The sequence below is a fragment of the Nicotiana sylvestris genome, chromosome 1, assembly GCF_000393655.2.
Source record: "Nicotiana sylvestris chromosome 1, ASM39365v2, whole genome shotgun sequence".
Lineage (NCBI taxonomy): Eukaryota > Viridiplantae > Streptophyta > Magnoliopsida > Solanales > Solanaceae > Nicotiana > Nicotiana sylvestris.
Window position 1 is genome coordinate 183,884,142 of NC_091057.1, and position 70,285 is coordinate 183,954,426.

A 70,285-nucleotide genomic window follows, 5' to 3' on the forward strand; every position below is an offset into this window, starting at 1 on the left:
TTGAAGAAGAAAATCTCTTCCTTCTCTCTATCTCTATTTCTTGTTCATGTTTTACTAAATTGCTTTTATTTCTTGTTCATGTTTTATTAAATTGCTTTTATTTCATAACATTTGTGACATTTTTAGTATGTTATATCTATTAATGTTATGCTAAAAGCCTGTTTTAAAATTTTATATCAAGTCAAGTAACTAAAAACCGAGGGAGCATAATTAAGACAAAATTAGCATATTCCCAAAATCATTCAATAGTGGAACAAAATGAGAATATACGAGAATTTTATCTGGGATAACACAGAAGGGATGGAACAGTTGCAAATCTAATGGGTAAGCTATAGATTCATTTGAATTCAATAATTTTAGTTCAAACCGTGCATATTTGCTAAAACTTAGTACTAAATAATTATAAATAATAAATTTTGAACTCAGTGCAAATCAAATTAATTATCGTAATTTCATAATTTCAAATTCATACAAAATTTAAAATTTGAATCGGTAAAATAATTCTTAAATAGGAAGAAAGAGAGTCACTTTGTGAGTCAATGAGAAGTTTCGTTTAAAAGATAGACTGATGAGTCAGTGAAATTTCAATTCCACAAAGTAAAACAGTGTCTTCTCCGCGTCAAGAAAAGGCCACAGCAGTGGGCCCCTTCCCTTTTATCATTGAGATACGGAGATTCTCTATGTTTTCATTATTCTTTTTTCCTTCACATTTTTATTTATACATTTCACTATCCAATTAACATTATTAATTTCTCTATACATTGACTGATGATCTTGACGTTTAACTGAAATAAACCTCGTGACTTCCATTGGAGCAACAAAAATATCGAGAATTCATATCCTCCGACCCATTAATTTAAAAATTGATATTTCAACTAATTTTTCAAAAATTAAAAAAGGCGAAATATATAAACGACTCCTTTAAATTGTCCCCAACGATCAATTAAACATTCCAATTGAGCTCATTTTCAGTTAGACACTTCAAGTGACAATAAAGTGTATCAAGCTGATTCAGTCAAGCCACATCGTGTGTAATACACATTCGAAGACTATTTTAAGAACCAATTAATATTTGACACGTGGCTAACAATAAGAATTAAAATTAAACCATTTAAAAAGAAAAGAGAACCTCTCACCCCTTCATCTAACCCCCCCCCCCCTCTCACTCCCACCTCATTTCTGTTCTTCTTCCAAGCCCTCCCCCACCAACCGTAACCCTGTTGTTCTTCTCCAATACATCTACCCCATTTTCCCCTCTTCACCTTTGTCTTGAGCTTGTCGCTACGATGACTATTTATTCAAGAATTTATTTTGTAATTCAAACAAAACAACAATAACCCATTTCTTTTTGTTCAGCTTTTTATTTTTTTATTTTTGATTTAGTTACTTTTTTAGCTATTGAAATACATAACTCATATGAGACAAAAAGAAATTGCGAATTTTTTACAAAGAATGAAATCTCTATATTTTCTGTTGAGAAAGAATGCAAGTCAAAATATTTTTAATTTTCAGCTTCAGTTTTTAATTCCTTAAAGATTTTTGACTTTGAAATAGGTCTAATGATTAAGGTTGCATTGAATAGAGTTTAGTGGTGTTTTTGGGTGTGTTTACATATATGAAATGGTGCATTAATGGTGGATAAGGAGAGGATCCGTCAGCAATGGAAGGAGGGAAAGAGAAAAGTGTTCTAGGCCACAAAAAGACACTCACGCGCTAAAAGCTTTGGTAGAACACACGCATCTGCCAGGTCAACTAAGGGTATTCAAAAGTCACAGTTCTATTGATTAGAAACGTCTAATTAAAAATATTTCGCCATTAAAAAAAGAAAGATAAAATTTATACTAAATTAAAGACACTACCAAATTAACATTTCTAGTGAAAGTTTGCGCACTTATCCGAAGCAAGAATAAAAACCAAAAAAAGAGTAAGAGCATACAACAAAATTGGAAGTCAGACTTTGAACTTATGATTAAAAAAAGGGCATCTGATGCACAAAGTTAGGGGTGGGATAAATTCGATATTCAAATCGAAATTCGAATTTTTTAGATTTTTTATTTGGATTTCGGATTGGATATTGAATTTGGGACTTCAGATTTGTGGATATCCAAAACCCGAAATTTTTATGATTTATATTAGTCCATTATCTATGTACCAATAGTAATAAGTACAATCCCCTACTCATTAGACATTATCTCATATAGTCAATACTAATTACTAAGTTACTGTTAGAATACTTTTTATTTGGACTTACTATTGTTACTTCCTATCGACCTTATTAATGTCTTTATTATATTTTTTTGATAATGATTTCATTACTTGAATACTTTATTCGGATGATTGCAGTGAGAAGGAGAATTTTTTTAGGTAATTTAACATGAATGCTTTATTTAGGTGTTTATTTTTGGAAGAAGAAGAAACATATAAATTTATAGGCTCAAAATCGAAAATCCGAAATATCCAAACCGATTAATCCAAAACCGAACATAAAAAATCTGATCTAATCCGAGCTTATTTGGACTGTATTTAAATTGTCATTTATTTAATCCGAAAACCGAATATCCAAACCAAAATTTTCATATTCAACCCGAGCTGCCCGAACGCCCGCCTCTACACAAAGCATCCAGTGTTCACACAGGGTCCAAGAAAGAGCCGCACTCCAAGGGGGTATGATGTAGGTAGTCTCCCTAATGCAAGCATCAGTGTCTGATTCCACGGCTCGAACCCGTGACTATGGATGCAATGCATAAGAAGTAAGTTAATAAGATCTCTCGGGATGTCATAAGATCAATATTCCTTCGGTTAATATCATGAAATAAACTTTATCAACTTGCGTATTTTCTGAGACCTATGAACAGATATTATAATAATAGAAAATATGGGAAATCAAGAACATAAGCACCCTTAATACTTCTAAGAATAGAGTATTTTGTGAAAGTTCTGCGTTTGCTCATTTCATTTGTATCATATGGATCATACCAAAAAAATAAGGGAAAGTCTTAACATACCTCAAGTCGTCAATGCAACTCAACAACAAGCTTACGACAACTAGCGTGCCAACCCTATAACAAAGAAATACATGTACAACTTAGATGGCCTAGTATATCACATATCTCAAACGATAACTCAAACGATATCACATATCTCGATTCTAAAATAAAACGGGCAGCATTTCCCCTGATTTTACTACTTCCTCAAGCCTACTATAGGCAAGATACAAATACAATATAATCAGCAACTCGAAAAATAACCCAACTACAATTCGGGACCTTCAATACAATAAACATCCAATATATACCATAACACACCCAATCAATAAGTTATCAATTAGCCTGAAACTGCAACGACGAGCGACCAACCTACTACCCTACCACATATGGCATTTCTTCACGGCCTTCATCCTTCCAAACTCCATAAATCAGCAGCACAATAGGCCAACGCGAGTGGGATACAAAACAATCCACTAAAAGTAAAATAAATCGAACTCACGGTTTTCGATCATCATCCTATGAGTTCTAACTATTAGTAAATAAATTTATCAAACTTCCTTGATATTTAAAAGCTTAAATACAGAAAGTATATGTTTTCTTAACTATGAAGTACCTTCCAAAACTCAAACTACAAAGAAAAAGAGAGGCGATATAGCGATATTTACGTCGTAGGGATCGTTCTAATGTTATCGCTTCTTGATTTCGTACCCGGGATGTTAATCTTCTTTGAAACCCTAGAAGAGAGCTTAAGGATATATTTATGGGTGTTCTCTAGTCGTGTCCTATGGAAAAATGAAGATAAAGACGACCTAATACCTATATATATAAATTTTTGAAAAGTCAAAGAGGTGCTAGCTTGGCACCCTAGCATTGGCCCTTCTTCCGACACTTATACTTTTTATCCGAATGTCAAATGAATGAACGCTTAAGTGCGTTGGAAACTACATTCCAAGACCTTCAATTTGGTATATAATATGTCCCAAAAAAACTCATATAACACACGAAATGTATTGCTCAAAAAGTTTCAGTAACACACCAACTTGTCACCTATGCAGTCTCGCAAAACTGCAAATATCTCTCTACTCCGATGTCATATCGATGAAAGGTTTAATGCGTTAGAGAATAGATTCGTAGATCTTCAATCTGATATGTGGATCATCCCATAATTCCAAGTATACTGGGAGAAAAGCTCCATTAAATTTGACCTAATTTTTAGCATATTTATGAATGTAACTTGTGATGACCTTTGTCAATTTTTGTTCCCCAACTCGCTTAACTTTAAAACGTAATACACGACTATCATACGAATAAAATAACTCATAACATAACCTTATTATCATGTTAAGCACACTATTCTCACCCCAAAAGTACATTTTATAACATTCCCAACTTGTCGACATTCGACAAAACTTATTTTCTTCAATTTGTTTAGCTTCTTAGCCTTTCAACCTTTTTGGTGCTTGTTATCCATGATCTTAAAGATTTGTAACCTCCAAGTTGACATGATTAACTTACTTTATGTACTCTCAAAGATAATCTCATTTCTGAGCTTACATCAATCATATGATTAATGGAGTTAATTTAGAAAATACATAACTCAGAACAATGAAGCTAACTCCTCATTAAAAGATGGTATATTACTCTTGTACTAAACTAAGTGCAAGGTTTAATATTCAATAATTAAGTAGGTGTGTGAGATATTCACTTTGTTTCAAGTTTGCCAAGTTGAAAGAAAAAATCTACAGCAAGAACCTCTGTAAGAAGAGCTGTATTTGCATATAAGAAACTTAACCAGTGGAGTTCTTTTGACATAAGGGGAAATTTTGACAAACATTAATATGTCATTCAAATAAGTTTTCTTAAAATGTAAAATTTATAATTTTGTAACTAAAATATTACACTTAATAAAATATGTAAAGATGACCCGATGGTATAAAATTCTTGTACCGATAATATACAATGTAAATTGAAATACTTACATGATTCACAAGCAAATTAAGGATTTAGGGTTGTGTGATTTTAGTCCCCATATAAGTTTAGAGAGACAGTGAAGAAAAAGAGAGCATGTGTTGGTATCTACCGTAGGGCGGTGCATAATTTAATAAATACCGAATTACCATATCGAAATCGAAAATTTTTGTATTTGGTATACGGTATTTTGATATTTGATATGATATTTGGTATTTTAAAATAAATTACCGAAATACCGATACCGTACCGAAATATATATTATATTACACAAAATACATATTGTCAATTATAACATAAATATAAAAATTCTAAAATTTGACTTTCCTTTATTCTCTAAGTTCATCAATTAACTCTAAACAAGTAACAAGATATTTCTAATGATCAAATATTCTTTTCTGTATATTTTTCTCTATTTGGGTTGATATTTGCTAGTTTTGGACAAAACTTTTGTCAACAAATATTTTCAGTTTTGTATTTTTGAGTACTTTTATTAAGAATATTAGAGTCTATGGCTCTATACACTAATTAGTAATTAAACCGAATAAATCGAAGTTACCGAAAGGAGAAAACTCGAACCATACCGAATTTAATTAAGCACGGTATTAGTATAAGATTTTAAGAAACCGAATACCGAAAATACCGAACCGAAATGTCTAAATATCGTACTGTACCGACCGGCGAACACCCCCAATCTACAGATAAGATAGATGAGGTTGGAGACCGTTCCAAGGCGCACCACTTGTTTCTTTGTCCTTTTTTTTTTGTAATAATCGTGATGTTCGGATCAATTTATATCTATTTTAACTAATCCAAGGCATATCACTAGAGTGTTATCTATTTTCCAAAGAAAAATTTACAAAGTAAGTTACAAAATTAAAGTTGAAGGAACTTCTATATAGCAATGGCCCAAAACTTTTATTGCTATACATTTTGAGGAATCAACTTGATCAAAATTTCTGGGTGAAATTCAATGTGGTATGATTTATATTAGGTCGGACTTTAGCAGATGTGGTCACTTCAATTTGCGGCAAAAATAATGTACAGGGATAATAATAAAAAGTACTAGAAATTTGAGTCATAAGTTTTTTCTATTTTACAAAAGATATTAAGATACTTATTAAATCAAATGTACTTTATTAATGTAATAGTATGAAAAACAGCCTCATCCGCCTGTCCTCCACCCCACAAAAAGGAGATAGAGAAAGGAAACTAATCTTATTTAATTTTCCACATATAAATTTTATATCCTTGTATAAATCCCAAAAAAAAAAAAAAATCACTACTAATTATTTTAATTTAATCATCCGTATAAGAAAGAAAGCTAATTAACTGACTTACAAACTGAATATATAGCACAATAGCACTCTCAATTACAAAAATCCAAAGCCGAGGAGTCATTCCTTTCATAAGAAATTAGATAGGGAATGGAAAATATAATTTAATTATCTGAATCTTTATAATTTATCCTTCCATATAAGAAAAAGGAAACAAATTAACTGAAGAGCATATAGCCTCGCATAGATTTACCTTCTCCATATGGGTGGGGAAACCGACAAACCGCACCAATTCGATAATTCGAGTCAAACTGAGGAAAAAAAATCCGACTATGGTTTGGTTTGATTTGGTTTATTGTTGGGATAAAAAATCGATCATAATTGGTTTGGTTTGGTTTTAACTAAAGAAAGTCAAACCGAAACCAAACAAACCCGACATTACATATATAAAATTTTTAGATATATTTAATATATAAATATACTTGTTGTGATGTAATTTATAAATATTTCTTAAAAATATTCATAATTTTATCTTTTAAGATATTATTTCAAGGGTGTACTTAGAACTTTTGAATGTTTCTACTCCTCTTTAATTTTCTAGAAATTAATTTGAAGGAGTTTGAATTTGCTCCGCCCCCGCTCCGTCCCGTTGCCATCCCTGACTCAATAGGATAACAGCAATCTCGATTGCAAAAATCCAAACCCAAGGAACCTTCCCAACATTACATAAGCTACAAAGTAGAGTACTTTATTAAATAACTACCAATATATCCTCAAATTCTCGCGATTATTTCATACCTAACACGCTTACCTTATCTTCTCGTAATGACGCTACATTAGTTAGTGATATAAAATACCGATTTTGCCACGCGGCAATCCTCCGCTGTCTATCCACGGCCCGAGAGAATCTCTTAGCCCACCAAAGATGAAAATTAACTTCTAGAATTTTATTTTCTGGTTATTACCATGAAAATAATTAAATAAAAAAAAAAGAGAAAAGTAAAGATATTTAATTGGGCTAAAACTGGGGTCCACGGCCCAGCCACGCATTTCCCTCCTATATAAAGCGTCGTCACCTCTCATGCAAATCTCGCTCACTACACAGTTGTTAGTTTCACGTTCTCTTCTCAATTCCCATAACAGAAACCCTTCCGTTAGGTTTCCGTCCTATTTTTCCTCATCTTCTCCGTTTCCTCTTCTGAAATCAATATCTGTATGGTGTTTTTCTTGTTCGAATTTTAGATTTGTTTTGTCTTTAATACCTATAACCTTAAATTCTCTGTTTAAACCAAAAACTTAGCTTCTTCTGAAGTCAGGGTGGGGATTTTTGGATCGTGTAAGAGTGTGTTAGAGGGTGATTATCTTTTGATTCAGTTCCTTTTTTGCTTCTTTTGAGGGGGTAGCCGGGGCCTCGGCCTCGGCGGGTTTTAATAGCCCCCATCTATTACAACTATTGGGCAAAAACATCATTAAATCTGTACAAAACAAACCCTTAATTTAGGTTAATTTTCTGTATTCATTGATTTTTTAAACAGAAGAAGAGATGCCGGCCCTAGGTTGTTGTGTAGATGCTGCTGTTGTTTCCCCTCCTCTCAGCTATGCCTTCTCTCGGGATAGCTCTCTTCCCGCGCCGGAGTTCTTTGCCTCCGGCGTACCTCCGACAAATTCTGCCGCTGCTTCCCATTGGTCTCCGGATTTGTCGTCTGCTTTATACGGGGTCGATGGGTGGGGAGCTCCTTATTTCTCTGTTAACTCTAATGGAGATATCTCCGTCCGACCACACGGTACGGACACTCTCCCTCACCAGGAAATTGACCTTCTCAAGGTCGTGAAAAAGGCCTCCGACCCGAAAAATTCTGGTGGGCTTGGGCTTCAGCTGCCTCTTGTTGTTCGCTTCCCTGATGTGTTGAAAAACCGGTTGGAATCTCTGCAATCGGCTTTTGATCTCGCGGTTCATTCCCAGGGCTATGGGGCCCACTACCAAGGTGTTTATCCCGTGAAATGCAATCAAGACAGGTTCGTGGTGGAAGATATCGTGAAATTCGGGTCGCCATTCCGGTTCGGGTTGGAAGCCGGGTCTAAACCCGAGCTCCTGTTAGCCATGAGCTGTCTCTGCAAGGGCAGTGCTGAGGGCCTTCTCGTTTGCAATGGTTTCAAGGACGCTGAGTACATTTCGCTTGCTTTGGTTGCAAGAAAGCTCATGTTAAACACTGTAATTGTGCTTGAACAAGAGGAGGAGCTTGACCTTGTGATTGATATAAGCCATAAGATGGCTGTTCGGCCTGTAATTGGACTTCGGGCTAAGCTCAGGACCAAGCATTCAGGCCATTTTGGATCCACTTCTGGAGAAAAAGGTAAGTTTGGGCTTACAACGACCCAAATTGTTCGTGTGGTGAAGAAGCTAGAAGAATCCGGAATGCTGGATTGCCTTCAGTTGCTGCATTTTCACATTGGATCTCAGATCCCTTCTACGGGGTTGCTAGCTGATGGAGTTGGTGAGGCCGCTCAGATTTATTGTGAATTAGTCCGTCTTGGAGCGGGTATGAAGTTCATTGATATTGGAGGTGGGCTTGGAATTGATTATGATGGTACTAAATCATGCGATTCTGATGTCTCTGTTGGCTATGGCATTCAAGAATATGCCTCCGCAGTTGTTCAGGCGGTTCAATATGTATGCGACCGTAAGGGTGTGAAACACCCAGTGATCTGCAGCGAAAGTGGCAGGGCAATTGTTTCTCATCACTCAATTCTGATTTTCGAAGCCGTGTCTGCTTCTAGTACTCATGTTTCTTCTTCACATCTGTCTTCTGGTGGCCTCCAATCCATGGCGGAGACGCTCAACGAAGATGCCCTTGCTGATTACCGCAATTTATCTGCTGCTGCAGTTCGTGGAGAGTATGAGACATGTGTACTTTACTCTGATCAGTTGAAACAGAGATGTGTGGAGCAGTTTAAAGAAGGGTCCTTGGGTATTGAACATCTTGCTGCTGTTGATAGCATCTGTGACTTTGTATCAAAGGCTATGGGGGCTGCTGATCCTGTCCGCACTTACCATGTGAATCTGTCAATTTTCACTTCAATTCCTGATTTTTGGGCCTTTGGTCAATTGTTTCCGATTGTTCCAATTCACCGCTTAGATGAAAAGCCTGCAGTGAGGGGAATATTATCGGACTTAACTTGTGACAGTGATGGGAAGGTTGATAAGTTCATTGGTGGCGAATCAAGCTTGCCGCTACATGAATTGGGAAGTAATGGCGATGGTGGTGGTTATTATCTGGGGATGTTTTTGGGTGGGGCTTATGAGGAGGCGCTCGGAGGACTCCACAACCTGTTTGGTGGACCAAGTGTCGTGCGCGTGGTGCAGAGCGATAGCGCTCACAGCTTTGCCATGACTCGCTCCGTCCCTGGCCCGTCTTGCGCTGATGTGCTCCGAGCGATGCAGCACGAGCCCGAGCTCATGTTCGAGACTCTCAAGCACCGTGCGGAGGAATTCTTGGAACAAGAAGATGACAAAGGGCTGGCTGTTGAATCTTTGGCCAGCAGCGTAGCTCAGTCCTTCCATAACATGCCTTACCTTGTGGCGCCTTCATCTTGCCGCTTCACTGCTGCTACTGATAACAATGGTGGCTATAATTACTATTACAGTGATGAGAATGCAGCAGATTCTGCTACAGGGGAGGATGAGATTTGGTCCTATTGCACTGCTTGAAGTGTTCTCGTAGCATCTCCAGTCTTAGTTTGTCGTCGAGGTTGTCTGTTTTTGAATAATACCCTTAGTTGGTGATGTTTTTCTTTGTTTAGTTTCTTGTTTCGTTGGTGAATTAAAAGATGGAATAGAAAGCAGGGATTTTTCCCTGTGGTCTGTTGCAGCTTTCTGTTATTGTAGTTTAAAGGGGAAGAGTGTGGACATGACCGAATCAATTTGATGTATGATTCGGCCTCTTCCTATGTAATCTCCTGCCCTTTTTAATGCAGTTTGTTTTAGTATGAGTGTTTGTTATTCTCTCTTTAAAAGAAAAATACCCAAATTGAAATGAAAATTGAAACACCTCCTAGGATGGCAGCTTATGGTTAGGTGGTGATTCTGAGAATTAAGACTAGTTTGTTGCTCAGATTCGTTAATGTAATAGTAGTGCCAAAATGATTTGGGAGACTTTGGGGGCACTTTTTGTAGAAAGTCAAGTCTAATGGGATACACTGATGCTAGAGTTCAAGGGGCTAGCATTAGGGGTAGGTGAGGTTGCATAATATTGAAGTAGCTAGTGTATTGGTGAAAATAAATATTACAGGTGGATTCATATATGTGACTGACGTGGCAAGACACGTGGATCACTAAGAAAGCGACAGCGGGAGAGATGCATTAAAAGAGGCACAAGTCGTAATAGGTACGAGCAAATCACCCGCGAGATAAAAGAGGTATGATCGCTCGAGTCTGAATTGCTATATGAAGAGACACCGATAGAATGAATCAAGGCAGCAAAGAAGGAAGATTTGTGAATCGTAAATTAATGTGCATGAATGATCAGACGTTATAGAATCTTCATGAACAGTTACGATTGTCAATTATAACGTATCAACTTATAGATTCCTATATAAGGGAAGAAGATTTCACTTGTAAAGACACGTTCTGATTATTATTGGAATACAATTACTTTCTTTTGCTTTCTATTGATTATTTTGTTATTTCATATTCTAATTTCTTTTCTTATCACTGAGAAAATATAGAATTTCTTGATTATTAGTATCCCGAGTACTTCTAAAAATAAGCTTGGACCGAAGTACACAATTTTTGGTTAAACACCTAGCTCCCTAGTTTAGAATTTTTTTTCTGTTTTCCAAAATTTTATGGTTCGAGCAACCTTGGATTCGCAGAAAATAGCTCTCGAGTTTATCCATTCTTAGGACTCGAACCATGAGATTTGGTTAAAATCCAACTCTCAGGACTAAAAGTGAAAGAATCTCGTTATTCCATAACACTCTGATGCTGTCATGATTTAGATTTGATACGAATATTGTGGCTTTGAAACAGAAAAAGAGATGAGCTTTTCGGTCTGGTAGGCCACGCACGGATCATGTGATTTTGTCTATAAAGTCTTTCAAAACACAGTTTTGTAGTGGCTTTTGATTTGTTACGTATTGCCCCGTATGTCCACAACGATTGCTTTGGAATGACGATAACAAATTTTTAGTGTTGTTTTTGTATAGTCCTAGTATTTTTGGGTGAAGTGAATGAGGTTCTATTGAAAAGGTTGAATCTTTTTATGTGATGACCCAAAAAATATCATCTTTAATTTAAATATTTATTTCTTATTTTATGAAAATGTCGAGAACTTACCTGCTATGAGTTAAGTATCACCTAAATAGTTGATGTGAATGACGTTTCTTTTCTAGCAATATATTGCTTATGAGGTCACTATTAGAATTATTTTCGTGTGGTGTTACGTTGATTGGATTGTGTATGTATTGTTAGGATTGGTTTTTGGGATTCTCTGACAGGTGGATAGGCCTAGTTACAAAGGTTGACAAAATTTTTGGAAAATTTGGGAGTTAGTAAAAATTTGGGAGGTAGAGATGTGTGAGAAAAGAGATAAGTTATGCTAAGAGTTTGGGGGTCGACTCTACTTCTCATTCGAGGACTATTAATATGATGGATACCAATTGGATATGATAATAGGTGTACGAGGCATATTAGAAGATATATAGGGTCTAAGGAAAATTCTAAGTCTAAGCCAAGTTGGAAAATTTCATAATAGACTAAAGTTGCAAATGAGTACGCACAAGACCTCACTTTGGACGAGCATATCTACTTAAATATAAGGAGTTATGTGATGCACAACCTATCCAATTAAAGCTCTTTGAGTCTAGTTTCCAAAGCATCAAACTGTTTGTAATTTGGAGGTGCATACTGAAAGTTATGACCATTTCACTAGACCTATATCAGATACGCTCCCAGGTGCGTGGCGGCCGCGCATATTCGAAAGTTTCTGCCTTGTGAGCGCGGCCTGAGCGCGACCGCGCTAGTAAAATCGCACTGAACAGTTCATAAACCGAAAAGTCTGAAATATTTCCCATTTTTAGTCACTCAAGCACGAATTTGGGCGATTCTAAAGGTTTTTTTTCACGATTTCGACTTGGGTAAATGTTCTATATCCGGAAGTGATTACATTTCATGAATCTACATCAATATTCATCGTTTAATTCGGATTTAAATGGAAGAAATTGGAATTTTTGCAAAACTTTTCAAAAATAAAAAATTAAGATTTGGAGGTCGAGTTGTTGTCGGAATTTGATAATTTTGGTATGGTTGAACTCGTATCGGAATAGATGGTTATCGGATTTTATGAATTTCATCAGATTCCGAGACGTGGGCCCTACGGGCAATTTTTGAGCTAAATTTCGAATTTTAATCCCGAAAATTTGTAAATTCATATAGAATTAGTTCCTACGATTCATGTTGAGTATTTTGAATTGTTTATGACTATATTTGAGAATTTCGGGCACAAATTCGCGAGGCAAAGGCTTGTTGAAATTTTGAATTGGTTGCAAAACGAGGTAAGTGTTTGGTCTAACCTTAGTTTGAGGTATTAGGAGTTGTGTCCTATTTGCTATGTGTTATTTGTTGAGTACGACGTATAGCCATGGTAACGAGTATCTATACGTTGGTATCAAGTATACTCGTGAGTCTTATACTATGATTAATGTGACTCCGTTTCGTATTGTTCATGCTCTATATGATAATTTCTATTGAGGAATATAACTTGTGGAAGTATTATTGTTAATTGAACATGGTCGAGCGTGGGCTCAAGTTGAGAATTGAATTGTTGAACATTTTAGAGCATTGGCTTAAGTTAAGAATAGAATTGTTGAACATTATAGAGCATTGACTCAAGTTGTGAATCGAGTTGTGAAGTAAATGTGAAAGAAGAAAGAAGAGAGATAATCATGATATTGTCTCCCTTGCCGGGATGTTATTGTTTTGATATTGTTTCCCTTGCCGGAATGTTATTGTGATTTCATTTATTTCCTTGCCCTTATTTCTTGTGATTGTTGTTTGGGTGAGGAAGAGTGTTAAAGCACGAAAGATAATGCCGTGTATGATTTTGTGAGGAAGAGTGTAAATCATGAAGGGTGATGTCGTGCCGCACAATGTACAATTTCGTGCCGATTATATTGATTTTATGGTGAGGATGAGAGTAAAAGTACGAAGGGTGATGTCATGCAGTTTATATTGATTCTTATGGTGAGGACAAGAGTAAAAGAACGAAGGGTGATGCCGTGCACTTGTCCTTGATTTTTTTCCTGATTCTTGCTAATAATTGAGTTATGTTGTCCTTTACATTTATTTACTGATTTTCTGTTGTTACTTGATTTTATTTCAATGTTATAGATTCCCTTACCCTATTTACCTTGTGTTTGTTGCTTGGGTGAGGAAGAGTGTAAAGCACGAAGGGTGATGTCGTGCACTTGTCTTTGTTTTCCTGATTTTTATCGATAACTGAGTTACGATTTCTCTACATTTAATTGTTGGTTTCGTGTTGATACCTGTTGTACCCCGCAGCATGATCTCCCTTTCCTATTTTCAATTGAACTGTGGTGATCCTCATATTTATTTGTTGTCTTCTATTATTATTCGATGTCCCCGCAGCATGTTACCCCCTCCCATACTTAATTGCACATTACTGTTCTTCTTTTCCGCTGTATGTGATTTAACTGCACAGGTTTATTTGGTGGTCTGGTCCTAGCCTCGTCACTACCTCGCCAATGTTAGGCTAGGCACTTACCAGCACATGGAGTCAGTTGTGTTGATACTACACTCTGCACTCTTTTGTGTAGATCCCAGTGCTATAGACTTCGGACCGCAGTGAGATTACTGCTTCTTGTTCATCAGGCGACCCGAGGTAGTCCTGCAGGCGTTCGCAGGCCTTGGCCCTCCTTCTATCTACTATTTGTATTTCCAGAGACAGTGTTGTATTTATTGCTTGTAGACTTTTATTTGTAGTACTCCTAGACAACCTGTGAAGTTGTGACACCAGTCTTGGGAAGATTTGTTGGGGATTGATATTAGCAGTATTATTAAAACTTTACAATGCAGTCTTCCGCTTATTCAATTCTGTTGTTATCTAAGTGTTGGTTCTAAACTGTTATCGGATTAACAATGGAAATACGGTAAATAGTTTAGTTGGTGGCTTGCCTAGTTTTCAGTAGTAGGTGCCATCACGACTCCCGAAGGTGGAAAATCCGGGTCGTGATATTTTATCAGCAAAAAGAGAAAGAAAAGGGAAGATTTTTTCTATAGTTGAAGAATCCTTATTGTGTTTTATATTCTTTCTTGTTTTCTTCTACTTCTCATATTTGCAATTGCTTTCTTGTAAGGATATTTTTTTGGACTTAGATTTGGTAGCTCTGAACTCTTTTAAGGCTGTTATCAAGAACGATGACAGACCAATATCCTCAATTTCATTTGGGGTTTATGGTTCACCACATCTTTCAAGATATACTCCTTATGGATAGGTATTCAATGTTTGGTTAACTTAGTTTGCATAGAATAACATGAAACATGTGTGATTGTATTTTTCACACAAAAAGTGTACTATATTTCTTTGTTGATTTGGGTGGTGGAAGAAGCACCTAAGCTATTGCTGCAAACAGAGGCAGAGCATGAATTTTAAGCTTATGGGCTCGAGACGTGTTATTTTCTATATTAATAATTTACATATATTCAATGAATTTTTTAAGATAAATATAGAATCTGAACTAAAATTACTAAGTTCAGCCGAACCCATAATCAGCACTCTGGATCCACCCCTAGCTACAAAAACTCTTTGTACCTTACTAGTGATGGCAGAAGATGTGGCTCTTTGGATTGTAGGGGTTAGGTGAGCGCCATGTTTAGAATTTCTTTTTTTTCCTCATGTATTCGGCATTCGAAAATCACTTATTCGATTAATCTGAATATGTCTTTTTATCATGATATTTCCATTTTTAGGAATTGAATCCGAAATGTCTGAGTTAAGGCGAAGAGATCTTAGGCATTAGATGGGCGATGGTGCAATTGTTTAGAATATGATATGAACATTGTGGCCTTTGCAACAGAAAAAGAGCTGTGTTTTTTTGGTTGGTAGGCCATGGTGGAAAGGCTTTAACTTTCACACAACAACAATAACTATCACGCCTCATTCTCAAACTTTAACTTCTACTGTACGAATTATATAAAATTTGTAAGCTATTAGTTACTACTTGAAAGATAATTACGTGTAATGATTCATAACAAATGAATTAGTAATCTAAAAAATAATAAAACAAATAAAATTTTATAGCAGAATTTTTTTCCCATCAATTTAGCAGCAGATTATTTTCTCAATTTTATAGCAGATTAAATTACACTTATAATGTAAACTTTTTACAGAAAAGCATGAACTGGGACACGACGCGATCTTTACATAAATAGGTAGATTCATTGTTTACTTTTTTTAGTATGTGCATATAATTATACAATAATATCATGCAATTATACACATATTATACCTGAATTAATTATATATTGTATATCCATCGACTATTTTAAGTTTAAGCGGTTGGATGGATAGGTATTTAGGTTAACTGTTCAAAACAGACGATTGGAGTAGAAATGGCGCGGGATAGCCACTTTTAACATGGTATTCAGTTTTTATCCAGTATTTTTAATGGATAAAAATAATACAAAAGACGTTTTTATGAGCAAAAATAGTCACTACTCTATTAAAATTAATACAAAAGACGTTTTCATCCTTTCTTCACGAGTGTTGTATAAATATTAAGGACATGATGTCTTTAACATTTACACTGCAAACATGAAGTTAAGGACGCCATGTCCTTAACATTCACACAACACATATGAAGTTAAGGACATGATGTCCTAAAGTTTAACAACGGAAGGTGCAAATACAGGATATTTTGTCCTTAATATTTACACAGCATTCATGAAGTTAAGGACACCATGTCTTTAATACTTGCACATACTCATAAAGTTAAGGACACTATGTCTTTAACATTTACACTTTACATATGAAGTTAAGAACACCATGTCCTTAACATTTACACCGCACATATGAAGTTAAGGACATGAGGTCCTAAAGTTTAACAACAAAAGTTATTATATTTTAACAACAAAAGATTTAGGACACCATGTCCTTAATATTTACACAGTACCCATATCTAGCACAGAGGTATTTTTGTCCGGACGGATAAAAATTTATTAAGCACTAATTAAAGAGTAATTATATTTTAAACAGTGCCTAAAGAGTAAAGACATTTCTAATTAGTGGTTAATGGTGCACTTCCCCGCGATTGGACTGGTTGGGACAGCATGCTAAGTTTATAAACATTTGGGAGCCCAGCCCACATGTTCGGCCCATCAATATAAGTCGAAGCAAAACCTCAATTATTACAGATTCACACAAGTTCCAAGCAATCAAGTCCCAAAGAAATTGAAAAATCTGCAGAAATGGCGATTACACTCAACAGCGGTTTCAAGATGCCGATAGTCGGACTCGGTGTTTGGCGAATGGAAGGCAAAGATATAAAAGATCTTATCATTAACGCCATCAAAATTGGCTACCGTCACTTTGATTGTGCTGGTAACACACTCTCTTCTCTTTCTCTTTTCGCTGTTGATAGATACAAAAAAGCCCCGCCCCTCATTTGGATTACTAGCTGAATGTGATTTCCAGATTTTTACACACGGTTAGTTCTGGATATGTACTTTCTAGTGTTATTTATCCTTTAAAACAATTCTACTTCCCCTCCCTGAATGATTTTGATATAGAAGCTTTTGTTTCCTATTAGAAGGCACGCACCCTTTGAGCAGCTGGTATTGAATTATATATATAGTTAAAAAATTGTAGTTAAAAGATATATGTTTGGCGTTGCAAATTCAGAATTTCTAAGAGAGCTTCGCGTTGCTTAAGTTGCGGTTCAGTGTAAGGCAAGGCACTAAGGCTTGCGTCTCATTGCCCACGAGTTCTCTATTGAATCAAGCAGCACTAAACAACAAATATAATCGAAAATAAGTGTATCAGCTGCTAAGGGAAGCACTATGAATGAATTTCCTGATGTTCTTTGGAAGGGCAACGTAAGGCTAAGCAACCGATGTCAGTGCGGTTGCTGTCCGCCAATGAGGTCCTCGCCGCATGCTAGACTAGATTGTCAGTGCCGTGCGGGAAAACCAATGTCGTGCGGGAAAACCAATGTCGTGAGCAAATTACGGAAGCTGAGAGAGAATTGGGTTTTGAATGATGATGATGATTTTATTGATGAATGAAAATGCTGATTACAATGATGCGGTGTCGAGGGGGAGAGACACCAGAAAATGATTGCTTGAAATGTTTGATTGTTTGGTCCCCCTTAATAATGCTTAAAAAAAATAAACCAACATTACAAGACTAGCCTAATAAAGCTGTAGAAGCACACTGAAATGAAAATGATGAAAACTAGCCTATGATTACAATGAAAAGGACTTAGATTATTACAAGGTAAAACTAAGTCCGATGGCAGCATCTTTGCCCGCTCTTGGGCCCTGATGAGATAGCTCCGCACTATCTCCATGTTGCGCTCCCATTCGCTCGAGAAGTTGGCAGCTCGAGGAGATTTCGGCATGGTTGATGCATTCACCGTTTGCGGGAGAAGCGGTTGTTGTCCGGTAACAATTTCAAAAGGGCTTTTGTTTGTATGATGGCTCTTTTGAGAATTGAAACACAGTTGAGCAGCATCCAGGAGCTTCACCCAATGCTTCTGTGATCCGGTTGCGAAGTTGCGGAGATATTCCTCCAGCATGTCATCGAACCGGTCTGTCTGGCCATCCGATGGTGGATGGATGTCTGTGTTGTGACTCAATGTTGACCCAAAGCACCTGAAGAGATGGGTCCAAAAGTTGCTAGTGAAGCGTGAGTCGCGCCTACTAACAATGTTTTTGGGCAGGCCCCAATGTTTGACAATGTGCGAGAAGAAGAGTCGAGCTGTATCTTCTGCTGAGATGTTTTGCGGGGCTGCTATGAAAGTTGCATAGTCTGAAAATTGATCTATGACAACCATGATGGATGCAAGATTGCCGACTTGGGGCAATCCCGTGATGAATCTGAGGGAAACACTTTCCCATGGTCTCTGAGGGACATGTAATGGCTGCGAGGGTCCCGGCTTTGATGAGTGATCCGACTTGTCCTTGTGGCATGGCTGACAAGTCTTCACACGATGATGAGCGTCACCAGTCTTTTGAGGCCGATGACATGATGGCTGATTGTTGCTGCGAAGGGTAGCCTGACCCTGAGGTTCATGTCTGTTGACTACCTTCTCCAATTGCATGGCCGAGATGTTTTCAGCGGCCATCTTTATGGGGAAGCATGGTATGGTGCAGGGCTTGGCCCCTTTTTCTCTTCCCAGTAGCCACAAGACATACAGGTGACACTGCTAGCCTTTTTTTCCTTCAACTTTCTTCAGACTTTAGTGTATTTATTCCATGTTTCTGTTTGTTTGGGGTTGTGATTAAGAGTGAGAGAGGCCAGAACTCATAGCTGATAGGACATTTTACCAATTTCATCTTTATTCTTTATATCCTGACTATTGTTTCAAGTGCACATTTATACTGAAGACTGTTGAACATAACAATGGTATCACAAAAACACCTGTTTCGGACAACTAGCCTGCTGATATCAACTGACGCATAATGATCTTTTGGCTGAATACCTATGCATAAACTTTTCCGATGTCCAAATATTGATGCCACTGAAAACCTGAATTAACTAGTCAGCAAGATCATACTTCGCATAATGATCTTTTGGCTGAATACCTATGCATAAACTTTTCCGATGTCCAAATATTGATGCCACTGAAAACCTGAATTAACTAGTCAGCAAGATCATACTTTCTTTGATATTTAGTACAATCACATCGCATGAAATAGTTAGTGATCAATGTGCTGTAAAATAGTTGCTCGAGTTTGCTTGAAAGCAAGAACTTTGTGTACTTTTGAAATGGCTAAGTTCTGTTGCTTTACATGCATGTAGGAGTTGGTACAACAGCTAGTGCACTGGGTGAGGATGGTGTTCTGGATATCGACACTACCATATCATTGGAGACTACTTGGCATGCAATGGAAAATTTAGTCTCCCTCGGCTTGGTTCGCAGCATAGGGATCAGGTATACTACAGCTTAAAAATCTATGCTCCCCTTTATTCAAGCTTTCATGCTACTGATAATTAGTAGCTGAAGTAAGGCATTAAAGAGAGGCTCGAGTGTTTAACTGGAAGTTTATTCCTCGTATTTTGCGTAGTTCCTATTAATTCTCTAACTTATTTTATAAATGCATTATGATATAACATGTTTCTGTAAATAATATGTATATAGGCATTGTTCTGATGGTTCCATGTGCAATGTGTATTCAGACTGCAAAACACATACTTAATTGGTCCGTACTCCGTAGTGCTTGAAATGAGCATCATTTCTTTGAATTTTGAATTCAGTATGCACTTGTTGTGAAATCAGCTCTTCGACCTACTACTTTACAGGCTTACTTTCAAATGTGGTGCATCCTTGCATAGAAGAGTATGCTACTTGATAAATCAAGTTTAACTGCTTTTTTAATTGACTAGGCTTTATTCTTAATCTTATAACGGAAATTGATGTGCAGCAACTATGACATTTTCCTTACCCGGGATTGCTTAGCATATTCCAAAGTGAAGCCTGCTGTGAATCAAATCGAGACTCATCCTTATTTCCAGCGTGAATCTCTTGTCAAATTCTGCCAAAAGCATGGCATCTGTGTTACAGCCCACACACCTCTTGGTGGTGCTGCCGCTAATACTGAATGGTTTGGTTCAGTATCATGCCTGGAGGATCCAGCTCTAAAAGTAAAACCTCGTGCTCTTATATTTTCTATAATTTGTGAACTGTTCCTGTGAAAGTTTTGCAAAAATTTGATTCATATTACTGGTTTGTTGTAACTCAAGTTATGTTTGCTATTTATTGCATCAGGGTCTAGCTGAGAAATATAAGAAGACTGTGGCCCAGGTTGTTCTGCGCTGGGGCATCCAGCGAAACACAGTTGTGATTCCTAAATCATCAAAACTGGAGAGACTGCAGGAGAATTTCAACGTTCTTGACTTCGAGCTCACCAAAGAAGACATGGACCTCCTCAAAAGTTTGGACCGCAAGTATAGGACCAATCAACCTGCAAAGTTCTGGGGCATAGATCTGTATGCCTAAACAGCTTCGTGTTTGATGTCTCGTTGGGGACCAGGAAAAGGGACCGAGCTTCTTAGACCAGCATCCGATTTGAACTTGGCAAAGTGAGATGATGTTAGGTATTAGTTGGATTGTATCTTAGAACAACAACAAACCAGTGTAACAAGTGGGGTGGGGTCTGGAAAGGTAGTGTATCTTATGTTTCTTTATTTCAAACTTGTATCAAGGATGATGGGATAGTCCTGGTGGTCGAATTTCTGGGAGAGCAGATGCCCTCTTTCTCGGTGAAACGCATCTCCAATCTAAAGGCGATTAAAACTCTCTGTTGAGTTAAACAGACTCAAAATTCCTCCGCTTACATAATAGCATTAATGTTGTCTAATGAAATTTACGTGGAGTTTATCATTTGAATGAGATACGTTAGTAACACAAGTCCAATAATAAGCAATTTTCAGATCAAGTGATCATAATTGACTGTCTGTTGCTCGGATACAGGTGCAAGTATCCAACATAGGTGCAGAGATTGGATTCGCCATTGCATAAATTTTAAGATTAGGAGGGTTTGCTTGTTGAAAACTAAGTTATGTTTAATATTGACTGAGATATGACTTGCATTTTCTAAGAATCCAACACAAGTACGATGTTTTTGATGATCCGAGTAACCTTGATGACAATCTGATCTTATTCATGTAACTTCTGCTGCAACATCCACAATCTTCAATTATTTATGTTGCATGATAGGGAAGCTGTAGGAAAAACCCAAAAGGGAAAACCACATTTGCTCCGATTGACTCACTAAAAAGGTTGGCTAAGTTTTTGATCCATAGATCTGTCAATGGCCAGAATGCAGCTTCTACCAGCTAACCCAAGAACAATTCACATCTATATACAGTCACAGTTACGCTCAAAGAAACAATATAGCAGAACTTGGACATAAAGCATATTAATAAACAAATGGGAAAATAGCAAAACGATTCCTAGGATAGTTGTCAAACTTATGCAGATACCATCTATGTGTTTCAGCTGCTGCTAAAACAAGATTTGCCACCTGGAATTGCAACACGACACATCACGTTGCAGAAAACAAGTAAACATCACATGAAAAAGTGAACATGGGCAAGGAAGCAAATAGGGTGGGAAAGTGGAGGGTGCTTCTCAAGACTATGAACAGAGTCGTACCACAAATCCCCAGAGTAGGCATATCGTAAGGTCTGAACATCCACTAGCAACCACGAAGCCAGCATATATAACCTTCAGTACGAGTAAAAAGCAAAAAGAAACGTGTAATTTAGATCTTGACAAAGGTCGGTAACGTGAAATATACAAAACATTAGTAAGAGAAAGAGAAGTTACAATCTCAGCCAAATAGTGAGGAGATGAAACATATTGAAACCAATCACCATCAGGGACTACATAATCATCACTGTGTTCTCTGTTCTCCCTCAATGACCCCTGATTGGCAAAGTAAAGGTGTTATACCACAAAGATGAAGCTACACCCAAAGAATTCTACGGTCAACATTAATGGAATAACTGACACAAGCATACAACAAAAACTACACCTCAATAACCGACACAAACATAACGTAAAAGAATCAGCTGTCAAGTTGAAAGAGAAATACCTTTATTTTAACAGGGTAAATCATATGAGAAAATTTTAAGAACCAACAGAATATGAGTAAAAAACAACAGAATGAAGCAACAGATAAAGAAGTTAGCCAAACAACATTAGCACCTGTACTTTTGTTGTAATGAATACTTTGCACCACCGTAAGTTTAAGTAAGATCAGTTTCAACCTCTCACTTCAATTTGCTTCAGTTCATTAATGGAACTGCATCTACAGTCCAGTGTATCAGATTTATTTACATACATTAACAAAAGTGTATAAGCTTGGTTATTCACCTTCACAGGCTATTGATTCAACCATTGTACTATAATCTTATGCTGCCAATCAGCCTCAACATCTGTTTATCCTTGTATTTACAATATCTTAATGAGAATCAACTACAAGGTCAAACCACACCCCAGTAATAATATCTAGAGCAGCTACAGTTGTCAGAATTCGGAACCCCTTATCTGCTAATCTACCATATGAAAAAAAAAATCTAACTAACGGTCTATCTTAGTGGCGGTGAGATCCATTTCCCATGCGCACATATTCACATTTAAAACCTACGAAATCGCTAAATGTCAATCCATATTCCGACCTTGCTACAATCTTTACAAGCATGACACTATTGGCGTGCCTAGTTTTGTCTATTATTGCACGTAGAACCTATGATAAATAGATAGAGATTTTCGTTTATCATTTTTTTATTGGTGTGTAGCCCCCCAAAAAAATCACATGGAAACAAATAAAAGCCAGTTAACATTTAACATAAATGTTATGCTTCTTTTGGTTGTTATGCTTTTGATACTATTATGGTTTCTACTGGAGTTACTAATGAATTGTCTCCTTCTCCTTCTCTTTTTCTTTTTTCTGCACCGAGGGTCTATCGGAAACAGCCTCTCTGCCCTATCAGGGTAGGGGTAAGGTCTGCGTACACATTACCCTCCCCAGACCCCACTTTGTGGGATTTTACTGGGTAGTTGTTGTTGTTGTTAACATTTAACATAAAAATCAGAAGTGCTTTTGCTTCAACTCAATCGGGACATAGCTACCCCCAATATGCCACACTTATTACTACATGTTTTAAGTTCAATTCTAGGAACAAAATAGTATTTTTCAGCTGTTATAGCTCTATCTTCGTATAATTCACATAGCAGGAATAAAGTGTGATTGTGACGTGGAATGGACTGTACTCGAAATTGATGAGGGAGGGAGAACTCAAGTCAACATGAACGGAGGGCTCAGAGACTGAAAGCAATTTTGTCACCAAAAATGTGATCAGTGCTTTTAGCGATTTCCTTTAGACTAGAACCTTTGTTAGGTTTTTCATGAAAAAGCTCAAAGGTGTTTTTTCTTCCACAAGATAATAAGGCAACTAAGAATTTCCCATATAGGAGAGATTAACCACAAGGATAAGCACGTGACAAATTAACCAAGTGGCTAAAAGAGTCCCAACTTCAAACACAAATCTGAATCTTTAATCAATAGTACATGGCACTTACAAGAATTGCATGACACCGGCATTGATGAATCCAACCCCAACAGAAAATCGCTGCACCAATCCATGTGTACCATCTTAGTTGCACGAGAGGATTCAAAAATCTCCACCAATCAACCTCAGTTGCTAGCATCCTATCTTTTCCTTTAACAATAAACTCTTGAATCAAACTCAACCCGAACTTGTACACCTCTCTAGCATAGTTGCAGCAAAGAGAGAGGGGAGCTGCTGTATAGAAGCTTGAATACAAAATAAAAATAAAAAAGCAAAATTCAGAAAGCGTTTTTGTCCATTGGATATCTTGGATTGTATGTGTTATCGAAACTACAAAAAGTCAGGTACTAAAAGAGAATTTACTAATGTTGTCACCAAACAGGAAATAGGGACTAAGATTTCTACAAAATGTGAATCATTTCAGATAATTTACTATACAAAATTACAAATAAGATGCCTTTTAGCAAAAGTAAAGCCTAGTTGGAAACTCTAAAGTCTAAATAGAGATGACGAAGTTAAGATCCGAAAAAGGATGGATACCTAATTCACTAGCACTAGTGAATGATGGCACCATGATCTTGCTATGTCACTTCAATTATGAGACTTAACATTAATGTAAACAGGAAGGGGCACCTTGATAAAAGAATCAGCTTATTTCTCCCCTGAATAACTCATGATCCGATCGTTGTTTCAGTTTAAGCAAGTGTAAAAAGGTAGTATCTAAATGATAAGACCATTTTACTATTTCTTAATGTGTATCAGGCCAATGAAGTTCTGATCGACATAATAATAGAAAGGGTGGCGAATATTGAAGTTCCTGTCAAAGAAAAAAGAATAACACACAAAAAAGAGAACAACAAATACACAGAACAACAGGAGTCCGCTCTAACCTTAGACAGTCTACATTGATTATGGTAAACTATGTTTACTTACCCAGCTAATAAAACACAACAAGAAATATGGAAATATGTTACTAGAAAAAGAAACATAGTAAGATGCCAACTTACAATAAACCTGTGAGATAGCCGAAAATGTGCATCCTGGCATAAGGACTATATTTAAACACGTATATTGACTCAAAGAGGCGTCGAAGTATTTGAGCTTCCATTAATAAAAGCAGAAAGACTGATAAACCAATCTTGCTTCTATGTTCCTTTGATGTATGGGATCCTTGTAAAGAGAAGATACGTGATCCTCCAGTCAAGTGGCTAGTAATACTAGAAAAAAGCAATGGTTCTGAGATCTTTGGCGTTGTACTATACGCATAAAGCCACGTTGCAGCTAACAGAAGTGTTGTCCAAACAAAAGCTAAAACATAGAAGTGAATGAAGAGTTTCTGTGGAACAGAGAGTTTCTGCAATTGAACAAACAAGCCAAAGGGAGTGACAGGTCAATAAAGTCAGCTGACCTCGGATCATACAACACAGAAAAACTATCAAATTCTGAAGTCTCAATATCTTATCAGCACTACTAATGTTTTCTTAGCTTGATTTATTTGATTTCTCACCTCAAAACTGCACGACGACCCAACAATGCACATTGATCAGTTTAGAAATAAATTATTGATCAATTGAACTATGAGTGCTAAAATATTTTGGTAATGTCGAATGACGTTGGCTCATAGTAAGAACACGAACACGCAAGAACAATGGCGGATGGAGCATGTAAACAACGGGTCTCTCCATTTTCGACACAGAGTCTAGACATATATGCGGAAAATAAGATTACATTTTGAGCCTATTATTTCAAGTGTGTCATGGTTTAAGTGCTGAAAATTTAAAAGTTGAACCGATCAAATTAAAATCCTGGATCCGAGCACAAGAAACAAGTTTTCGAATGGCATACTTACATTTGAGGAAGACTGCATAATCTTGCCACGCTTAGCAAAACCCAACAAGAACTGTTGAAAAGACCTAAGCTTTGAGGAAGGAATCAAAGCAATAACAATTGGCAAAGTTGCAGCAATCCATGCAGCTCTTAGCAGGGTGACCAGCCCTAACTCCATTTCTACAAAAAAGAAAAAGGGAACTATCAATTTTAGTTCAAATTCACAAATGGGGTTCTCTGATTTCTGCAGATTTAAAAAAAAAATACTTTTACCACAATAGAAGGAGTATTAAAGATGCAAACTTTACTGAGCTCACGGGGTAAGGATGGGAACAGAGAGAGAGACCGTATAAATAGTTGGGTTGTTGATTCAGTGACGTGAGGAATTGGATATGCTATGCGTCTGTCTCGAAATTGAAGAAAACTTGAAGATGAAGTGAAGGTTCCATTGCTTTTTTGCTTCTCGGTGTCGAAATCGAGTGCGCGCTGCGAACTGTAGTGAATTGAATTCACTGTTCTATTTTGGCAGAATAGCCTAGTAACCTCCTATCCTTGTTCTGGTTTGTCATCTTGATCCCTCAATTTTACAGAACTTCATTGGAACTCTTGTACTATATCAAAATAAATAGTTTAAACCCCTCCTTATGTGTGTGTCTCACTTCCCCTGACATGGATAACACATCAGATCCATGTCAAATGCATATATCCACATCATCATCTTCTTCTTTGCAACTAGGCTGAATACATATAGCACCTTAAATTTGTCCTAATTTTTCATTTAGACACTTAAACTAATGTTTGTACCTATTGAATACTTTATTTATACTTAATCTGTGTCAATTGAACACATATTTTACAATCCTAAACTAAGTCCAACGTGTGAGTACCACTTAAGGTATGCAGAAAATATGACCAACATTAAAAAGCCACGTCAGAAAACAAAAAAGACAAATTTTGGAGAGAGATAAGGAAGAAACAGTAACCGGAAACAGAAGAATTTCGGCTAAAAAAAGAGACAACACCCGCCGAAATTACGTTTTCTTTGTTACTAAATTACCATCTCACCAACTTTGGCAAAAACAAATTCATCCGGAACTAAGATTAACCCTGGATCCTCGTTAATTGCCCGGCAATTCCTTCTCACCGAAAAAAGTTGCCTTGTCAGCAAATAAACGAATCACCATTGGTGTCATTATAATAATCTCAATAAGAACCAAAGAAATTAAACAACTAAACTGCGAAATTAAGAGAATTTTCTGTTTATATATAAATGAAAGATAAATAAAAGAAAGAAGTTGAACTATAATAGCCAAACTTAAAATAACTATCTACTATAGCTGAACTCCATAGCTGGATAAGATCTGCAGAAAGAAGAAGAAGAAGAAGAAGAAGAAGAAGAAGAAGAAGAAGAAGAAGAAGAAGAAGAAGAAGAAGAAGAAGAAGAAGAAATAGTCAGAGAGAGAAGAGTAGAAGTAGAGATCGAGTGAGGAAAGAGAGAAAGAGAGGAATGACCTGGGAATCGTTACCTTCCTCTTTCTATTGAAGGTAGTTATAACAACCTCAGCTGACGTGGCACGATCCTAGCCCTTGTAGCTCATTAATTCAAAATTAATCCTAGCCATTAATTTGAATTTCTGGTATTCTCCTTCAACGATTCTGTTACTGCTTATCTTCAGCTTCTTCTCATCGAACCTCGACGGCAACACTGATCTTGTAATGATTATTGGATCATTACATACCCCCACCTCTTCAAAGGATCCTTGTCCTCAAGGATTAGAGCCGAAGTTTGGAAATTTAGCTTTGATGAACTGATAATCTTCCCATGTGGTATCTTTCAGAGGTAGATTGGACCATTGTACCAGCACTCTAACCACAACAGCATTGTTCATCTTTATCAATTGCCTTTGCAGAATAGCAACTGGCTTTACCAAGAACTGACCATCTTTACCGGTGATAGGCAGAGTGGTCTGCACTACCACTCTATCACCTATCTTTTTCTTGAGTAGAGAGACATGAAACATAGGGTGGACCTTAAATTCAGGGGAAAGATCTAATTTGTAAGCAAAACTATCAATTCTGGCAAGAATCTTATAGGGTCCATAATATTTAGAACGCAACTTTAAGTTTCTTCTCAATGCAAGGGAGGTTTGCCTATAAGGTTGTAGTTTCAAATAGACCATATCTCCCACTTGGAACTCTCTATCTGATCTTCTTTTATCAGCATAGTATTTCATTCTCTCCTGAGCTTTAGTGAGGTTGTCTTTCAACAACTGTTGCATTTGTTGTCTTCTCATCATTGTATCTTCAGTTGCTTGCACCATTGTCTCCAATAAGGGCCCTAGGGATAGCTGAGGGGGTGAGTAACCATACAAGGCCTCAAAAGGAGTACATTGCAGGCTGGTATGGAAGTTGGTATTATACCACCACTCAACAGTAAGCCACTGCTTCCATTGTATTGGTCTACTAGCAGTCATGCACCTGAGATAATTCTCTAAACACTTATTAACCCTTTCAGTTTGACTATCACTCTAAGGGTGGTAAGCAATGTTGTAGTGTAATTGAGTTCCCAAGAGCTTGAATAAGGACTGCCAAAAATTGCTTAGAAATACCTTATCTTTGTCAGTTACAATGGACTCAGGAGTGCCATGTAAGCAGTGTATTTTCTTCCAGAACACATCAGCTATTGTTGTTGTTGTATAAGAATGTGAAAAGGCTATGAAATGTGCATACTTGGTCATTCTATCAACCACTACAAGGATCACTTCTTTGTTCTTGGACTTTGGCAAACCTTCTCTGAAGTCCATACTAATGTGGCTCCAAGATTGGTTTGGAATGGGAAGAGGCGGCAATAGTCCAGGATATGTCGTGTTGTCATCCTTATTCTTAAGACAAATATCACAGCAAGCCACAAAGTCAATTACCATCTATTTCATCCTAGGCCAATAGAACATTAGTGATAACCTCTTTAGAGTCCCAAGTTGTCCTAAATGTCCTCTTACAAGAGAGTCATGGAATATGGAGATCAACTGAGTTTTGAGACCACCACTAGTACAAATGTAGATCTTTTCTTTTCTTCTGAGTATGCTGGAAGTATAGTGCCAGATGTTAGGTCCTTGTAGAGTCATTGCTGCCTGACTGATCAATTCTGTAGCTTTAGTGTCTCCTTCATAACTGTGTGCTATCTCCTGCATCCAAGAAGGAATCGAGACACTGATTACCTATAATGTTCCTTGGAATTGGCTTGTGTTGTATTCTAATCTTTCCGGTTGCCTAGAAAGGGCATCAACTACCCTATTTTTAGCCCTCTTTTTGTACTGCACTTCATAATCTAACCGAAGCAATTTGGTCAGTCCCTTCTATTGTATAACAGAAGTAACTCTTTGTTCCAGAAGGTATTTTAAGTTGTGGTGGTCAGTTTTGACTACAAAATGCTTGTACTGTAAATAGTGCCTCCATTTGTCCATTGCATTCAACAAGGCCATATACTCCTTCTCATAGATTGACTTACCTGTGTGCTTTTGAGCCAAAACCTTGCTAAAATAGGCTACTGGTCTACCTTTTTGCATTAGGACAGCCCCAATGCCACTTTGACTAGCATCTGTCTCAACTATGAACTCCTTAGTGTAGTCAGGTAAGGCCAACACTGGTGTAGAAGACGTAGTTCTCTTAAGGGTTGTAAAGGCTAAGTTAGTTTCTTCATTCTATTTAAAAGCATCATTCTTAAGCAAGTCAGTCAAAGGTCTACAAATAACTCCATAGTTAGCAACACACTTTCTATAGTACCAAGTCAACCCTAAGAATCCCCTCAATTCCCTCGATGAGTTTGGTCTAGGCCAATCGACCATAGCTTGTATTTTAGAAGGATCAGTAGATACTCCTTCTGCAGTTATGATATGTCCTAAGTACTCAACCTTAGATTGACCAATTTGAGCATTTAGACCATTTAGAAAATAAGGAGTATTTCCTTAGGGTATCAAATATAGCAATTAGGTGCGTCACATGATCCTTCTCAGATAGACTGTAGATAAGGATATCATCAAAGAAGACCAAAACAAACTTTGTAAGGAAATGTTGAAAAACCTGGTTCGTCAGAGCTTGAAAGGTAGCTAGTGCATTTGTTAATCCAAATGGCATCACCTTGAATTCATAATAGCCTAATATGAGTTTTGAAAGTTGTCTTGTATATATCTTCTAACTTCATTCTGATCTGGTGATAACCAGCTCTCAAATCAACCTTGGAAAAGATCACAGATCCACTCAGCTCATCTAGGATGTAATCCACAATAGGTATAGGATACTTATCCTTCACTGTGATGTCATTCAATCCCCTATAATCTACATAAAACCTCCAGGTTCTATACTTCTTTTTGACAAGCAGTGTTGGTGATGAGAATGGTGATTGACTATGCTGAATTATGCCATTGGTGAGCATCTCTTTAACTTGTCTCTCTAACTCATCCTTCTGATAATAGTTGTACCTGTAAGGCCTCAGACTGACTGGCAATTGCTCCAGGTTTCAAAGGAATGGTGTGATCTAAGGTCCTGACAGAAGGCAGAGATTTAGGTTCTGCAAACACATCAGGATATAGGTGTAACACCTCTTAAATGGCTTCTCCTACTGGTTCCTGACCTTCTATCACCAAGGAATTCATCATGAACAGATGAGCTATTAGAGCTTGGCCTTTCTTCAGCATCTTCCCCAGTGTTCCACTTGAAATCATATTCAGTTTACCTTCCTCAAAGATACCCTACAATACTAGTTTGTTACCTTTCTTGCCAATGGTAACACACATCTTTTCATGGTCAAAATTAGTGGGATTATGCTTCTTCTTCCAATCATTACCTATCACCATGTCACAGCCTTTAAGTGGAATGATTAGTAAGTCTTCCTGAAAGGGTCTACCTTGCATTTTCCACTGATATCCTATGCAAATAGAAGTGCACATGACATAATTCCCATCAGCCACTGTCATTCTCACGTGTGGGCAATGCCTAGCTTGGTATCCTATCTCTTTGACTGTGATAACATCAATGAAACAATGAGTGATGCCAGAATCAATTAGCAATGTTAGTTTCCTGTTCCTTATGGTACTTCTAACTAATATGGTGTTGACTCCTCTATTGTCACCTGTTAGAACATTCATGCACATAGCTACAATGACTTCTTGCTCCAGCTCTCCTTCAATAATCAAGTATGTACATGGTTGTTCTTCTTCTATCTCAACACTCTCAGGAAGTGGTTTTGCTGCTCATGTCATGCAATTCAACTGCTTCTTCTTACAATGTTCTTCTTCTTCTTACATTCACCACACCTATAACAAAAATGGTTGCTTTTCCTGCATTCATAAACTTCAGGACTAAGCCTGAAAGAGTTTGGTTTTACTGCAGCTGCAGCAGGTGCCCTTATGTTAACAAAGCTTCTAGCCACAAATGAGGGCTTTGGAATGCCCTTCTTCTTCGTTTGAGCAGCTTCTATTGCCTTCTCCTACAGTCTAGCTTGTTATACAACAAACCTTAGAGTTGAAGGTTTGAACAATTTCACCCAAAACCTAATCTCTTCCTTTAACGCACCAATGAAACAAGATATAAAGTGTGACTCATCCAAATGAGGATTCCTTACCAACATTTGAGCCTTCATGTCCTCAAACTTGCCTAGGAATTCATCAGCAGACCTTATTTGGCTTATCTTGTTAAATTCTTCCACTATGTCCTGATCGAGTCCAATTCTATATAACTACGGAGTGGCAAGAGCGGTCGATGCAGCTTTTACCCCAAAAGGTCGGTATCGAATCTACAAGGAGCTAGAATGTTTGGGATTTAGATTCCTATCTAAACTAGCAGTGTGTAGTGATTTTAATTACACTTCCAATCATATTTGTTTGTTTGTTACTTCTAATTTTATGCTAATGATATGCGAAATTAAACTAAGTATGAATACTTGTAAGGTTTTCTAAATGGTTAAAGAGGCACTAGGGAAGTGGTTTACTCCTAGGTGAATACTTGACGGGTTCTAAAACCTAAGGCAAAGTTGTTATGTTGGGGATTGTGATATAGCCAATGCACAAAACTACTCACTCTATACCTCTCGGTAGCTTGAGTGACTTTGCCCTAATTGACTTTCTCAAGACTAATTGGGTGTCAAAATTGTGCAAGCAATATACGCTCAAGTCGGATATTACTATTTCTAGGTTTAACCCTTTAATTGGGGCTATCAATCTCTTGAATACTCCCCAATTCCTTGTTGGACTGATTTTTCTAGACTCAAGCTCTCTTTCTCAAGAAGATCCTAAGTCAAATAGGCACAAATTAGTGTTTGCAACCACTAATTCAACATGAAAAATACAAATCAGTCCAAATATCAACTACCCATAAATATCTAAGCTTTAAAATATAAGACCCATCAAATACCCACACTAGGGATGAGCCACAACCCTAGCTAATGGGTCTAGCTACTCATAATAAGGGAACAAATCAGATATTAAGATGAAGAATAACCCATAAAATATAATTACAAGCTAAGATTAGAAGATTCAATGTTAAACTAGCTACAAAATTACTCAAAATAGCTTAAACCCGCCGTTCACGTGCTCTGCTAAGATAAAGATACCCTAAAAATGTGAAAAAGAAGTATTTATACAAGACCAAATTTTCTGGACAAAAATACCCCCGACGAAGGTACCACAACCACGGTGAGGCTTTTTAGCTCCATTGCTCAGTCTCTAAATCTTGCCACCGCGGACCGTATAAAATGCACCGCGGTCGCGGTGGCTTCACTAGGGTTCGCACAAAATGGACCGCGGACCACAATGGCTTCCGATCATCAAAACTCCTAGATTTCTGAATCCCCTCTCCGCGGACCGCATAAAATGGATTGCGGCCGCGAAGAGGCTACTACGGCCGCGAAGAATCTACCGCGGACCGCAGTGCTTGAGCTTCCAAAAGTGCATCTCTCTGATTGTTCCACCGCGGACCGCACTAAATGGACTGCGGCCGTGGTGGGTCTGTTACAAGTGCAGTGGATTTTATGCTACAGTAGTGCCTTGACTTGTTCTTGATACTTGTGCAGGTTTCACTCCTCTTTGAGCTGGTTTTGACTACTTGTTACTTTTTTTACCAAATGCTGCAAACAAGCACAACATGTAAGCTTTCGAGATTACTTGTATATATTTTTAGTCCAAAACTCAAGCAAAAAGGAGTATAAAATAGACTAGAATCCCTAGTTATTAACTCCCCTAAACTTAAGCTTTTGCTTGTCCTCAAGCAAACAAAGTAATTCTCACCTCCTTAAAAATAAAACCAAGAAAATTCAGCTGGCCTAAAGTGACCTCACCTAGCATCAATTGGGACTAACAATTGCCTTCAAATCAAATGAATCATTAGCAACATTCAACCTTTTATGTACCATGGTTTTAGTGCGACACAAGAGCATCAAGAGTTGACTCAACTCATCAAGGAAACTCTTTCTACTACGTTGGTCATTGAGGAACCCAAACTCATACTCCTCAACTCTCCATAAGCAAACCTCACTTTTAGGTTGTAGCACTCAGAACGAGGATTGTGAAAAACACACTCATCTCTCTCAAAGAAAGGTCACAAGTCCGGCTCTAAGTACCATAAGTTGCCCCTTATGTGAATCCCCACTAATGTAAGCTTCATTCAACTCAAGATCATATAGGGCTTTTGTGGAGATATGTGAAGGCTTTTGGTTCAGGATGGGAAATATTTGATCTAAGTAGGTTTCATCTTCCTTTAACCACTTCATTTGCTTCATTTTGGCACACATTCTCTTGATTTTTTGAGTTATTTACTTCTTTCTTAGGGGTTAGAGAGACACACTATCACTCTTTCTTGTTCATTTCAAACCGTTTTCTCCTTTCTAATCTTTTCACGCCTTTCATCTTTTTACTTTTATTGGTTCCCTTTACTTTTTTTACATTGTTCATTTTTTTTTGACTTTTTGATTTTCTTTCTTTTTCTTTTCTGCCTTTCCTTTTTTTCATTTTTGTACCTTTTACCACTTTGTTGCATTCCTCGTCTCTCCCCCCAAACTTATGCTTTTGCCTTGTGCTAAGGAAAGATCGGGTGCCAAAAGAGGGTCTTTTTAGAACGGGTAATGGCTTATATCATGGTCTTTGAAAGAAAAAGGTTTACTACTTTATTGCATTCCTCGTCTCTCCCCCCAAACTTATGCTTTTACCTTGTGCTAAGGAAAGATCGAGTGCTAAAAGAGGGTCTTTTTAGAACGGGTAAAGGCTTGTATCATGGTCTTTGAACAAAAAAGGGCTATGGCTCAAAGGGGTTGACTAGGGATATTATGATTGGTAGGCTATGGATATTTTCAAGATATCATTTGGATTAAGGAGATTCTATAATCACTTCTCAAGTCAAACTACACTTAGGATTTTGCCTAGACAAACATTCAGGGTAAGTTCTAGACTAATGGCACAGGACTTGGACTTGCAATTCAAATTCTCACCACTCAAGCTATAGGATTGCTAAAGAGACAGAGTCGGGGGCCCACAACAACCTTAGCTAAGATTTGAGAAACACAAATGGTCCCAAAAAACCACTTGATGATTATCGGCCAACACAAGAGTCTCAAGGTCACAACTATCACCATCATATACAAACCAATTTGTTTTTGACCATAAGATCAAAGGCAAATATGTTAGGCCAAAGTGAAGCTTTGCTTGAGGCACTATTACTCATTAGCTATTATTTACACAAAAGCTAAAAGAAAACAGACTCAAACCCTTAAGAAGGTTTTCATGCCATCCATCATTGGGAAGAGCCACCCGGTTCACACAAATTTCACTTTTGGAAAGAACCGTGGCATTAAGAAAATCAAAGGTTTATTGAACGCAAAACTCAAAATCAAAATAAGAAGCTACAAAAATGAAGTAAGGAGCTATGAAAGAAAATGCGGAAAGTAAAATAAATATATACAATAGGGGATTTAGACGAATATACATAAGAGGGAATGAATATATACATCAGAAAGTAACTTTATATACAGACCAAGGTTGCAAAATACGAAAAGTGAAATAAACTAGTAAAATTATATACATACCAAAAGTGAAAAAAGCATAATAAAAAGAAAATAGTATCATATTTACAGCCTAATGTCATCAAAATAGGGCTACCCCCTCAAATGAAAGCTAGCATTCTCCTCAATACTAACTAACCAAAAATAGCTCAAGAAAAGATAGAGAGTAAGGAAAACTCCTATTGGTCCTGGGTCTGCATGGGATCATGAGCCTGGGTCCCTGGGTCCTGGGACTGCTCGGAAACCTATGACTCGACCTCTGTAACCTGTGCCTGCACTGGGACCTATGGTTGCTCTAAGACCTGAGGCTGGCTAGAGGAACCTGCCTGCGAGTCCTCCAGCTCTATCACTGCATCAGCCGTCTGTGGGATCACTCTCCTTCTCTTCGGTGCCCTCTCCATCTCCTGCTCCTACTCTGGCTCAGTTTGAGCTGTTGGAGGTTGCTCCTGCAACATCTCCAATGGCAAATGATCAGCAGCCTTCATCTTTTCCACTTCTACCCTCAACTCCTTCACAGACTCCTTTGATGCTCGAGTCTTTCTCAACTTCTTTGTTTCCTTAGTCAACTCCTTCAATGCTTTTCCATGAGTACCTACAGCCTCCAATATCAACTGCTGGTTCTCCAAGAGCTTCTTCTGGTTGTCTAGAATCTCCTTGAGAATCTCCTCCACTAAGGCTGGAAGTTGTGGCTGTGGGGGTACAGACTGGGCTGCTACCGAGCTTGAAAGCACAAATAGCTTAAAAGTAGCTGTCTGCATCCAGTTGTTGATACTGGCAAGGGTTTAGCTCAAACGGTGGGCAGTCAAAAGGTAGGTTGTGGATGAGGGAATATCTGGAGCGGAGTCAATAGAGGGTCCTGGGGAAACATCTGGTGTGGCTGAGGGAGGTTGAGAAGAAGCAAATACTACTAATGGCTCTTCAGACTGGCCAATATAGGTAGTGGCTTTACCTTTAGGATCTTTGGGGTTGTCATCACCCTTGAGGCTGTACCAGGAAAAGGCCATCTTTGGTTTCACCTTCACATCAAACTTCTTTTTCTCCACATCCTGGTCCTCAAAGTACATTGTCAGAAAATTTGGGAGGGGGTAGGATCTATCACTTTCATTTACCACCCTTGTGATCACCCTAGACATAACATTCACGATGTTGATTGAGTAAACCGCCATGATAGAAGCCACCAATATTGCCAGGAGACAGGTAGAGAGTTCTCATGAGTAGTGGGGTCCAGCCTAGTGCATGCGAAAGTCTCCCACCCCTTTGCCTTGAAGTTCAAAATTCTCCTCAAAATTAGGACTCCTGATGTCACCCATACTGGGGTGTTACCCGGGAGTGCCAGGTATTCTTCCAACCATGACGGGCTGCCTCATCCAATGCTACCTTCTCTAAGTATAGGGATTCATCTTCCTCCGAAAAGCCCAGGTAGTCATTGATTGTCTTCCCATCAAACTTCACTATTAAATTCCGCACCTTCGTCACTTTAGTGCCTTTTTTTATGTGGGTAGCATTAGTGTAGAACTCCTTGACTAAGTGCTCATTTGCCTCCTCAACTGTGCTTGTAAAATATTCTCAATCCGGTCTCTCTCTAAATTGTCTCTTCACATTAGGGTTGCGAAGCAGAAGGTCCGTCTTAATGAATTTCTGCTCTAGTATCAATTTCCTCCCTGGCCACCACTCTCAGAACTTGTGGTATGTTATCTCACTAACAAATCTATCCTGGCAAGCCTTCGGCTTTCTAGTTCTCTCCACACAAATACCCCCCGGTTTGGGGTTCTCCCCCTTCATCTTCAGCAATGGGATCCTCCCCGGGTGTTGAAGTAGACGTTGCACTATCACTGCTTTCTACTGAGCCCTCAGACAACTCAGAAGAAATTTGAACTGAAGCTTGAGCAATAAGAGAGCCCTAAGGTGTAGGCACATCTCTCAATCTATGCATTTCCGGCCAGTTAGGAACATACTCCGGCACTGAATCAGACTTAGATGCCTCCCGGAAGGGTACACACTCACTTCTCTCTGAATGGGAAACAGCTCTATTTGTAGCCTTGATTTGCTTTCTTGTATCTCCAATTGCTTTCCGGACTTGGAGGGTCAATTTGATCATTCCTCGTCCCCTACCCCAGGAGGACTCTCCTTTTCCTTTCTGTTTTTCACCACCTCCTCTTGATTTAACCATTGTGTGCAAATGGAATTAAGTTAAAGCTTGTTAGTATCACAGTACCAGAAGAAACAATGAATAATATGCATGAAAACAACCGACTATGGACCGCATAAAAAGCAGTGCGGCCGCAAAGGAACCACCGCGGACCGCACAAAATGGCTTCACGGACCGCAGTGAAGTGGGATTTAGAATACCCACTCTCTGATAAAGGGCATCGCAGATCGCAGGAAATTGAGTGTGGTCACGGTAAGGTACTGCATACCGCAAAAAATCAACCATCGCTGTGGTCCTTAACATTTACCTCTCTGATGTTTTACCACCATGGACCGCAAAAAATCCACAACGGTCGCGATAAGCCATACTCAGCAACACCAACCTATGGTTTCAAAATTTTTCTCATTTTTAGCCTTAATTCACATATTATCAACCCACTAGGTAGTCAATCATTATTGTTAACTAATTAACCCTGTTCTAAACAACATTATGCAACCCTAAGCTAAAAAAATTTTTTAAAAAAGGGAAGAAAAACAATTAGAACTAACAAATTAAAAGAAAATAAAACAAAATTAAAGATTAAGGGAAAGATTTGAAGTACCGAGAATGATATGCAACACAGATGAATGACAATCAATGATTGAATTTGTGCAATGAGGGCGTGATGAACAATATTTCTATTTAGAGAGCAAAGGAGCGAAAAGTATAACTGAAGGCCCGAGGTCCTATTTATAGAAAAAGGACCTGGGACCCATGATACCTACCCACCGCAGACCGCATAAAATGCACCACGGTCCGCGGTACTTAGACACAAGAAGCACTGGGGAGGCAGTCACTGCGGACTGCAGAAAATGCTCCGCGGCCACGGTAGGGTACCGCGGACCGCATAAAATGCATTGTGGTTGCGGTGACAACTTCATAGAACCTCCACTTTTTACCATTCAATACTACGGACCGCAATGAAATTATTCCCACGCAATAAGGCCATTGCGGCCGCGAAAAATGCAATACGGCAGCGGTCTCAACTTCAGAGAGTGCATCATTTTTCCAATTTGGTCTTGCACTGCATCAAAACAACCCTATGCATATCTCACAACCAGTTAGTCCAAAAGTAAATCCTACACTAAAAAGAAGATTAAAGAAAAACAAAAAGAAAGACACATGGGTTACCTCCTAAGAAGCACCTGATTTAACGTCGCGGCACGACTCGGGTTACCATTAAATCACTTTAGATGGATCAGTGCCACCACGTGGCTGTCATCAATCTTGCCAAGGTAGTTCTTAACTCTGTGCCCATTAACTCTGAATACCTCCCCATTTTTGTTTTTCAAGTCAAGTGCACCAAACAGAGTCACAAGCACCACTTCAAAAGGTCCACTCCATTTCGACTTAAGCTTTCCTGAAAACAGACGTAACCGAGAATTGAACAAGAGAACCAAATCACCCATTTTGAACTCCTTGCCACGAGCATACTTATCATGAAGGTACTTCATCTTGTCCTTATATAAGGACGAACTGGAGTAGGCATGAAATCGGAATTCATCAAGTTCATTAAGCTGCTCCACACGAAGATTTGCTACCATATCCCATTCAAGATTCAGCTTCCTCAAAGCCCACATGGCCTTGTGCTCTAACTCAACCGGTAGATGACAAGCTTTTTCAAACACCAACCGGTACAGAGACATACCAATCGAAGTCTTGTAAGCAGTCCTATAAGCCCATAGAGCATCATCCAATTTCTTTGACCAATCGGTCCTATTTGTATTGACCGTCTTTGTAATATACTCTTGATTTCCCTGTTTGAGACTTCAACTTGGCCACTCGCCTGAGGATGATAAGAGGTAGAAACTTTGTGATTGACACCATACTTTGCAAGAAAAGTGTCAAAAGCTCTATTACAAAAATGAGACCCCCATCACTTATGATTGCTCGAGGAGTGCCAAACCTAGTAAAAATACTCTTCTTAAAACACAACAACACTCCGGGCCTCATTATTGGGTAAAACCACGGCCTCAACCCACTTTGAAACATAATCAACTACCACTAGAATGTATGTGTTGTCACATTAACTAACAAACGGGCCCATGAAATCAATGCCCCAAATATCAAAAATATCAACTTCGAGTATAGTATTGAGAGGCATCTCATCCTTCTTCGAAATTCCACCCGCTCTTTGACATTCGTCGCATCTCTTCACAAAATCACCTGCATCCTTGTAAAAAGTTGGCCAGTAAAACCCACAACTAAAAACCTTCGAAGCGGTCCTTGACTCACCATGATGACCACCATAGGGGAAGGAATGACAAGCCTCTAAGATACTCAATTGCTCTTCCTCCGGGACAAATCTCCGGATCACACCATCAGTACAAATTTTAAACAAGTACGGCCCATCCCAATTGAAGTCCAAACTATCCCATTTAAGCTTCTTCCTTTGGTTAGAAGAGAGCTCACACGGGATAATATCAGTCACAAGGAAATAATCAACGTCCGCAAACCATGGCATACTATTCACCGACACAGAAAGGAGTTGATCATCGGGAAATGAATCATTGATCTCTAGGCCATCACGAGGCCTCCCCTTCTCCTCCAAGCAGGACAAGTGGTCTGCCACTTGGTTTTTACACCCTTTCCGGTCCACAATATCCAAATCAAACTCTTGCAGTAACAAGACCCATCGCATCAACCTAGCTTTGGAATCCTTATTCGTCGTCAAGTATCAGAGTGCAGCATAATCGGTATGAACTATGACCTTGGCGCCCATAAGATACGGCCGAAATTTCTCCATTGCGAACACAATAGCCAACAACTCTTTTTTAGTCACCGTGTAATTCACTTGAGCATCATTCATTGTCTTGCTCACATAATACACCGGATGTAAACCGTGTAATTCACTTGAGTATCATTCATTGTCTTGCTCGCATAATACATCGGATGAAATATTTTATTCACTCTTTGACCCAAGACCGCCCCAATCGCAACATCGCTCGCGTCACACATGAACTCAAAAGGCAAGCTCCAATTGGGTGCGGTAATAATATGAGTGGTGGTCAACTTGTACTTGAGGAGTTCAAAGGCTATCATGCATTCCTCATTGAACACGAACGTGACATCTTTTTCTAATAACTTGCACAAGGGATTCACTACCTTAGAAAAGTCTTTAATGAATCTTCGGTAGAACCTCGCATGCCCAAGAAAACTTCTAACCCCCTTGACTGAAGTAGAAAGAGGAAGCTGTGAGATCACTTCAATTTTAGCCTTGTCTACCTCTATACCATGCTTTGAAATCTTATGGCCGAGGACAATGCCCTCCTCGACCATAAAGTGGCATTTCTCCCAATTAAGCACAAGATTGGTTTCTTCACAACGAGCCAACACCCTATCAAGATTTTTCAAACATTCATCAAGTGAATCACCCATAACACTGAAGTCGTCCATGAACACCTTCGAAATGTCCTCCACCATGTCGGTAAATATGACCATCATACACCGCTGAATGATAGTCGGTGCATTACACAAACCAAATGGCATTCTAGAAAAGGTAAAGGTGTCATACAGACAAGTGAAGGTTGTTTTATCCTGATCTTCCGGAGCAATCAAAATTTGGTTGTACCCAGAATACATATCCAAGAAACAGTAAAAGGCACGCCCAGCAAGTTTATCTAGCATTTGATCAAGAAAAGTCAATGGAAAGTGATCCTTGCGGGTCACTTTATTCAACTTGCAGTAATCCATGCACACGCTCCATCCGGTGACAGTCCTGGTAGGAATCAACTCATTTTGCACATTGGTAACCACGGTTATACCACCCTTCTTTGGCACACATTGCACTGGCGAAGTCCAAGAGCTATCATAGATGGGGTATACAACCCCGGTATCCAACCACTTAATCACCTCCTTTTTCACAACTTCTTGCATTGCCTCGTTCAACCTCCTTTGATGTTCCACGGAGGGCTTTGCATCATCTTTAAGAATAATCTTGTGCATACAAAAGGCGGGGCTTATCCCCCGAATATCATCTAAAGTCCATCCAATTGCCTTCTTCCGTCTTTGGAACACTGCCAAAGTGGCATCTACCTGCATGTTAGTAAGACAAGAGGAAAGAATAATTGGCAAAGTTGAACTAGGGCCTAAGAATTCATACTTGAGGTATGGAGGCAACGACTTCAACTCCAACACGGGAGGTTCCTTGATTGAGGGCTTTGTTGGTGGAGTCTTCCTATTCTCAAGATCCAAAGAGAGTTTCCGAGGCTCATAAGAGTAAGAGCCCATTCCACGTAAAGCATTGACACACTCCACCTAGCCTTCATCCTCATTTACATCAATATTCAACAATACCGCCTCTAGTGGGTCCTCCACATTGATCATTGTACTAGTATCATCAACTATCACTGTTGTGAGAAAATCCACAAAAGAGCACACTTCAGAATTGTTGGACTGCTTCATTGACTTGCACACATGAAAGACCACTTTTTCATCACCCACTCGGAAGGTGAGTTCCCCTGCTTCCACATCAACTAAGGCCTTCCCAGTTGCAAGGACAGGTCTTCCCAATATGATAAGAACCTCATAATCAACCTCGCAGTCCAAGATCACAAAATTCAGCAGGCAAAATGAACTTGTCCACCCGAACAAGAACATCATCAATAATACCAAGCGGCATCTTCATTGTTCTATTCGCCATTTGCAATCTCATGGAAGTCGGCCTCGGTTGCCCAATACCCAAAGTATTGAAAATGGAGTAAGGCATTAAGTTGATACTCGCCCCCAAATCACATAAAGCTTTTGCAAAGTCTGCACTCCCAATGGTACAAGGAATGGTGAATGCGCTGGGATCTTCAAGCTTTGGAGCCATCGAATGCACAATTGCACTAACTTGGTGGGTCATATTGATGGTCTCACAATCCATGGATCCTTTCTTTGTCACCAAGTCTTTCATGAACTTGGCGTACCCCGACATTTGTTCTAGAGCCTCCACCAAAGGCACATTAATTGATAAGCTCTTCATCATGTCAATAAATTTCTTGAACTGGTTCACATTTTTCTGCTTTGCGAGCCTTTGAGGATAAAGTGGAGGTGGCTTTGGCAAAAGAGCCTTGGCTTTAGGCATAACCGTTTTCGGCATGTCTATTACGTGTTCCCTAGACGGGTTCACGTCATTCTGAGTTTCCACATCAGCATCTTTGATATCAATCCTCACTTCCTCATTCGCATTCTCATCAATCACATTCTCAACCACCAAAGGGATCTCATCTTCTTGCAACTCAACTTCATCGCTCAAAATTTCTTTTTTGTTTGGAGGCATTCACATCACCGCCTCGTCCACTTCTTGTAGTTACTGCCATTACATTCCCGAAATTGTTCCCACCCTTCGGGTTGACTACTGTATCACTAGGTAGAGCCCCCTTAGGACGAGTATTCAGGAATTATGAGATTTGGCCTAATTGAACCTCCAAGTTTCTGATTGAAGTATTTTGGGATGCCAACTGGGTATCAGAGTCAGCATTCTTTTTCATCATCTGTTCAAACATCATTTCGATTATCCCCATTTCATTGTTAGAAGAACTAGGACCTTGGGATGGAAATGAGGGTGGATTGTTCGGTTGTTGATACATTAGGGGCCTTTGAAAACCTTGCCCCCGATTTCCTTGGTTGCTATTGTTCCAACCACCATGATTGTTGTTTCCTCCCCAGTTGTTGTTGTTGCCACTCCAATTACCCCGATTGTTCTGATTATGGTTCTGGTTGCCCCAATTTGCATTTTGGTTATTGTTCCCCTAATTACTATTCTCATGTTGTTGTTGATTTCCCCAATTGCCTTGGGGTCTCCATTGTTGTTGGTTGGAAGAATTGCTCATTTGGCCTTGATAGTTGTTCATGTATTTCACTTCTTCATTCTGCTCATCATACCCATCATCTTGGAACCCGCAGCTATCTTGGTCATATTGATCTAGACTCCCTTGGTTCTATTGACCTCTTTGTCTTCTTTTGTTCACTAACATGTTGACACCCTCCATAACATTTACTTGTCATGGAGATTGAACCTGTTGTAATTGTGCCTTTGCTAGCTGATTCATTGTTGTTGTCAGTTTTGCTATTGCTTGACCATTATCATGGAGCTCTTTGTTCAAGTGAATGATCGTGGGGTCATTCTGTGGCACATTAGCTCTACTTTGCCAAGCGGAGGACGTGTCAGCCATCTCATCCAATATTGCATTAGCCTCATCATACGGTGTATTCATAAAATTGCCCATGGCGAGTTGGTTCACTATGCACTGATTTGTTGTGTTAATGCCCCGGTAAAATGCTTGTTGTATCATTGCCTCAGTCATATCATTATTTGGACATTCCTTTACCATGGTCCGGTATCTCTCCCATATCTCATGCAGTGGTTCGTTGGGCTCCTTCTTGAAAGCTAAGATTTCATCCCTCAAGGTCGCCATGTGGCCCGGCGAGAAAAACTTTGCAATGAATTTATCCGCCAACTCATCTCAAGTAGTGATGGAATATTTAGGAAGCCTTTCAAGCCAGTCCAAAGCCTTCACTCTATGTGAAAAAGGGAATAATCTCAACCGAAGTGCATCCTCTGACACATTTGTTTGCTTGCTCCCTCAACAAGTATCCACGAAACCCTTAAGATGTTTGTAAGTATTCTGATGGGAGCACCTGTGAAATACCATCACTGCTCCAACAAAGTCAGCATCACATTTGTAATTTGGAAATTGCCCGTCCGGATCAGGGGTGGGACAATTGCACTAGCATATACTTGGTTTGGAAGCACCCAATGAGCCACTCTTGGAGGTGGCGGGAGAGGGTCTGGAACATTATCATTGGCCTGGCGGCCTCTCCTTTGAGCTTGAGGCACTATAGGTACCTCATCATCAATATTGTCATCTACCTCCTCCCCCGGTGGAAGGTCTCCAAGAGGTGCGTTGTTGTTGTTTTCCGCCATTTTGTACGCAGATTAGTAACACAAAAGGAAAGAAAAACAATACACAAAACTATTTAGATAGATAGCCAAAATCGTTAGCTCCCCGACAACGGCGCCAAAAAGTGATCGAGTCCAACCTTACACCACTACGGAGTGGCAAGAGCGGTCGATGCAGCTTTTACCCTAGAAGGTAGGGATCGAATCCACAGGGAGCTAGAATGTTTGGGATTTGGATTCCTATCTAAACTAGCAGTGCGTAGTGCTTTTAATTACACTTCCAATCATATTTGTTTGTTTGTTACTTCTAATTTTATGCTAATGATATGCAAAATTAAACTAAGTATGAATACTTGTAAGATTTTCTAAATAGTTAAAGAGGCACTAGGGAAGTGGCTTACTCCTAGGTGAATACTTGACGGGCTCTAAAGCCTAAGGCAAAGTTGTTATGTTGGGGATTGTGATATAGCCAATGCACAAAACTACTCACTCTATACCTCTCGGTAGCTTGAGTGACTTTGCCCTAATTGACTTTCTCAAGACTAATTGGGTGTCAAAATTGTGCAAGCAATATAGGCTCAAGTCGGGTATTACTATCTCTAGGTTTAAGCCTTTAATTGGGGCTATCAATCTCTTGAATACACCACAATTCCTTGTTGGACTGATTTTTCTAGACTCAAGTTCTCTTTCTCAAGAAGAGCCTAAGTCAAATAGGTACAAATTCGTATTTGCAACCACTAAATCAACATGAAAAACACAAATCAGTCCAAATATCAACTACTCATAAACATCTAAGCCTTAAAATATAAGACCCATCAAATACCCACACTAGGGTTGAGCCACAACCTTAGCTAATGGGTCTAGCTACTCATAATAAGGGAAGAAATCAGATATTAAGATGAAGAATAACCCATAAAATATAATTACAAGCTAAGATTAGAAGATTCAATGTTAAACTAGCTACAAAATTACTCAAAATAGCTTAAACCCGCCGTTCACGTGCTCTGATAAGATAAAGATACCCTAAAAATGTGAAAAAGAAGTATTTATATAAGGCCGAATTTTCTGGATAAAAATACCCTCGACGGAGGTACCACGGACCGCGAAAAATGCACCGCGACCGCAGTGAGGCTTTTTAGCTCCATTGCTCAGTCTCTGAATCTGGCCACCGCGAACTGCATAAAATGCACCGCAGCTACGGTGGCTTCACTGTGGTCTGCACAAAATGGATCACGAACCGCAATGGCTTCCAATCTTCAAAACTCCCAGCTCTCTGAATCCCATCTCCGCGAACCACATAAAATGGATTGCGGCCGCAAAAAATCTACCGCAGACCGCAGTGCTTGAGCTTCCAAAAGTGCATCTCTCTGATCTTTTCCACCGCGGACTGCCTTAAATGGACTGCGGCCGTGGTGGGTCTGTTGCAGCTGCAGTAGATTTTATACTACAGTAATGTCTTGACTTGTTCTTGGTACTTGTGCAGGTTTCACTCCTCTTTGAGCTGGTTTTGACTACTTGTCACTTTTTTGACCAAACCATGCAAACAAGCACAACATGTAAGCTTTCGTAATTACTTGTATACATTTTTAGTCCAAAACTCAAGCAAAAATGAGTATAAAATAGACTAGAATCTCTAGTTATCATGTCCCCCATTAGTTCCTCCCCAAATCGAATAAGCAACTCCTCTTTGAATTCAACCCAGCTCACTTCACCTCTTCTCAGTACTAATTAGTCGTACCAAGTGTCAGCTAATCCATTTAGATAAAGTGCAACAACTTCGACCTTCAGGTTGTCTGGGGTTCTATACAAATTGAATTATCTTTCACACTTTCGAATCCATACCTTAGGTTCATGGCCCTCAAAATAAGGCAACTCTCATTTAGGGGAAGGGGTCTGCATAGCTTGAGGTCTGTTCTGTTTTAGTTCCTGACCTGGTATGGGTAAGAGCCCATCTCCTTGAGGTCTGTCTCCTTGAGCTCGCTGGGGAATTCTCTCTAAATTTGTCAACCTCTCTAAGATTAGCTCCAGGGTACCTTGTATTCCAGTCTGAGTGTTGTGCAGTTCCTCTTGAGTGGTTAGAACTTCATTCAAAACCTCATCGTGTCTTACTAGCTTATCATCCATAACTTTCAGCCTAGTTCCTTCAACCATCACCACCTTCACAGTCACAGACTTGAGGCTCTGGTACCAAATGTAATCATCTCAATAAGAACCAAAGAAATTAAACAACTAAATTGCGAAATTAAGAGAATTTTGGGATAATTTTCTGTTTATATATAAATAAATAAAAAGTTGAACTACAATAGCCAAACTGAAAATAACTATCTACTATAGGTGAACTTCATAACTGGATAAGATCTGCAGAAAGAAGAAGAAGAAGTCAGAGAGAGAAGAGAAGGGTAGAAGAAGAAATGCAGTGATGAAAGAGATAAAGAGAGGAATGACCTGGGAATCGTTGCCTTTCTCTTTCTGTTGAAGGTAGTTATAACAACCTCAGCTGACGTGGCAAGATCCTAGCCCTTGTAGCTCATTAATTCAAAACTAATCATAGTCGTTAATATGGATTTTCATTATTCTCCTTCAATGATTCTGTTACTGCTTATCTTCAGCTTCTTCTCATCAAACTCCGCTGGCAACACTGATCTTGTGATGATTACTGGATCATTATAGTCATCTTCAATCTTGACTGAATCATCTTTAAAGAAAGGGTGTTTTGGGGGGATTGCAATGAATTCACAAATTGCTGAAACATTAAATCACAAATACTCACCATTTTATTCGTAGTTTTGTTGTTGTTGTTGTTTTTTTAAAAGCTTTGTTTTTAAGAAAATTAGATTTTGAAAGTTTGATTATACATAGGCTAAATCAATAACATAATTACGTGAATGGTATTTGAATAAAATGATGGTGAGGAGTGGTGTTGAAGCCTTTTTGAAGGATAAATAAGAACAAGAAGAAATATATTATTGGATTTGAATTTGGTAGGATTCAAAATAAGAAAAGGAAAATGAGTCGGAGAAGATGACGGAAAAAAGCATTTATCGGAGATAGCCGGCAATTTAATTTACCCGTGAAGACTTTCTAGTTTTTTCAGCAAACACGCTTAGTTTTGGGTAAAAGACACGGATGTGCCAGGTCAGGAAATGATGTATGATAGGTATAATTTTGCTCAAATTCAAGTGCTCAATAGGTACAAACATTAGTTTAAGTGTTTAAATAAAAAAATTGGGACAAGTTTAAGGGGTTGTGTATGTATTTAGCCTTGCAACTAAATTATCTTTCTCCTTCATGTCCATTTTGCACTTTCACAATATTCTCTCCATTTTCAGAATCTCCAGGACATTCACCAAAAATTTCATTTGTTTCAACTTCTTCTCTCTTTTTCTCACCATAATTACTGCTTGTGAGACTAATAGATTCAATTTTTCTGGTTAAGGAAATGTTGTAGAAACAATAAGGTACCAGATAGATCCCAAACTTTTTCCTCAAATCACAATTTTTTCCACCCAAAGAGATCCCAATTTTTCATACAATTTGATTGTTATCACTGTCGTCATCTTGATCTTCGTCGGAGCAAAAAGGTGGTGGAGGCAAGGGTGGATCTATATTGTAATTAGGGGGTGGTACGCCACCGACAAGGTTCAGTCGAGGCTCTGTTTATATCTCTATATATCAGTTAAATTGCGTATAAATACTAGAAGTGGCACCCGATATGCCAAACTCACGCAAGGTGCCACTGACCCAAGGCAAAGATTTCCACTCAAATGACAGGAGTTCGAACCCGGCCTGCAAAGTGAAATTTGTTGTGTTTTTGTTTCTTTCGCTTGCTGCAAATAAATGTTCTTACATGTATTTTGCTCTTTTGTCTTGCCTCAAATACACGTTTTCAATTCACATTTTCTGTGTATTTTGTTCTTTTTGGCTTGCTGCAAATATATATTTTTACATGTATTTTGCTCTTTTGTCTTGGTGCAAATACATTTTTTGTAAGAATTCCTCTTTACTATCCTTTATTAATCCTAGTTTAATTAATTCTTGATTTTTTTCTCGCTTAAGTACTACTCTCACTAAGTGCTAAATTTAAAAATTACATAAATATTAATTAAAATGTGTTTAGATGGTAAACTATAAATAGAAAAAAGATTTAGATTTTAAAAATAATGAATGTTAATTATATTAGTCTTTTAAATTTTCAAGGTTATTTTGATCTTTCACCAAAAAGCATGGAGTGCATGCAAATATAAGTAATGATGACATCATCGACCGTCTTCAGATTTTGAAAATTCGTCGAGGACAATAATGAGATATCTATATTTAATTAGTAATATTTTGAAAGTTTCATTCTTTGTGCAAAGTTATCATAATTGTTATGTTCTTTTTTCAAGCGATTTGTTTATATAAATCGAAACGAAGAATAATCCGAACCAAAGCCTAAAATGAATCAAGTTGACTAAATATTTACCACTATTTCGACCGTGTAAATAATAATACTTATATGTTCAAAGTAGTGTGGCACCGAAAACCTTCAAATCCTGGATCCACCTTTGCCGTGGAAGAGGGGTATGGGGTAGAAAGCAGCAGATGGCCGTGAAAGAGGGATACAGGGTAGAAGGTAGTAGATGGGGGGTGATGGGTAGCGTAACTTTTATGGGGTGCTAGATAGGTTTGAAGATGGGAGGAGGGTTTATTTTTCCTTTTACTTTTATTTGTGCTATTTTTCTTTTTCTTTTTTATTTATTATATTTGACTTTTGCTTTAAAAAAATAGATTATAAGTTCACGCTCTCTTTGCACGTGCATACTACGTAGTTCATACTACTCATCAAAATAAATGCCAATAAGCTTGGTAAATGGTTAGAGGGATTTAAAATATTCATTTTGATCGGGTACAATTGTTTGAATGAAACTTTGTGGAATATAGAGACCAGGATGACAAACCTGGAAAAGTAAAGGAGTCTACTAGGTTTAATTGTTTTTCCCTCCTCTTACCTTTTGTGGTTACCTAATAATACCTATAGTTTTCGCCAAGATGCAAAAATTAGTTTATTTTGAGAAGTGGTATTTCTCAAAAGTGTTTTTTCTAAAAATACTTTTGGTGAGAAACAGTGTTTGTGTTTTACTAATTTATTTGAAAAGCACTTTTGAGTAGCAATTAGTGTTTGACCAAACTTTTAAAAATTGCTTCTAAGTATATTTTTCTTAAAAGTATTTTTCAAAAAATTATTTTTGGAGAAAAGCTACTTTTTTCTGCTTCTACTCAAAAGCATTTTTTTCCCGCTAAAAGCTGGGCTAAACACTTCAATTTTTTTTTGAAAAAAATACTTTTAGCTTGGAGCAGCTTGGACAAACAGGCTACTAGTCATCCTATGTTGATTATTAGTATCACTTGTACTTAGGCACGCTAAGTACACTACAAAGAAATTTTCATAAAACACTATCTTTTAGTGGTTATTAGCTATTTATAGATGTCATTTGCTATATTACAATCGTTTTCTGTTGTTATAAGATGTATTAGATGTATTTAAGCTACTGTATTCACGAATACAATAGCAAAAATAGACGTGAATCAGGGAAGTCCAGCTAATCAGTTGTTGTATTCGAGTGTATTCGACTGTATTCATGGCGTGAAACATGAGATTACAGCTGGACAGATTATTGTATTCGACTGTATTCAAGGCGTGAAACAGGAGATTACACTATTTTTAAATGGAAAGTGAATCAATTAACATAATAGACTCCTAATATAACTCAACAAACTCAATTATAACACACAAAATTTGTATTTCCAGTTATAAAAAAGATTCTCAACCGAAAAATACCCCAAAACATAGCATTCTTCAAAAAAAAATATATAATACATTTGAATACATAAATTATATTAATTAAACAAATTATATGAATACATTCATGGCATATAGCGAGACAGTGAATACAATGAAATACATAGAATACAACGGGATACATTGAAATACAATGAAAAAAAAGATAGTCATGAATAGAATGAAATACATGGAATACAACGAGATACATTGAATTACAATGAAAAGAAAAAGACAATGAATACATGAAAATACAGCGTGATACGTTGAAAATACATTGAATTATATTAACAGAAAATCAAGTTGCTCAGCCCCAAACTACGTTGTCTTTGTTCAAGAACAAACCCTAATTTTTGGCGAATCCGCCGTCGAGCAAAAACCCTCAACTCTTTCAAGTTGCTCAGCCCCAAACTCCGTCGTCTTTGTTCAAGAACAACCCTAATGTCGTCTCGTCAAGAGGGCCACGATTCTGACTCGGAACTTTCAAAATTTGGAGCACAGTTGATCTTGAAGATCTTTGCCCTTGCTGCTTCGTTCCCCGGTGGTGCCTCTGCGAAAGATGCCATTTTTTGAATTTGGGGCTTTTTCTGATTTTCTGAAAGTAAAATGCACGAAGAAGGAGAAAGCTTATAGTTTTTTGGTGGCGTACAAGGAAATAAAAATGAAGAAAAAGAGGAGAAGAAAGCGGCAAAAATCTGAAAGAATGAGAGAAAAAAATAATACAAAGAGTATTGTACGGCTTAAGGGTATGACGTAACAATAAATAAATATTTGGCAAAATCAAAAGGTAACTATGAAATATAATTTTTTAAAAGGATATTTATTTAAAATACAATTTTGTGTGTTATAATTAAGTTTGAGTTATATTAGAAGTCTATTATGTTAATTGATTCACTTTTCATTTAAAAACAGCTGAATAAACCATGAGTTGCGCTATTTACGTTACTGTATTCACAAATACATATCGTGAATACGGTCGAATATAATAATCTGTCTAGCTATAATCCCGTGTTTCACGCCGTGAATATAGTCGAATACAATAATCTGTCTAGCTGTAATCCCCTGTTTCACGCTGAGAAATGCTATTGTATTCATGAATACAGTAGCTTAAATACATCAAATACACTCTAAAAAACCTGAAAACATAGCTATAGAAAGTAATATAGTAAATGGTAACTACAAGTAGCTAATAACCACTAAACAATAGTGCTTTGTGAAAATTTTAAAGTTTTATTTTGGAATAAAACCCTATAAATTACTATTGTTTCTCTATGTAACACGACAAATCTATTGAGAAGTTGTATTTTTTTATTTTTTTTTATAGAAAAATAGAGGACAATGGCATTTGATCTGAAAACAATCTTTCAAAAACTAAACCATTTTTTTTTTCAAAAAAAAAAAATGTAACTAAGTTATATTTAGAAAAAAGAATTAAACACACTAGTTCCACTCCAGGTGTTGAGAAAAGGGTTTTCACTCACCGGCGATGCGCTATTGTTCATTATTCTCTCGCCGATTCCCTCTGTAAGTTTCTTTCTACAATCTTCACCTTTTCTCTTTCTCGCCTCATTTTCTGCATTCAGTTTCTCACTCTAATTAACTCTTTCTCTCTCTCTCTCGTCACAGCATATTACTAGTTTTTTTTTTTAATTTTTCTATAACTGCGTCTGTTTGTTTATTTCTGTGTGCGTGAAAGTTGAAACCCTAGTTTATCTGTGTTGCTCATATTTTGCCTCCGTATGCTCTCTCAATTGTCAGTTCATAGGTTTTTAATCTACAACAAAGAAAAGGAAAAATATATTACCTTTCGTGTTTTGGTGTGCTGGGAAATTAATGGTATAGTGATCTTTGTTTAAGAAGGGTTTTATTTCATTATTTGTGCTGCACATTGATGTGCTAGAGAAGTATTTTAGTTGGTTTTAGTTAGATGAATTCTCGCTAACTCATTGTGAATTACCAAATTGTGCACTGGAATTTATGGATTTCCTAGAGGCAAGGGGAAAAAAAGATAGGTATTTTTTTGAGAAGAAAAAGTTGTATTTACTTCTCCTTTTTCTTATTGTTTGCTTGTTATGTAGTTCTATGTTTTCATTGTGTTCGTTCTTCCTATTAAATTGTCATGCTGCGTAGTTTCAGAGGTGACATTGAGCTTATCGTTAACCAGGCAATTGTCTGTTCGTATGTATTTACGTGCTTCCCCTAAGCAGTACTTGACCTGAAAAAGAAAAAACAAATTGAATGTTATTTGAGGTCGACGAATATTCTACTAGTACTATTGACAACTTGAGACGTGTGACTAAGAGGGAACTTCAGGCAGTTCTTTGATGTTTTTTTTAAATATTAAACAGTTTAGATTTATGTATCAATTTGAGCAGGAAAAGCAAGTCGGGTAAGCGCTAGAAAAGTTAAACAATGAAACATGATCCATTTTTACTTAACTGACAAGGTATCTCCCGTCTCCAAAGGGTGTTGACAACCAACTAAGCATAGCATTGCAAGATTTCATATTTGAGGACTGTTTCATGTTGCTTCATATCCTGGTCCTTCTTTTAGCCTACCGCCTATCGGTACTGAAGAAGGCAAAAGAAGAAAGAAGAAATAGTCGAGTTGTGAGCATAGGTTGTGATGTATGGGTTAGGCGTATATCAGGGGTTCTAACCCGCATGTATTTAACTGGAGAAGGGTAGAGGGACGGGCCTATGTATGCTAGATAGATGCTCTCCCTTTTCTGTCAAGAGTTTCTTGTATACATACATGTCATGGCTTTCATATGTTTTCCTGCCATTGTCTCCTCTAGCACAAGCAACTTTGATATATTGTCAACTCTAGTTTAGCAATTAGACATTTATATTGGCAGCAACTAAGTTGGCAATTAAATTATGAACCAACTGGCCAGGCAGAAGTACTTATGCAAATCAACATTTACAAATCTAAGCATTTTTTTAACATAGCCCTGTGGGCTTGAGTTAGCAATAACATGTTCCAGAGAGATGGGGGAGAGAGAAGGGGTAGATTTGCTGTCTCTATTTTGTTTTCATGGACATATCAATATCATGACCAACATTGTGTGCTCCATGTGATGTAAGGTTATGAAGATTTTATTTGAACAGATGATGAATATCATAAATGACTGCACAATGACAACATGTTCCTGCTACTGTAAAGTGATCTGTCTTCATTTGTGCAATTTCAGAGAACAGAATTTTTTTCTTTTTCTCTGGTAAGTCTGCTTCTTCTATACACCTTCCCTCCTGCATTATCCTGGAGGAGGAAAAAACTGGTAAATTGAGTTACTTAGCAGGATAAGCCTGTCACTTTGGCTTGACAGTGTGATGTATGGAAAGATGCTTCTTACTCAAGCACTAGAAGACAGCCCTTTTTCATGTCTACTTCTTAGATACTCCTTCCCCTGCTATATTGTCAAAATTTTCTGTCTCAAAGGGAAGTAAGAGCTTTATTCACAAGTTGCTAAACCATTGTATGACCTCCTAGGCACCCTATTACGGTTGAGATTTTTGCTTCAAGAAAGTGGAACTACTCTGCTAATTGCTATTTTGGGGATATTTGTCCAAATACCTGACATCCTATTAGTTGTCCCGTCTTTGCCAGCTGGCGATATTATAAAAGCATCATTAGCATGTAAGTCATTAAGATAAACTGGACATTTGACCTACTATTTGCTTGGAGGTGGGTCGTACCTTGAGGTTTGAGCACCGCTTGAGGTTCCTCTGTGTTTGGGGATAATTTGTTTTCAAAAGGCTTGATGCACTATTTATTTGGCCGTTATTGCTACTGGATCGTATCCTTAACATCTCTCTCTCTCTCTCTCTCTCTCTCTCTCTATTACGTAGCCATAACTCCTCTTTAAAGAACACGCACTTATGCCAATTTTTTTTTTTGTGTATATTTGGACAATTAATTGGAGTCTTATCTGTTTACTAATGGCTGATTTATTTTATCTTACCTGCATTGCAGTAGCTAGTCTGGACTCACTTCTTATTTCCTTCCCTCTATTATTTACTGCAGGATGAGTGTTGAGTGGAGAGCCAGACAGCCAATTGATATTTGATCCAGAAAATACTCTATAGAGGGAGATACAAATCTGCTCCTCATCAAGCACACATATAAGATGGACGATGGGGGCCGACGAGAAAGTAGGAGACACAGAATGGATTGCTCCAAAGGAGGTCATGCGCCGGTAAGAGAAGTGTTTTATTATGAAAGGAATCACAAGCTACTTGGGAATTTACTCATTAATAACAAAAATTAACTGACTAAAATGAATCATCCAATAACAAGGATGCATTATCATAGTACCAAGCAGAATCTTGGAACTAATCTGTTTTATTCTGTTCCGAATATCTCTTGACATATGATCAGTAGTAATGTAGTTCCAGTACCATTTCTTTCACTGCAGTGGAACGTGGTACCTCCTTATCAGATGAAGGACCAAGAGGCTTTCATCATGAATACGAAAATCAGAATGCTCTTCGCTGAACGAGACGCTGCTGTTGAAGAACGGGATAGAGCAGTGATTGAAAAGAATACAGTATTAACAGAGCGAGATTTGGCAATCCAGCAGCGAGATACAGCAATTGCTGAGCGAGATACTGCCATAAAAGAAAGGGACAATGCAATTGCTGCCCTCCACTTTCAGGAAAGCACCATGAATGGAACATTGGGTTGTAGGACACGCGGAACAAAGCGCCCTAATCAAACTAAAAATCATTGCGACAATAGCACTGATTCTGTTTGTATCAATAGGGATGTGCCCTTAACTGATGCTTTTCCTATATCGGCCATTTCATCTGAAGTTGCCAAGGCACTCCAAGTAAAGCGAACAAAGGGAAACAAAGGCATGTCAAGGAAGTCAGCGAAATCGCCAAGGAAGACAAAGAAAGTGAGTGAAGATTTGAATCGGCATCTTACAACAGATGGATCTAAAGCTGAATGGGATGCTCAGGATCTTGGGTCAATAAACCAGATCAAGTTTGACGAATCTTCCATGCCAATACCTGTTTGCACGTGTACCGGAATACCAAGGCAGTGTTACAAATGGGGAAGTGGGGGTTGGCAGTCATCTTGCTGCACTACATATCTGTCAGAGTATCCACTACCGCAATTGCCAAACAAGCGCCATGCTCGTATTGGTGGTAGGAAAATGAGTGGAAGCGTATTTAGCAGATTGCTTACAAGGCTTGCAGCAGTTGGCCATGATCTGTCTATGCCAATTGATCTCAAGACTTATTGGGCCAAACATGGTACGAATCGCTACATTACCATCAAGTGATACATAAATGTTTAGTTGGGCAAGGAGTTGCCTTTTTTTGGGGGTACATATTAGGTCTGGACGCTAAAGATCCTTGATTGGTATCGGAAGAAGGGAAAAAAAAAGTTTTGACTATGATCAAAAGCCCTTTTGAGATGTTCACGATGACCTTGTGCTGTGATAAAATACCATGCAACTTACTTTTGGATCAGTGACTAGCAGCACTATGTTTGGTATTTTGTTGGCAAACTGTGTTTTGCACTTAAACCTTGTACAAAGGAGTTTCTAGGAATTGCAGGTCTACTATTTTGAGCTTCCCTTTATCATAACCAATAAGGAGGCTTCTACATTGTTTCATGTTTATCATCTTAATCGAAGCTTAGCGAGTTAACTTGTTCATTAACTTATTGCAGCTTCTATTTGTCTTCTCCTCTAATCTAGTATCACTGAAATTTCTCTTTGTAGCAACCTTAGCTTGCTGATTTTGTTTTTCATCTTGAAAAAGATTGCTTACTAAGACAGATTAAGCTGTCGTTTTTCTTCCTAAGAAACGATTAATCTTTTAGAGACTAGGGGTCATTAATGAACTTGGTTTTATCACACAAAGGACTCCGGGCACGATCCTGTATCGACGATGCCCTATCGCATGAAACAGTCATGTGATGCTTTTCTTTGTTGCGATTTTTTGGCAAGGATCTTTGGATGGGCCCAAGTAAAAAGCAAGCTAGTATTGTAAATAAATCTACTAAAGTTGAAGTTACGTAGAAGTTGAGTATAACATAACTGATTGCACCATGGATTATCCCTTGCACTCAATATTGTCGCCAAGAATATGTCAATTTCAATGAGAGAGATTATCCAACAATTATGCGCAAAAAAGTTAGGTGTCCAAACTAACCAATCTTTCAGCAATTTTCACGTTTTGGTCATGAACAGGAAATCCTTAGATATTGGTCAAATTAGGCCAAACATTTTCTACTTTCTATCAAAAAATCTCAGGAATTTCTGGAATTCCTAGCCGGTAATGTTGACTAATGTTCCTCTCTCTATTTAGAATTTGTGCAAAGAAAAGAAGTGGGATCGAGTGTTTGTACTTTTTTCAAAAAGTTCTCCAGTTCATTTCTCAGAATGTAAATTTTTTTTAGAAGAGCAGTGCATTTTAAAAAAGACTAACCAGCCTAAAAAAAATTTCTTCTTTTTAGGGCATGTTGCGTCAAATATATAACTGCATATTTAATGAAGTTCCTTTTACTTTAAGCAACATAGGGATGTACAAAGGAAACCGATAAACCGTACCAACCCGATAATTCGAGTCAAACCGAGAAAAAAAAACTCGACTATGGTTTGGTTTGATTTGGTTTGGTGTTGGAAAAAAAAATCCGACCATAAATGGTTTGGTTTGGTTTGGTTTTAACTAAAAAAAGTCAAACCGAAACCAAACCAACCCGACATTACATATATAGAAATTTTAGATATATTTAATATATAAATATACTTATTGTGATGTAATTTCTTAACTTTTTCATTATTTTATCTTTTAAGGTATTATTTCAAGGTTGGACTTAGAATTTTTAAATGTTCCAATAAGTTTTATAGCCATTAATATTAGTAACTTAAATAATGCTAACAAAAGTCCAAACCAAAATCAAATCAATACTAATGCTAACAAAAGACATTCAATTCAATACTACGAACGACAATGTTTTGAATATTTATTTTTGTTTTGCGATAATTTAAATAAAAATACATAACCTATTTTTATTTTTTCTTTAGCGTTTAGTCATGTAATTAATATTTTCTTATTAGTCTACTTATTTTAGCATGACTTAGTACTTTTAGATTATGTTTATTTTTATTGTAATTTTTTAATTAGCAATATTTATATTACATAATTTTATTGTCTATATTGTTGAATATTTTAGGATAATTCCATGACACACTCATAGTTTGTATTATTTTCTTGAAAAATACCTTATATAGTTGTATCTTATTAGGATTAACGAAATATTTTAACCACAAATTATACATTTTGTGCTACGAAAATTTTATCGAAAAAAATCCGAGTTTTATTGGTTTAGTTTGGTCTTTAGATTTAATAACCCGACATAATTGGTTTGGTTTGGTATTTACAAAATTCGAACCAACCCGACCTATGTATACCCCTTTGCAACATATATAATGAGTTTGAAGTTCAAGGGTTGTGGTATAGCAATGGGTACAAAGTTTGGAGATCGGCGTTCAAATCCTAACAAAGATAAAAAAAAATATTATGCAATTTTTTTTACATCTGCTTAACCCCTGGTGGAAGGCTTAAAATCCTTAATATTATATTTGTACTAATATCACACTACGTATGAGTTGTAGGTGCAATGTTACTTTGCAACCACTACTTCAATTCTGAATTTATTTTAATTTAAATGAGTAAGAAAAATAAAATGGGTGTCAGTCAAAAGACAACATAATTTGTTACCTATGCCAGTTAGGCATAAAATGGAATATAGGAAGAGGCACACACATTAGGTTATGGGAGGATCCGTGGAATGCACCTGATACAACTATTAGATCAACTATCTATGGGCCTTTACCTTTGGAGTATCAAAACATGACTATCTCATCCAGAGATGTGATTGGAATAAAATTCCTTTTGACCTACCCAATATCATTAGACATCTAATTCAATCGGTTTATATTTCAAAATATGGTAACAAAGTTGACAGAATTTTCTGGGGCTTAACTCCTACAGGTATTTTCAGTACTAAGTCCATGTATAATATATTAGATGCACAACATAATATTACTATAACAAATTATATAAATTACGACTGGATTTGGAGGCTACCTGTTCAACCCAAAATCAAAGGGTTCATATGGTTGCTTTTTAAAAAAAGACTATCCACTATGGAATATCTCAAACATTGCAACATCATTCAAGATGCTATATGTCAATATTGCCATGAGAAAGATGAAAACACTACGCATCTATTTCTAGAATGCATTAGTGCTAAAACATATTGGCAGACTTTGGGTATACTTGATTATATCATTTACTTGTCACAAGATTCGAATGATTCTAATTGGATTCATAAGCTTATAACTTTCAAAAACTTTTATGTTCCATACAAGATAAATCTAACCACATACTTGTCTTTGAGTTTATGGAATATTTGGTTAGCCCGGAATAATAATTGTTATAAACATAGTACATCAATAGCTTCTACGAAGTTAACTACTCAACAAGCTGCTGAATTTACATATCTTATTGCTAACAAGCATACTATTAGGAGAAAGAGACAACAAAATCTTAAATGAAAACCTCCTAAATTTCCTTTCTATAAACTAAACACTTACGGTGCCCATAATAATAGTAAGTTTGGTATTGGTGGTTTAATACGAAATGCAAATGCGGAATGAGTAATAGGATTTGCAGCATCAATTACAGCGGGGTCACCAACTACAGCAGAAACATATGCTTTAATGCAAGGACTCCAATTAGCTCTTGATCGTAATCTACTACCACTGGAAGTAGAAGTGGACTCGAAGGATTTACTAAGATTACTCACTTCCACTAAAGACATACCTAATAATTTAATTTCTGATTGCAGGTACCTCCTGGACAGGTTGGGTAAACCTATAATAATGCATGCGTACAGAGAGCAGAATGGAGTTGCGGACAAGCTAGCAAAGGAGTGCTGCAATTTTGACTTACAATCAATGGTGCATATTTTTGATGACAGCCCAGTTTTGGCAAGGTCACTTTTTGAGAGGGAAAAGAGTACAGTGCAGAACCTGTTTTTGATAATAATAGGTCTAATTCTAGTGATTACAATATTGTAAATATGGATATTAATAGTAGTAGACCTATGTAAGGTATGCATCCTGCCTCTAGACGCAGTGTTTAATATAATATAACTTATCTTTTAAATTAAAAAAAAACATAATTTGTTACCAAACTAGAAAATTTCCTATCCATCAAATTATGAGTTGCATGAGATCGTGACACGACAATCTAACACCATTTAAGTTGTCGAGGATTGTTCATCCTACTGCCGACATGTTGACAACGCCTACATTTGCTCATGTTAACATGACACCAATTTTTGTTACATTACAGAGACCTATTCATATACAGTCAACCTTTCTTATAATAATCTTGTTTGTTCTGATATTTTTTAATTTTTATAGTGAACGACTGTTATACACTTATAACAATATTTGACATTTAAATAATTTTTGGTTGTTATAAATAAAAATGATCGAGAAATCAATTATTTTTTTCTTTTTTAATGTTGCATATAAAAGATAAGAAAACTATTCAAATTTAAAATCTCAAAAATATATATATTTCACTAGTTAAATATTGAAGAGAGCTAATACATTATTAATAAATTCATAACTAAAATTATACATATTTAAACTCTAAGGCTGACATTTTAAAGCTACCTAAAAAAATAATTCAATAGTTTTCCCTTGAAGACAATCTATATATTTTCTATCTAAATATTTTTTGAAATTTGTTCAATGGAAAAGATATCATGTGCAAATATTCAAATCTTATATATTATGCAAGATAGAAACTTTGTTTAATGGAAAAAATCGTGCGCATATTTTTAGAATTATTAGTAGTAATCTTAAAAATTCTATATGGTTGTTATAGAGGGCTATTTTTACAAAAAGCGTTCTGCTATAAATATTGTTGTTGCTCTTATAGGTAAAAAGTTGTTATAGGGAGTGTAAGATATAACTTAAAAAATCGATTCTGAAAAAAATTTGGCTTTTATAGTTTATGACTATTTTATATAGGGATGCTATTATAAAGAAGTTTGACTGTAATTTATATTTTTCACACATTTGTTTCTTTGTATCATGCACCTAATACAAGCTTGTTGATAAAGAATGAAGCCGTTGGTGATTAGAAGCGAATTCAGAAATTTTTAACATAGATTGGATTCTTCTTCTTCTTCTTATGTTGTTGGTGCTGCTATGAAACTTCAGTTCATGGGATGATTGTCATAAGTATGTTTATCAGATTTAATAAGTACGTTAGTAGACAATAATTTGTGAATATTTCCACGTACGGAAAGTTTAAGGTCACACTTAGTGATTCTTTTCATGATAATTATGTTATTTTCACATTTATTGTTTCCAAAATTTATGATGTTAGATACTGTTGGCAATTTGATTATTTATCTAGTATGTTAGAAAGTTTTTTCAAAAACTTCAGCTTATAATATAATGCTGAAGATTTTACAAATGAACTAAATAACTTCAGCATCTTCTGCTGAAGTTTTTGAAAAAACTTATCCAGGACAAAAAAAACTTCAGCTTATTTAGTACTGAAGTTTTTATGCAAACAAAAACTTCAGCAAATAGAGAACAAAACTTCAGCTTTTATGCTTAAGTTCAACAATTACAAACAAAAACTTCAGCACACTTGGTTCAACACACTTGCTATTTCGGGTCCGTCTACTAGAATGCTGAAGTTTGGCATGATTGCCTTTGCTACTTCAGCCTTGTATGCTGAAGTTATGCGAAAAAGTGGGTACGCTTATAATTTTTTTTGCAAAGCGGACACAAGTTAAAACATGACCCAAAAATCGGATATAGATGCAAATGCCCCGGAAATAGTTAGTCAAGTTATGTTGCTTTTGGTCGAAAGGGTTTTAGCAATTAATATCGAGATAAAATAAAGTTCTTTCTCCTGATAACAGTGGAATGGGAACATTGGAAGAATGAAATTTGATATATATTTTTTATATTTAGATAACTTTTGCGGATTATATTGTCAAACTGTTAATAATTTAGACTTTTTTGGGTGGAATTTTTTTGAAATTTGATCCGTTTTTGAAATTTTTTGAAGTTCCAAAAACTAGTTTGGGTCAATTTTTGGGTCAATTTTTTTCTTCCACTCATAAAATTTTAAAGTTTTTCAAATAAATGCATGTTCAATTACAACTTCAACTTAAAAAATATTTTTTTATACAAATTAAAAAATTATTTTTCTAAATTTTAACTAAAATTATGTCCAAAGGCTACCTAAGTTATTTAGTGGGCGTTTGGACATAAGAATTGTAAAATTCCAAAAAAAGGTAAAAATGATATTTGAAATTTAGAGTTGTGTTTGGACATGAATTTTGGGTTGTTTTTGAAGTTTTGTAAGTGACGTGAGTAAAAATTTTGAAAAACAGCTTTTGGAGTTTTTCAAATTTTTGAAAATTTTTAAAATGCATCTTCAAGTAAAAATTGAAAATTGTATGAACAAACGCCGATTTTGAAAAAGAGTGATTTTTTTTTTTTTTGGAAAAAGCGGAAATATTTCTTATGTCCAAACGGGCTCTTAGTTTAGACGGAATTCTAAAAATGGCTTTAGCTCCTCATTTTACCAGATAAGAGGAAAGGGAAAGTCAAATCTTGCCGAACCATGTGGGCCCATCTCAACCTTGTCTTTTTGTATTGTTTAATAAAGTTAAAAATGGATAAATTTTTATATTATACAATGGAAGTAAGATTTAAACACGTATGTGTATCCCACACAAGTGGGCCCATCAGTCCCATAATTTCAATGGTCAAAGTCAACTAATTGCCGTCACGATAATGCGTGCCAATAATTTAGGCATGATCACTCCTTTGTTGTTTTTTGGGTTTGCATGAACACATCAACAAACTGATATACGGAGGCGGAGGCGGATCCAGGACTTAAACTCTATAGGTTCAGCCTTTAAAATTTTATTATTGAACTCAATATATATAGAAAATTATGAGTTCATATTCACAATTTATTTCAATTTCAATGAATATTTGCATATATATTTATATTCCGCGTAAAATGTTATAGGTTCAATTGAGTTTTTTGTTATATACCTACTTGTGCCTGTGGGTATATATAGTCCAATCACCAAGAGCTATGGTTTGATAAGTAGAATCTTCCTATCCAAATTTGAGTTTTGAGAATTAAAAAAAATGTGGTGGATTATTTTGTTAATGACTCTTACGTGACACAAATTCAAATTTATTTAAATCCTAAAAAATCAAAAAGAGATATATAATCCAAATTTCAATTAGCAAGAAGAATTTAAATTAGCTCAAATTAATGGTTTTCCCCCCTTTGTCACGTAGCGCCTTCTAATTTGTTTAGATTGAAATTTAAAATATATTAAATATATGAAAAATGTAACATGATCAAATTAATATCGTATGCATATCCCTTGCTAGGCGTGTTTGTGCTTTTAGACCGTCTTATATATGATTAGATAGTGGCATCTTATATAATTTTAATTAATTCTCATATCATCAATAATAAGCATTTAGGTATGAGTTAAATCTGCGATTCATTTTCTTAACCTAACAAGATATTGCTGAAAAACGGTATACAGTCAAACCTCTCTATAACAACATCTTTATATAACAATTATTCACTATAAAAGCTAAATTTTATCGGAACCAATTTTTATATTAAGTTATAATATATGTTCTTTATAACAACACCTAGTGTGACCGTATAAGATAATTGGAAAAAATATAACACTTCAAAAAAATGTGTTTAGTACATGAAAAAATAACAATCAAAATTGGGACTTGTAAATAGTATGGAAACTCTTTAAAATGTAAATAGTTTATCATTTCAGTATCTATATATTGACAATCTAATAAAATCTCCAAAAAAGGAATAAGATTTCAATATAATTTTTTCTCCTTGATTTTGTTTTATTTTCACCTAAAGGACAAAGAAAATGGTCATTTGGGTTTAAGCCACTCTTTCAATGGGCAATTGCAAATCAATCTCCAAACAAAGAAGACACTTTGAATATCAGACAAGAAGCGTACTCCACACGCTCTTGAAAAGATATTGTAATAAATACTTCATTGGTCTATACACAAAAAAAGGTCAAAAATCCTTTCTTTTTAGACCCGAAAAAGGAAAATAAATAAATAAAACAAGATAGGGAAGAGATTCATTGATAGAGGGCAAAAAAAGGAAAAGATTCGATAAATTAAGTCGGAATGAAATGCAAATGCGCCCCAAATTCAAATGAAACTGAAATTCATATTAAATTCACGCGTCTGTCTAAAGCCTGAAGTAGAAAGTATAGCAAGTCTTGTCATGAAATCCGTGTAATAATAGTAGTTGTAAGAAGTCATCGTCGTTGATACAGTGTGTAGAGAGAGAGAGAGAAAGAGAAACAAGAAAAGATGACCAAATAAATATAGAAAAAAAAAAAGGAGAAAAAGAAGAAAAGGTAGAGAAATAGAGGAGCCTCTTCAGCTTTAACTTGGGCTTTGTTCTATCCGTCTAAAATGGTGGATTCACACTTAGGTACTGTTCAAGACTCAATTTTTTTCACCCCCAATTCATTCTTTTGATTTTTAGATGCACACCCATTTCTTTGTTTCTGATTATTTATCTATTTTTGTGTGTTTTTTTTTTGGTTTAAAGATTGGTCCTTTTTTTTTTTGGTTCTTGTTTTGTGATTTTATGCCATTGATGAGCTTGTATTGCGAATTTTTTAGCTTTGAAATTCAGGTGTAACAGAATTGTAAAGCTAGGATTTTGGTAAAGTTGAAGGCTTTTTAGTGGTAGTTGACTATTAGAGTTGAAATTTGGAGCAAAAATCAAATGGGTGGTGACAATGAGGAAGGAAATAGTGATATGGTGCAAAGACTTCAATCATCATTTGGTACATCATCTTCTTCACTCCCTAAAAAACATCAATCTTTATTATCAATGAACCAATTGGACATACCTCAATTGACTAGTACTTCCCAATTTCGTGGTCAAATGAGGCAATTTTCACCCAACTTTAGTGTTGAAAATAGTACTAATAAGAGAGTAGGCATACCGCCTTCTCACCCACAAATGCCCCCTATTTCACCTTACTCTCAGATCCCTGTGACAAGGCCTGTGAATCAGCAAATGGGAATGCAGAATTTTACTAGTCCAGGGCCACCGCATTCGCGATCTTTATCACAACCGTCGTTTTTCTCATTGGATTCTTTGCCACCCTTGAGCCCTTCACCGTATAGGGAATCCTCGTCGACGTCCATGTCTGACCCTATATCAGCTGATGTGTCAATGGGTGATCAGGATGGCAATTCACATTCTTTATTGCCCCCCTCGCCTTTCACGAGGTGTAATTCGTCGAGGGCAGGAGAGAGTCTTCCTCCTCGTAAGGCTCATAGGCGGTCAAATAGTGATATCCCATTTGGCTTTTCTGCAATGATGCAGTCCTCACCACCTCTTGTTCCGTTAAGGAGCCCTGGTTCTCTTGAAAGGTCAGTTCCTTCAAGGGAAAAACCAATTCAGTTGGTTAAACGGGAAGCTATGTGGGATAAAGGAAATGATAGCAATGCTGAAGGGATGGGTGAGAGGAAATCTGAAGGAGAAGTTGTGGATGACCTGTTTTCCGCGTATATGAACTTGGACAACATTGATGCATTAAACTCTTCTGGGACTGATGACAAGCTGGGTAATGAGAACCGTGAAGATTTAGATAGTAGAGCGAGTGGTACAAAGACGAATGGTGGTGATAGCAGTGATAATGAAGCTACAAGCAGTGTGAATGACAGTGGCAGCAGTATGCAGAGGTTAGGGATATCTTCTTCTGTTGAGAAGAAGGAAGGGATCAAAAGGAGTGCTGTGGGAGATATCGCTCCGACCACAAGGCACTACAGGAGTGTTTCAATGGATAGTTTCATGGGGAAGTTAAACTTTGTTGATGATTCACCAAAATTGCCTCCGTCTCCTGGACCACGCCCAGGCCAACTCTCACCGACCAGTTCGCTTGATGCAAATTCAAACAGCTTCAGTTTGGAATTTGGAAATGGTGAATTTAGTGGAGCTGAATTGAAGAAAATTATGGCAAATGAGAAACTTGCAGAGATAGCCTTAACAGATCCAAAGCGGGCCAAAAGGTCGATTCCCCTATAAAGTGATGCAATGTATCTGCCTTTTCTTTCCTCTTCGCTATGCAGCTGACCTGCCCTATTTTTTTGTTGTTTATTATTGTAGGATTTTAGCCAACCGTCAATCTGCTGCTCGTTCAAAAGAGCGCAAGATGAGATACATTGCGGAGTTAGAACACAAGGTGCAAACACTGCAGACTGAAGCAACCACATTGTCTGCTCAACTGACACTGTTGCAGGTGATAGCCTTTTCAATATTCTCCTGTTAATACTTCTACTTATCCTATTGGCATTATTTAAACATACCCTGTAATTGCATTCAGAGAGATTCTGCTGGGCTAACGAGCCAAAACCACGAACTAAAGTTTCGTTTGCAAGCCATGGAACAGCAAGCTCAACTCCGTGATGGTATACACCTTTCTTCTGTGATCCAGGACTTGTATTTTCTCAGATCATGTTTCAATTTTTCAGTACCCATGTGTTAACTTTATCTGTCTTTTGCTTTTCGTCTAACATTACTTATGCATTCGTGTTGCAATTCTGGACTGCATTAACAGTATATGACATATTTAATTATATTAGGGACTTCCAGAGAGTTCTTTTTAGTTTATATTTATTATTCCCTAGTTGACCAAAATCCCAATGTTGTGTCGCCAAGGCCTTGATCTTGTGATAAGAATGCAACTTGTGATGTGTGGGTTAGGCTCACCCCATGGATTCAAACCCTGCCACATCCAAAAGTCCTAGTTTTAAAGGAAGAATGGTAGAGAGACAGGCCTATTATCCACCGAACTTCGAACCATGTGCCACCGCCTCGAGAATTATTGATTATCCAAAAAGATCCCCAAGTTGCGAATAAGTTGTTAACAATGTATCTATTTGTAGAAATGAGTTCCCTCACTCGGGAATTTTAAGAATGAGATGATCATTAAATGTGAACTTTGCGCATAATATTTGCCGTTTGACTATGTGACAATCTTATAAATTGTATCTTTGAATTTGTGTATTTTGTCACAAATCCAGTAGGTGCTAAAACACAATCTAGGAATCTTATGCCAATAGACTTATAAAAAAACTCATCTTAGAAACTATTAAGTATTTAAATTAGAGGAATCTCTGGGAACCAACGGTCTTGTTACTGTGGGTAGGAGCAGTTACTACTTGCTAATGTAGGTGTAGCATCCAGTGTCTGCTTCAGTTTATTTTCCTTTTCTGCCACATCTCTCTCTCTCTCTCTCCATCCATCCATCTATCTATCTATATTTCTTTCTTTGTTTTTTTGTTTTTTTTTTTATTTGGTTTTGGGGGGTGGAGGGAATTGGTGATGTTAAGCTTCAATGTTTGTCTTCTGTTTCTGTCAATGTTACGAGTAAACAGGCGAATACTTTGTATATTTTAATGCCTATGAGGTTTTTTGGTGTTATAGAAGTCAAATATGAAACCTTAAAAGCATTTTCCTATGACAGCGCTAAATGAAGCATTAACTGCTGAAGTACAACGGTTGAAGCTTGCAACCACTGAGATAAGTGCAGACCCGGCCAAGTTTCAGCAGCTTTCTCTCAATCCTCAGATGTTCCAGTTGCAGCAACAGCAGTCAACTCAGCTAAACATGCATCAGTTGCAGCAGCAGCAACAACAACAACAACAACAACAATCATCTCAGCCTCCACAACATGCACAGCAGCAACTTAACAGCTCTACACCTTCAAAGAATGAATCGAAGTAGTAGCTTTTGGGAATTTCTGGTCTTCGTAATATTTGTATTAGTTTATCGATAGATGTTGCAAGTAGTACTGTCATTCAATTGCATTCATTTATTAGTTCTGCATTACAAGAAAACATGCTAAAGACATGGTATTTATGTATAGGACATGCATGTTCGTTGGAGTAACTAAGTCGCATAGAATCTTTTGATGTATACAGTTCGTTTTTCGCATGATAACTCATTTTGTTGTTACGGAAGTTAAATTGAAAATGAAATTGGCCTACTTTCTGTTCCTTCAGGGTAGGGGTAAGGTCTGTGTACACTCTACCCTCTCCAGACCCCATCAGTGGGATTTTACTAGATGTGTTATTGTTGTTTTTGTTCCTTCGAGTTACAATGTTGACTAGTAACTAACTCATTATGTGCCGTTTGCTAATATGCTGCAGTAGCAGCGTGTACGTATCGCTGGAGAGAACACTATCTTCGGTTTACAGTCAACATAATAAGATTACATTCATCCTGAACTCGTATACTCTACATTCTTGACTCATGACCTACTTTTGGAAGGTGTTATGTTTGGTAACAACTAAAAGGTTTTCTATCTTTTTGTCACATTATTACTTGAAATTGAAATGATGTTATATTGTATTTAATAGCTCAGAATGAAGATAAAATGTAGAAAACATTAGATAAGAAAAATACAAAATAATTGGTCCGTAGTAAGTCAAAGCAGCCGAATGCCGTCCATGGTAACTAAGGACTTGAGCTAAAGGTTAAGCCTAAGAATATACATCGAAAAAAGAAAGATAAATATAGAGCAATTCCCATAAAAAAACTAGAACTGACTAATGCTAAGTCAAAGGGTCACACTCTTCATTTCTAAAATAAGTCAACGCGACGACAACAACACCAAATAACTTAGTTAATTTCACAAGTAGACTCTAGGGAGAGTAGGTTGTACGCAACCTTACTCCTATGCTGGGAGAACAAATAGGTTATTTTTGGTAAACCCCCAATTAAAGAAAAGATGAAACAGAACAATGACAACAAGTAGTAACAACAATGCGTAAAAGAAGTTCAGATGTATACCGGTGTTTTTTTTTGGTTTAGTATGTAAAATTTAAATTTTCTTTTTTCTGATCATGTGCTGATTTTGTTCCCAGACAATACACCTATCAATATCTAGCAAGTTATTCGATATGAAAGGAAATGAGAAAAGAATAGCTAGAATAAAGTATCCTATACTGTTTTGCATCTTGTTGGCGCATATGTTCTTGTAATCACGTTTGAATATAAGTATATAACCATTCCAAATGAAAATGATTGCTAAAAGAATTTACCTCTTTATTACTCTCTACTGTTGAATGAAATCTAGTAATATTGTTTACAGAAGTTTTACAAACACGTCAGGATGGCCGAGTGGTCTAAGGCGCCAGACTCAAGTTCTGGTCTTCGTGAGAGGGCGTGGGTTCAAATCCCACTTCTGACATCTTTTGTTTTTTATGCCTTGCAAATCGTTAACTACTATGTTTAATAATTTTTATACTTTCTCTATACACCTTGGGTTTCAGTATTAATTTAGGCACGTAACCTATAATTTAACTTGACTAACAGCACCCCCGAAACCAACATTATTTTACAAAAGTTGCTAAGTTTTTCATTTTATGATTGGGACTAATCAATTTGAATATTTTTTAAAAGCTTGCTTATCTCTGGATCAAATGCTATTATAATAGATTCATTACAGATTATTGTGTGTTTGTGAGGAATTGTTTCATGGCCAATCCTCAACATATATTGTTTAGTATTGAGAGGTTGTATCCAAGTAAAACTTTACTTGTAGTCACTATATATATATATTTGTATTTAATTACTACTTAGGGTTTGTCTTCCGTATATATTTAATATATATACGGCATTTGACAGACAATCCTCTTATCAAATTTTCTCTAAGAAGAAATATGACGGCATTTGACTATATCAGCAATATATCGAGTAACAAGATGAGTTGGAATTTGAAGGTACGAATAGAGAGATTGTGGCACGTTCCAGACCGCGACAAACTAGACAACACCGTCTCCCTTGAATTAATTATTCAAGACGAAAAGGTGCATTCTTTTTTAGTTGCATTTATTTTTTCAACCAATTTGACTACAATCTCTATCTTATGCTTTGTACTATGAAATTAATTAGGTTACACATGTATTTAATCAACTGTAATTTTAATTTTTATGATCTAGATGGAGATACCTCGAATAATAAAGGATTTAATTTAGTAATGGGATTGCATATATAGTTCTTAATGAATTTGACAGTTGAACAAAAGTCGGTTTATGATAAAATTATGAGGGCAGTGAATAAAACCAACGGTGGATTCTTCTTTTTGTATGGTTATAGAGGAACTGGAAAAACTTTTATTTGGAAGACTCTGTCTTCTGGCATACGATCTGGAGGAGACATCGTGTTAACTGTTGTATATAGTGAAATTGCACCTCTTTTGTACCAGGTGGTAGAACAACTCATTTGAGATTTGCAATCCCTCTCAATCCAGCTGAAGATTCAACATGCAATATAAAGCAAGGTAGTCCTCTAGTAAATTTGATTATAAAGACAAACTTGATTATTTGGGATGAGGCACCGATGATGCATAAATACTATTTTGAAGTTCTTGATCAAACTCTTAGAGATATTTTTAGATTTAAAGATACATTCAATGCCGATAAACCTTTTGGAGGTAAACAGTTGTACTTGGTGGCGACTTCAGATAAATTTTACCGATCATTGCAAAAGGATCTAGGCAAGATATTGTTAGCGCTACTCTTAATTTATCGTATTTGTGGACCCATGTTAAATCTAATAAATAATATGAGGTTACAAAGAGATCAGTTAGATGCACATTTGGATGAGTTAAAAAAATTTTGAATGGATTTTAGCAGTCGGTGATGGAAGGATTGGGAGTTCCATTGATGGCATTGAGAAAGTCCAAATCCCGGATGATTTTCTCATAAATAATTGTGATGATCCATATCGACAATTGTTAAAAGTACATATCCATATTTCTTTAACCATTCCAGTGACGTTGATTGCCTCCAGCAAAGAGCAATTCTTGCTCTGACTCTTGATATGGTGGAGTCGATCAATGAATATATGGTTTCACTCAATCATAGTCCTAAAAAGATATATTTGAATTATGATACAGTTTGTATGTTTGATATTTCTTTTTAGCTTTGGAGAACGTACATACACCCGAATTCCTAAACAGTATTAAATGTTCTGGAATTCTACATCACTATATTACTTTGAAGGTTGGTGTTCCTATGATGTTGCTGAGAAATATAGACCAGTCATCAGGATTGTGTAATGGCACGAGGTTGATCATCACAAAACTTGAAAATCAGGTTATTGAAGCCAAGGTTTTATATGGTAATATGGCTGGACAAAAAGTGTTTACCCCGAGAATGACGTTGATGCCATCAGATGCAAGAATACATTTTAAGTTCCAGCTAAGACAATTTCCAATTGTTGTATATTTTTCCATGACAATTAATAAAAATCAAGGCCAGTCATTGTCTCATATGGGATTATTTTTGAAGAAGCCAGTATTTACTCATGGACAACTGTATGTTGCTCTTTCACGCGTGATGAGTAGAAAAGGATTGAAGATTTTAGTTTATGATGATGATGGCCAAATAATGAATGAAGCTAGAAATGTGGTGTATAAAGAAATTTTCCATAATTTAGTTTGAGATGAATCTAGACATGATGGAATTATCAAGTATTTACAATATATTTTTCTGATTTCTATAATTGCTTTAACTTTTGAGTAAATATTACTGTTGATTATATTTTCATTGTATAGTAGTTGTAAATGAATTAATAATAATCATATAAAACATGAGAATTTCCTATAACAAGTGAACCTGGGTACTTATCCAAAAAAGGAGAAGAAAATAAACAAGTGCGGCCTGATTTTAGCTCTGGAAGTAGTGAATGCATCTGTATGTGTTGGGTGATATAAAACATTACCATTTCACGAGAAATAGCTTTGGATATCTCTGTTATTCTTTCTTATGCTGAAAATTATAGGGGGAAAAAAAGACGT

At 37.0% G+C, this 70,285-nt stretch overlaps 7 protein-coding genes and 1 non-coding gene across 12 annotated transcripts; 6 read left to right on the forward strand and 2 right to left on the reverse strand.

Annotated features, from left to right (window-relative positions):
* The first annotated feature begins 7,313 nt into the window (after positions 1-7,313).
* LOC104249827 (arginine decarboxylase) lies at positions 7,314-10,219 on the forward strand. Its single transcript, XM_009806325.2, has one exon. The coding sequence runs from the start codon at positions 7,776-7,778 to the stop codon at positions 9,939-9,941; it is 2,166 nt and encodes a 721-aa protein (XP_009804627.1). The 5' UTR covers positions 7,314-7,775; the 3' UTR covers positions 9,942-10,219.
* A 6,432-nt stretch (positions 10,220-16,651) lies between these two features.
* Positions 16,652-20,767, forward strand: LOC104249826 (NADP-dependent D-sorbitol-6-phosphate dehydrogenase-like). The gene is made up of 6 exons (XM_070157509.1): positions 16,652-16,923; positions 17,337-17,389; positions 18,586-18,664; positions 19,270-19,402; positions 19,893-20,112; positions 20,237-20,767. The coding sequence occupies exons 1-6, from the start codon at positions 16,716-16,718 to the stop codon at positions 20,465-20,467; spliced, it is 924 nt and encodes a 307-aa protein (XP_070013610.1). The 5' UTR covers positions 16,652-16,715; the 3' UTR covers positions 20,468-20,767.
* Positions 20,768-21,208: 441 nt separating this feature from the next.
* Positions 21,209-25,912, reverse strand: LOC104249824 (polyprenal reductase 2). 4 transcript variants are annotated; one of them, XM_070172065.1, is made up of 7 exons: positions 25,683-25,912; positions 25,397-25,554; positions 24,555-24,901; positions 23,558-23,792; positions 21,800-21,898; positions 21,626-21,697; positions 21,209-21,494 (listed from the first exon to the last, which is right to left on the reverse strand). In XM_070172065.1, the coding sequence occupies exons 2-7, from the start codon at positions 25,550-25,552 to the stop codon at positions 21,390-21,392; spliced, it is 1,014 nt and encodes a 337-aa protein (XP_070028166.1). In that variant the 5' UTR covers positions 25,553-25,554; positions 25,683-25,912; the 3' UTR covers positions 21,209-21,389. The 4 variants fall into 4 exon arrangements, with proteins under 4 accessions (XP_070028166.1, XP_009804624.1, XP_009804623.1 ...); XM_009806322.2 differs by having other exon boundaries at positions 25,721-25,871; XM_009806321.2 differs by having other exon boundaries at positions 25,648-25,801.
* Positions 25,913-27,140: 1,228 nt separating this feature from the next.
* On the reverse strand, positions 27,141-34,821 carry LOC138877867 (uncharacterized). The gene is made up of 10 exons (XM_070157513.1): positions 34,723-34,821; positions 34,006-34,086; positions 30,676-30,859; positions 30,143-30,619; positions 29,853-29,941; positions 29,609-29,782; positions 28,905-29,075; positions 28,374-28,559; positions 27,984-28,256; positions 27,141-27,902 (listed from the first exon to the last, which is right to left on the reverse strand). Exons 1-10 carry the CDS (start codon positions 34,819-34,821, stop codon positions 27,141-27,143), a joined length of 2,496 nt encoding a protein of 831 aa, XP_070013614.1.
* A 15,930-nt stretch (positions 34,822-50,751) lies between these two features.
* LOC104249823 (protein BASIC PENTACYSTEINE4-like) lies at positions 50,752-54,980 on the forward strand. Its single transcript, XM_009806319.2, has 3 exons — positions 50,752-50,836; positions 53,339-53,510; positions 53,730-54,980. Exons 2-3 carry the CDS (start codon positions 53,442-53,444, stop codon positions 54,600-54,602), a joined length of 942 nt encoding a protein of 313 aa, XP_009804621.1. The 5' UTR covers positions 50,752-50,836; positions 53,339-53,441; the 3' UTR covers positions 54,603-54,980.
* Positions 54,981-62,724: 7,744 nt separating this feature from the next.
* LOC104249822 (bZIP transcription factor 29) lies at positions 62,725-66,466 on the forward strand. Of its 2 annotated transcripts, XM_009806317.2 has the most exons (5): positions 62,725-62,892; positions 63,087-64,487; positions 64,585-64,717; positions 64,802-64,886; positions 65,945-66,466. In XM_009806317.2, the coding sequence occupies exons 2-5, from the start codon at positions 63,193-63,195 to the stop codon at positions 66,202-66,204; spliced, it is 1,773 nt and encodes a 590-aa protein (XP_009804619.1). In that variant the 5' UTR covers positions 62,725-62,892; positions 63,087-63,192; the 3' UTR covers positions 66,205-66,466. The 2 variants fall into 2 exon arrangements, with proteins under 2 accessions (XP_009804619.1, XP_070028190.1); XM_070172089.1 differs by having other exon boundaries at positions 62,818-64,487.
* A 1,122-nt stretch (positions 66,467-67,588) lies between these two features.
* TRNAL-CAA (transfer RNA leucine (anticodon CAA)) lies at positions 67,589-67,672 on the forward strand. The gene has a single exon. It is a non-coding gene; the product is annotated as a tRNA-Leu (tRNA).
* A 1,151-nt stretch (positions 67,673-68,823) lies between these two features.
* On the forward strand, positions 68,824-69,929 carry LOC138877870 (uncharacterized). Its single transcript, XM_070157516.1, has 2 exons — positions 68,824-68,917; positions 69,409-69,929. The coding sequence occupies exons 1-2, from the start codon at positions 68,824-68,826 to the stop codon at positions 69,927-69,929; spliced, it is 615 nt and encodes a 204-aa protein (XP_070013617.1).
* The last annotated feature ends 356 nt before the right edge of the window (positions 69,930-70,285 follow it).

What these genes read in the sequence shown, in the direction of transcription:
- LOC104249822 (XM_009806317.2), top strand. Translation starts at nt 63,193, where the DNA reads ATGGGTGGTGACAATGAGGAAGGAAATAGTGATATGGTGCAAAGACTT. An exon ending in GATCCAAAGCGGGCCAAAAG is followed by an intron (nt 64,488 to 64,584) that starts GTCGATTCCCCT and finishes TTATTATTGTAG; the next exon opens with GATTTTAGCCAACCGTCAAT. An exon ending in CTCAACTGACACTGTTGCAG is followed by an intron (nt 64,718 to 64,801) that starts GTGATAGCCTTT and finishes AATTGCATTCAG; the next exon opens with AGAGATTCTGCTGGGCTAAC.
- LOC138877870 (XM_070157516.1), top strand. Translation starts at nt 68,824, where the DNA reads ATGATGCATAAATACTATTTTGAAGTTCTTGATCAAACTCTTAGAGAT. An exon ending in TGCCGATAAACCTTTTGGAG is followed by an intron (nt 68,918 to 69,408) that starts GTAAACAGTTGT and finishes ATTTCTTTTTAG; the next exon opens with CTTTGGAGAACGTACATACA.
- LOC104249826 (XM_070157509.1), top strand. Translation starts at nt 16,716, where the DNA reads ATGGCGATTACACTCAACAGCGGTTTCAAGATGCCGATAGTCGGACTC. An exon ending in GGTTGCTGTCCGCCAATGAG is followed by an intron (nt 17,390 to 18,585) that starts GTCCTCGCCGCA and finishes AGATGTTTTCAG; the next exon opens with CGGCCATCTTTATGGGGAAG. An exon ending in TGGAGGATCCAGCTCTAAAA is followed by an intron (nt 20,113 to 20,236) that starts GTAAAACCTCGT and finishes TTATTGCATCAG; the next exon opens with GGTCTAGCTGAGAAATATAA.
- LOC138877867 (XM_070157513.1), bottom strand. Translation starts at nt 34,821, where the DNA reads ATGGAGAGGGCACCGAAGAGAAGGAGAGTGATCCCACAGACGGCTGAT. An exon ending in GTCAGTCTGAGGCCTTACAG is followed by an intron (nt 29,783 to 29,852) that starts GTACAACTATTA and finishes GGCATAATTCAG; the next exon opens with CATAGTCAATCACCATTCTC. An exon ending in CCATATTCCATGACTCTCTT is followed by an intron (nt 28,257 to 28,373) that starts GTAAGAGGACAT and finishes ATTTGTCTTAAG; the next exon opens with AATAAGGATGACAACACGAC.
- LOC104249823 (XM_009806319.2), top strand. Translation starts at nt 53,442, where the DNA reads ATGGACGATGGGGGCCGACGAGAAAGTAGGAGACACAGAATGGATTGC. An exon ending in CCAAAGGAGGTCATGCGCCG is followed by an intron (nt 53,511 to 53,729) that starts GTAAGAGAAGTG and finishes CTTTCACTGCAG; the next exon opens with TGGAACGTGGTACCTCCTTA.
- LOC104249824 (XM_070172065.1), bottom strand. Translation starts at nt 25,552, where the DNA reads ATGGAGTTAGGGCTGGTCACCCTGCTAAGAGCTGCATGGATTGCTGCA. An exon ending in GCCGGTGTCATGCAATTCTT is followed by an intron (nt 21,899 to 23,557) that starts GTAAGTGCCATG and finishes TTTGCCAATCAG; the next exon opens with GGGTCATTGAGGGAGAACAG. An exon ending in CTCACTATTTGGCTGAGATT is followed by an intron (nt 21,698 to 21,799) that starts GTAACTTCTCTT and finishes CTCGTACTGAAG; the next exon opens with GTTATATATGCTGGCTTCGT.
- LOC104249827 (XM_009806325.2), top strand. Translation starts at nt 7,776, where the DNA reads ATGCCGGCCCTAGGTTGTTGTGTAGATGCTGCTGTTGTTTCCCCTCCT.